Below are 72,089 nucleotides of genomic sequence, written 5' to 3'. Positions count from 1 at the left end.
TGTATTATTTATGTGGGGGTTTGGGCCAGGAACAGTGTTCTATGAAATTGTGATCTCAGCATAACATAAAACAAACAAGCCTTTTCAAGTGGATTAAGAGTACTCAAGTAGTGTGAGCAGAGAGCTATAACAAATATTGACTACCAAACTGAAGAAAGGGACATAGTGAGCTACATTAGAAGGGTTCATCCCTGTCTGTATTTATTTTACATATCCTTGGTAATTGAAAATAATGAACGGAATGCAGCTTTGTAAATAGGCCTCTTTGGTAAACAAGAATATTAGCCTTGCGAAGTGGCTGCTGAACAGCTCTGCCATAATTTTCTTTTCTAGAACAGGAAAAGATTTCTTTCCTTCTCTCTGTCCCCCGAGGAACCGTCTGCCCTGCTTTCTTATTCCAGTGCATAGCCCTGTGACTCAGGCAGTGCTGCAAGATAACTCCTTGACCCCGCAAGGCTAGATAATATTCCTTATATATGCTGCACTGTTTCAGTCCTCCTAACATGTAATGATAGCTCCTAAGGGGATAAAGGGTGTTGTTATCAAGTTAAGTTGCTTTAACAAGCCAATGGTCCAATCCAATATAAAAATCAATTTTTCAGAGCTTCACAATGAAGAAGCATAATGTACTTTTATTGGATCTAGCCCTGAGCTATCTTGTCAAAAGTTAGCAAAATATTGTTCAAAACCTCTTATCGAATCAGGGGCTTCTGAGCTTTGCATGATGTTTCACACAGAGGAACATAAAGCGTCATGTATCTTTGAAAGAATGAAAACAGTGAGTTGTACTAGGTGACAGAAATTGGTTATGTATTACCTAAGTTGGTAGCTTTCTGGAAGAAATAACTTCATAAATTTTGTTTTCGTTAGTTTGGTTTTTTGAAGCTCCATTGAAAATACAGGTTCACTGACAGAGATGGACACAAATTAAACTAAAAACTAATGATATTAAATAAATTACTTATGCTTTCCACAAATTGGGACAGTTTCCCTAGTCACCAGAGTTCTAGGTCACTAATTAATATAAAGCAGCACCATTTACTTTCTTTCTTTTCAGAAAACTGCACAACAGAAACTTCTGAATTTTAATAATGATTTATGCTGGAGGGAAGGAAAGAAAGATTTCTTAATGTTTTAGCCTGGAGATAGTTTAATCATATTTATTGTAATATGATTTTAACATCACCCTAATCAAGAGGGGAAAAAAGGCTAAAGTCACACTACTAAACCTCCCTTTCTCCTTATTATTATTTTGTAAATGATTCATTTGATCATGATCTACATTTTAGACATTCAGTTTTGTTATTTAAATAAATAGCAAATAACAAAGTTCATTACTATCTAAAGGATTTTTTTTCAGTGTACTCCCTCAATTATGCTTTCATTTTTCTTTTGTAAAAATATGCATTAAGTGAACATCACTGAAATGCAGATGAAGACCAGTGACAAAGCCCTAGGACTCTTGAATTTCCTGAGTTTCCTGTGTTTGACTTTCTGTAACAGTAAAGTCTTTTTTTTTTCTAGTTTGACATTTTTTTTTTTAATCAGCCAATTGGTCATTGAAATTATGACAAAATTTAAAAGTGGGGAGTTTGACGGGACAGCATGAGGTGATTTTCCTTGGAGAACACAGAGAAATGTGCACAGACATTCTTTCAGAGAACTGGCCAAAATCCAGATGAAAATTAATTTCAAATCATTATTTATTTCTGAAATCAGAGAGGAGTTTAACTCATTACTCTGATGCTCTGTTGAACTCAAAGAGAAAGAGTTGAAATTACTTAAGTGGTGTCTAAACCTGACCAGTGACTGGAACAAGAGGTTTCCTGATTTGAATGCTACAGATATCCAGAAAAGACATTAAGGGAAAACCACACACTAGACCTTTCAGTCTAGTAGGATTTTAAAAATTATTTTAGATTCGTTCAGATTAGTGTTTCACATGGACAGTTTTTGTCTTCATTAGCTGGGAAAAAAAACCCAGTCTTATTTGGTGACTATTTCCTATCAAGTCTGACTTAATAATGCAAGACTGGCTTTTCATTGAGGTATTTTCCCGATTCCTCATTCATTAGGACACATTATCTTAAGATTTTCTGTCAATTAATTATTCTTAGCAGTTGCTTGAGAATAGCTGTAGCTGTGAGGATCTCCATTATCACTTTAGCCCTTTAAGAAACGTAGATGCCATCCAGTAAACATACTCAGTAATCAGAGCTGCAGAAGCAAATCTGCATTATTTTAGTTGCAAACCTATTGTCAATTTCACAATGCTGCTGATTTTGGCTGAATAAGGTCTTTTTAATTTTGTATAAATACATCTTATCTTTTTTTTTTTTTTCAATTTTAGAGCAGCAAACATTGCATCTGAATCTCCAATCTATTTATTTCCCTAAAAGTATCTTAAGTTTCAGAAATTATGCTTTTTTTTTGCATATTTTTTGAAAAAAAAAAACTATACAGTTTTAGGGTTTGGTCCCTTGACCTGTGGCTCAAACATGAAATCTAATTACCTTCACTGAGATTCCTTATGTGAGCTGAAAATCTAGGACAAACAGTGCTTAAATACCTGAGGAATATTTTCCCTCACAGATGTCTGTTTGTGGAAGTATAGAAAACACAGATTTTTAACTGAAGATTTTTCAGTGCTTCTTTCTAATATCTGTTTAAAAATATATATCTTTGAGTCGAAACTCTTAATAAACTCTAAATTTCTACTCTGAACTCTTTCTTCTTCATGATAAAAGAAAAGAATTCAACAATGTATTAATGACCTGTGCCCACACTTTTTTTTTTCTGTGGAGATTACCATATCTAATTTTTTGTAATGGATGTTTCTTTTTTTTTTTTTTTTCCTAATAACAAATAATGTCTGAATTCTGGTTCACAGTATTTCCTAAGCCAAATAGAAATTGCAAGTATGAGCTGTATTTGGATTTTCCAGACTGCCTTGAAATGAAAAAATCAAGGAATTTCTAGTTAGTAGTTAAATAAATATTTTCACAAACTGAAGAAACATAAAGTATTGCTAATTATGATAGGTTACAAATACTAACTACCTGGCTACATGACACTTAAAATGATCAGATGTCAATTGAATTCAGTAAAAATTTTAAAAATTCAGACATTTGTGGTTATCTCCTGGCTTCCACTTGCATTTTGAATTTGATAATAAACTTCCATCTTCAGCTTTCAGAAACTGGTTTCTCATTGTATTATATCTTCTTTCAAAATATATTATTAATTCCCTGATTAACTAATAATGACTAAAGCTTTTTTTAAAAGTCATTAGTTCCACCTAAAGCAATCAAGTACACATTAGATATTTGAATTTTTTTTTTTTTAATATTTCTACACTTTCAGAAATGTCAATGATCATATTCATATGTACTACCTGGAAGAGCTTTAGGTCTCCATACATTTCTACTTTTAAAAATCAGAATTACTTGTTCACCTTTTGAACATTATTAGCTTTTCATGGTTATATATTCACTCATTTGTATGCAATACTGAAATGCAGTGTTTTTCCCAAGTTCTGTAGATTACTGATGAATGAACTTTTGTAGTGTCGTAGCAAGCTTATTAAAATAACTAGGAGTTGTTGTAAGCAATGACAAAGGTAAAATGCAAGTCACATACTTGCATGAATAACATTAGAAAATATCTTCCACAGTTTGGGAAGCGAAGTATGTGCTTTAAAATTATTAACTGGTGAAAATGAGAAAAAAAGGTTTCAGGAATAAAGGACAATATAAAGAAAAATTCTGCCTGGATTTCAGATGCTCCTTACAAGAATGTGCTGACCATTGTAAATACATAATAATTTGCCTCATTCTGGCCTGAGTCCTCTGCCCAAATGCTATTCTTTGTCAGGTGAAGAGGCATGATGAAATTGTTGATTTTTGAATTTCTCATCCTGAGTATGTGTATGAAGGTTTTAGGATTAGCACCACTGCCTGCTTAATTATCAAAGAGAAAAATGATATTACTTGTAGTAATCAATCTCAAAGCAGTGACTTCCCAGTTTCTCTTGAGTAAGATAGGCTACCATTTCTGATATTATTTACCTTCTTAAAAATACAGATCATCCAGGAAAAAAAGAACATTTTCTCACATACATGATTTTTCAGGGGTTAAGAAATCTCTAGCTTTATCCGTTAGTATTGCCTCTTAACAGGATATGGGAACTTTTATTCAACCATAAACTTCTTTCTCTTTCTGGTCTTATTATTCCAACCTAAATATATTTCTTTTCTAGAACTTCTGGGTTTTTTTTGATTCGAGTGTTGTGTTGATGTGATGAAGCTCAGTAGGAGCAGAGATACATTATGCTCTCCTTTCCCAGACTAGGATGTACACAATAGTCATTTCCACAAGGAGTTAGCAATCTGCAGCCCTAAAACTACATTGTCATCTTCACAGGCTGACTGCTGCCTTTGGATGTGATCTCTCACCGTTAGAAAGTTTCTGTGTGGGGTCAGCAAATCTCTCGTCTGATGTCAGTGAAGAGCTGTTCACCAGGAAGGTATGGAAGAGATCTTGCCAAAGAGGGAGACAGGGAGGAAAAAAACCTGCAGAGAAAGTACCTGGAGGGAAAAAAATGTATAGTAATTTCATTTTTACTCTCTTTTAGAGTTATTTGGTCACTCTTTGACAACAGACTCCATTAATTAAGAAAAAGAATTTCTTTGAGCTTTGTGAATCTAGATTTTTGAACTGTATAAAATATAATGTCAACATTTTCAATAACTTATCACTGAGTAATTTGAAGTACAGTTTTGATTAACTCTAGAAAGCATAATATTATCTTGTCTATTTTAATGTTTTCTAAAAGGCTCTAAAATGGCACGATCAATTAGTTTTGATTTCCATACCAGTCAGTCCAGATGGTTCCCATTATTTGCTGAAGATAGCTGCAAATTGAATTTTTTGAACCCATAATTCACATTGTGTAAAAGGTAATGCTGAACAATCTTTCTGTAGAATAATCAGAGCTGAAGCCTACCTAAGCTCACCTTCTTCCAGACTTGGAAGCAAGTTTGAAAAGTACAATGTACTATTTCAGGAAAAGGGAAAAACAGGCAATGTCACATTCTCAGGAGAGATGGAAAGATATTTGCTTAGGTAATTTCTTAAGTGATTTACATACTATCTTATTCCAAGATGTTAAAAATTAGGATAGATTTTACAAAGTATTTGCAATTTACTGTAACAATGATTCTGGGCATAAGCCATTACTAGTATTTCAAATACGTCTTTAGCTGAACTCAGTCTGTGGTCTGATTACTGTTATTTTATATCATGGCAAAACACTCCGTGCAAGCTTGTCCAAAGGTTTCCTCACAAACCACCATGCTCATATAATTTATCTGAGCAGCATTATTAATACTCCTTCACACTTATCAACGAGAATTTAAGCAGTTCTGGTTCCTCAATACTTAGAACACCTGAGCCCTAAATCCCTTCCTTATATCATGCAATGTACCTTGCATCCATAAATAATACAGATTTCAGCCTACACATGATGCATAATCCTATATCCAGCATTTTGGTCCAGGACTACCAGTGCAATGTTGATTGCACATTCTACTATTCCCCTTGGGTAATAACAATTGCAATATATATATATGTATGTATATATATGCATGCACATAAACTATATATAGATGCATTTTATATCTTTACATATATTATCTTTTTATATATATATATTATATATATTGATATACAGTATCTTTAAAGGTATGTATCATTATATTCTTCTTTTAAAAAGCCTCTTGAAGTTTCTATCTTTAGCTATTTATAAGCCATCTGGAAGCTTTGATTTGAAATATCTGGGGGAATTGTGCAGTTTTTCATGATCAAATAGTCAAAGCAATTAACAATCTAAGAACAAGACCTGTTATAGCCAAATTACCATTACATAGTGAGATAATACCTACATGGAAACAAGTATCAGTCATTATTATCTGTATGCTTTTTAAACTGTTTAAGAAACTATTGGAGCATTAATCATATCATTTGCATAACTCAAGAGTGAGTCTGAAGCATCTACAGCTGTCTTGCAGTAGACCAAAGGAATGGGAATTTCAAAGGCTAGGAGTACAGTTAGCATGGGGCTTTGTAGTATTTGGCTTCTGATAACAAATTTATCTTTGCATGCCAATTAACTATGAGGCATTTATTCCACTTTTACTAACATGCACTTTCCCAGTTCCATGATTTTTCTTTAAGGTTTTTATCCTGATTGCCAATGAAAACAAGAGTTGTGTGATTACATTGTCAGCCTCTTTTTCTTCCCCTTTGACAACATTTAAATTCATGGAGCAATTGCAATCCAAATTTGACAGGTGGACAGAGGTTTCAAATATAATTAAATTTTTATAAGCTTTGTAAAAGTAAGGACCTGAGAAGAGGAGAGAGAATCTGTGAGTGACTGGATGAAGGGAATGGTGACTATGAGTGTGTAGCTAATTAGACACTGGCAAACTCACAGCAGTGATAGATATAAATGCCTCCACTGCTGGAAAAGCTCCAGCAGGACCTTGTAGCTTCTCCTACACCAAAATAATTGCAGCCCTGCAAGTAGAAAATGAAGCTTCTTATTTAATGAAGCTTCTTATTTTCTTGGTACTTGGAAAAGGAAGCTGAACTACCTAGCTATTATCATTAGAAATATTTGGGAACCAGATGCTGTGCTCATAGTTGATTTTTACAAATTCTTCTGAAAAATAAAAACCTACTATTTATTATGTCCTGAGAAGTTTTACATTTGGATGCTCCTTTTTAGAAAAGCTGTGAGGTAAATGAGATTGAGTGGAGCAACTAATTGAGACCTTCAGAGACTGTCAGACATGAGGCCTAATAAGCACCTTGCAATGTCAATAGAGGTAATTGGCCTGCAGCTGCTGAAGATGCAGGCTGAGTTTTAGAGGCAAAGAATAAAAAAAAAAAGAAGGGAAAAAAAAAAGGTCAGAATGTTTTGAGCATGAATTATTTGGTCTAGGTCATGCCATCAGGCACCTGTGCATGGAGAATAATTGATGACAGAGAACTTGCTACCAAATTAAAAATGAAGGTTTATATGGAAACAATATGTAATATGCAAAAAGGTGTAGCTGTGTGTAGGGCAGATAGAAATGACCTTGTTTTGCAAAACTTTACTTGTCTCTAATTGTTATATGATAATCACCATAGCAATGAGCTACATACCGTTTTTATTCTGATACTGTAGCATTAGGGTCATCCTTATTATAGCAATTCATTTGAAGCAAAATATTCTGGAAAAATACCAAAGAACTGTGAAACAAAAAGCATTAAAAATTCCTGTCTCTGATGATAACTCTGCAGTAGTTGACACCTGCGGAGCTTCATGGCTCAGAGGTCACCAGGAATAGAGCAGCCTGCAGCCACCAGTGGCCATCAATTTATGCAGCACAGTGTGAGGAATCACTCCAGACCCCATCTGAACCAGGCAGAGTCACCCTTAAAGGACTTTCATTCTCCAGGGCAACCTCTTTCTCATATTTTTTTGAGGATGCCTCTCTGATGTATATCATTTAAAGCACAAAGGTACGAAGTGTCCTGGAACTTTTACAGTGCCCTTATATTTTTATTTAGTTTCTAAAGATCGTTTCCTCTCTTTTGCATAAGGAAACAGCTTTACTTGAAAGCTAAGGGGTATTCAGGGTAATGAATGTTCTTCATATTTTACTTATGTAAAGCACAGCCAGGAGAATGCTTACAATAAATCAAGTGCTTTTACAGCAGACGTGAACAGAACTTGCATGCCAGCACTCTGGTTTAAAATCAGTCAAGCTGTGCCCTAGAGCTGCAGAGGTTTCTTGGGCTGAGCTGTGTGAAGTGCAGCCTTACTTACATCACAGCCGATGCTCCCGAATGCGGGCACACTCCTACAGCAGCTGAAGTGCAATCACAGCTTGTGGATCACTGCTTTAAAAAGGGTCTTTGGAGAGCCACTGCAACCATGGTCAATGGTACTGGGGTGCCTGCTTACTGCTTTTAGGTGATGTGTCACAGGGCTTTGAGTTGGTTTAAAGAGACGTGAGTCAGCGTGTTTAGATACACACTTATGGCACAGTGAATTACAGAACACCTTCTATCTCCAGGAAATTTACTTTCTGGTACTCTGGGCTAGACTTCCAGGTCATGGACTGGTGCAGATGGCACACTATCTCCTGCTTTTTATGATAAGATTCCCTGTTACAACTTCATAGCCAACTCTGGGAGAGAGGTCTGGACTGAGTATTTCTGGAGATGGGAGCAGTCAGAGGTTCCTCCTATGTGACATGAGGGATGACCAGAGTTTCCCACTGTTGCCCTCCCCCTTTCTCAATGTATGACCAGCCTCTTCCACCCTCACTGCAGAAGGGAGGAGAGGAACACATTATTTCTAAGACCCTCTCCATTGATACTATTTAGAATCATAGAATAGTGAGGGTTGGAAGGGACCTTTAAAAGTGATCAGGTCCAACCCCCCTGTAAGGACTAGGGACATCTTCAACTAGATCAAGTTGCTCAGAGCCCCGTCCAGCCTGGCCTTGAATGTTTGTAGGGATGGGGCATCCACCACCTCTCTGGGCAACCTGTTCCAGTGTTCTACAACCCTCAACATAAAAAAAAATTCCTAATGTCTAATCTGAATATACTTCCCTCTATTTTAAAACTATTACCCCTCGTCCTATCACAACAGGGCCTGCTGAAGAGTTTCTCCTCATCTTTCTTGTAGGCCCCCTTTAGGTGTTGGAAGACTGCTGTAAGGTCTCCCTGGAGCTGTCTCTTCTCCAGACTGAGCAACTCCAACTCTCTCAGTCTGTCTGCACAGGAGAGGTGCTTCAGCCCTCTGATCATCTACGTGGCCCTCCTCTGGACTCGTTCCGACAGGTCCATGCCCTTCTTATCCTGGGGGCTGCAGAGCTGGATGCAGTACTCCAAATAGGGTCTCACGGGAAATATCTGCATGATTTCACTAGATATCTACCCATGGTTTATTTCTTCAAAACCTCTGGGAGGATCGGTCCTTGCATTGATAAGCTAAATGTTTATTACAGCGTAGTATGATCAGGGCCTCTTTACAGCCTCTTAGTAAGCAACTGGCTAAGCTTTTAAGAGGTTGTCACAGGCAATCACATGAAGCTGCAAATGCTCAAAGGTAGCCTACCTGTATACATGTGTGTTTGATAGATAGAGAGAGGAAGGGGAAGGCGAAGAGGAAGAGGAATAAGGTGATGCATCTGGAGGGGAAGATACAGAAGGAGAACAAAATACTCAGCTTTTTTTTTGGTTTGTATGTGTCAAAAACAAACAAAAAAAAGCTAGTAAATTATGGAAGAAGTGACATTATTAATCTATCTTTATTGCCAATGTGCCTCATCATCTCTTCAACTTCATTTTGAGGTAAAGTTACTTCTCACAGAGCAATGTGAGGGTTGCTGTGTGGGAAGCAGTCCTATACCTCATGCACTGAGGCATCCTGTCCCCTGATTTGTGTTTCTGTGTGTTCTTCTTTCTGTATACCCTTTCCATATCAACAGTACCAGGATTTCATATTTCATTATTCAAGAGAGCAAATAGCTGTATGTGTGTATATAAGTACCTATACACATACATGCATGCAAATATAAATAGATATATATGGTATAATACCTTGCTTCCATTTTGTCAATTTAATTGATTTGGTAGGGCTGTGGTTTAGTAAAGCTGGATCTTTATCATGGAAACTAGATTTATTCCAACAGTTGGGATTGTATTTTCCCTAACCTGAGATCATATATTAAAATATGGAGAGAAAATTTGAGACAAACTTTAAATCAGTCTTAGAAGCCCAATAAAACATTAAAAGTATAACTTAATCATAAATATTTTACAGAAGAGTCATATGAGTTCACAGTATTCCCATTATAGCTTTTAATTTATTCACTTTCTGTATGAGGCACTTCTGTACATGATCCATGTTTATTGTGAGTTTACAGATGAATGGAATTCATTTTATCCTTACATACTGCAATTTTAAGACAAATATTTGTACCCATTTATACACTCTGTCCTTGAATATTGCTGAGGAAGAGAATTTTGGAAAGTGTAACTTTAACCTCTAATTTATCAGGATATTATAAGTGAATATAAGCATGCATATTAGTGCCTGATCTGTAATATGTTCATTTTCATAACCCACAATGTTATAAAGGAGTTTAGGTGAGTGAAAACTGTAAAAATGACAACCTGTTCTCCAGTTTTACATTGTAAAAATTACGTTTAATAGGTCATAAAAACTCTTTGTGATCTTTTTGACCTGATCACTTTCAAAAATGCACAAATCTTTGGCTCTGTATGACAATCATATGGATCTGATTCATTAGAACTGGAAATTAAGAAAGAAGAAAGCACTGCTGCATTCTAAATGGAAGAACTCAAAATAATGTGCACATGAATAGTAAATGAGAGGTACAATAGCACTCCTAAATTGTATTATATGTTTTATAGTCTTTTACAAGCGATTCCATAGAATTTTGGCATGAATAGATATTAAGCAAATGTTTAACTGCCTCACCAAAGCAGCAATAAAATTACACTACATTGTAAGTATAATTCACTATCCATTTTCTGAAAAGAGGAATCAATCAGCCCAGCAAACTGAATGTGCCAGCTGGTTTAGCAGCTACACATCCCTGTGGCCAAAGCAATAAATGCAATATGGAGTGAATGTCTAATAGACAAATATACTCTGTTTTTCAGTCTACAGATTTTTTTTTTTTTTTTTTAAGAAACACACAGGAGGAAAAGGATGGACATATTCTGATGGACTGTTTTATAATTCCATTTTCAAAATCCAGAGTTACCACAATGTACGCAGTGGTGCTACAACTGATAGGCACCTGACAGAGCTACTCATGAATTTTTGATTCAAACCTGATGAGTGCATGTTATTCTGTAAGTGGTAGGCAAAACCAGCATCTTTCCCTACAGGCTGCAAATAAAACTGAGATCAGCTGTGGTACTTGAACAGGTCACAGATTCAAAGGTCAGGAAATTGGGAGCATTCTTTGCAAACTTTGGAATTTGCGTTCTCCACTGTCAGACTGAGTTTGACCTTTAAAGGACAGAAAAAGCCCTGTCTCTTGAAAATAGTAAGACTCCCGATGCCCAAGTACTTCCAATCCATATCAGAGTTAATAGAGCAAACATTTGCTCATGGATGTAATCTCCACTGATTTAGGATTGTTTCTGATATACACTTTAAGACGAAAGTTAACCATATTATTGTAGACACATACTGGTAGAATGAGAGTGAGTAGGCTTTAAAGGGTGTATGGGAGTGTCTGAAAGTCAGAAAGGAGGAACATGATCTTGCTGCAAAGATGCCTGATGTGCCTCCTCACTGAATTTGCCCCAAAACAAATGATATTGATATTTTGCCCAGAACTATTTCAAAGGTTATACATACTTTGCTTGAAATATTGAAATATTGAAAATTTTGTAATATATTCATATTACAAAATGCAAACTCTTTAGCCATTTAGGTAAATGCTATGGCAAACTTAACCCTTCATTATATACAACTTGGTAAAATTATTTTGGCCACCCAAAGCTTTGTAGGAATGGGCTCACTGGAGGTCAACACACTGTCACTTTGACTTGCTTGCCATCAGAATATATGCATTTCAATTCTGGCAGAGGCAAAGCCTGTAAGAAACATCTCTTTCTGTTTGGGATTTTCAGTTGTCCAGTAACTTCAAATTTCTCTTTGAATAGGGCCACTGCCATACTCTGTGCAGGCTGTGAAAGCGTGGCTTGTTGCCTGATTACCGACTCCCATCACAATTTTGGCTGAAGTTCATGATAGGAAAAACACAAGCTCCATTATTGATGTTTCTCCTCCTTGTAGAGCTCCTATGAAGTTATTCTGTAAGAAGGGTAAACTCCCCACACAGATAAAGCACAAGTACTAGTGTACATAATAAGGCGTACCGAAGAATTTAATTTGATCAATAAAAATATCAGTAGAGAAAATCGTCATCTCTGACTTGACTATTCAGTGAGAAAGGGTAAGATAACATTATCACTGGCTGACCTTATTTAAAAAAAAAAAGAAATCACCTTGCTTTTTGGAATTCTCATCAGATAAAGGTCAGGGGTTTTTGTTAGGAATGTTGTTTTAGAAGTAAGGAGCAATATTACATTATTTGCATTCAAACAGCTGGGCAACTTTGTTTCATATTAGCTTTTTTTTTTTTTAATACAGATAACTACAACACTTCATTACTGAACTACAGCAGCTTAAGGAATCATGGCTTCCACTGTATTGTGTACAGATGGGGGTTAGGGATGGTTAATTTTTCAGAAATTAATTTGAGTCCTTGATTTTTATTGATGCTCTGAAACTAGAATATAGTTTTATTCAGCATAGGATTCCATTTTTGTTTGCAATGTCTGATCCTCTGAGCAGTGGCAATCTTTATTTTTTCTAGATAAAAGTCATGACTACCCTATCCAATTTATTTTTTTCCCTGTTTCTGTGAAAGGTTTAGAATTTGTAAAATGCATTTTTCTCACTGAAAACAATTACTTTGTAAAAATGGTTTCAAATAGGAACTCAGGTAGCTGATAAAACAAAATGGATTAGTAAATCAAAGGAAAATATGACTTGAAGTGAAGAGGATAGCAATTTTCTTCCTATTTAGCTCAGGAGGCACTGGAAAGGGACTGTTGCAGCTTGGTGCAACATTTTGAATAGGAGAGTAGTGCTGTGATGGTATCTTTAAAGTAAAACTGAAATAATTACATTTTAAGTATTGAAGACCTAAACTGAACCATGCAAGCCTTACTCTGTGGAAGGACAAAGGGGCTGAAAAGATAAAAACACATTATATTATTACATACTGTCACCGCTGCCATTCTGACTGGAAAGCAATATAGACTAACGAATTGGGTCTGAGGCAGGGAACAAGAAAACCTGGTTTCTATTCTTGGCACTGCTGATGACTAATGGAGTGACCCTAGTGAGTCATTTCAAGTCACTGTTTCTCTCTTTTCAGGACTGGATTGCAAATGCTTCTGGGGAGGCATTGTCTTTTTTTGTAGAGTCTGTCTAGTGCCAAAACAGACCTGAGTCTTCTAAAACTATGATAGTATGAATATTTTTAGCAAAATCCTTTGCTGAAACTTGAGATGACCCTGAACTAGATATTTTTGGAGCATCAAAAACAGTATGAAGAAATCTCTTTCCTCATTTCATTGTGTGTTCTTATGTTATTCCTGCCTCCATATACAGGAGCAGAAAATCAGTCTTTGAAATATCTCAGTAAAAGCTGTTTTCCAGTATTTCTGTGCAACTTTGCACCTCAGAGTATTTCAATGATCCAGACTTTTGGGTCTTTAATTACACATTGTCACCGATGTGAACTTTTGAACCTTTTTATTTTGGCCTAAAAGACGGGTTTTAAAAAAATTGAAGTAACTTTTATGTGCAATGTTCCTATGATGAATTCATAGCATTTTCATTTTTTCAGATTATTAGAAACTGACTTCAAAAAACTATTTCTTCAAAGACTTGTCTGTCTTCCAAAATGATGACAGGCATTTCTCACTTCAGAAATATTCCCTCTCCAAATGTAAGATATTACACTATAAGCACACACAAAATTTAACTTTAAACAGTGTAAGGGTTTGCCTTAAGTTTGCAAGAGATATAACCATACCAGGGAAAAAAAGTGATGTTTATCACATTCAATAACATTGCTACTCCTCTGTAAGTACCTGGCACAGTCTCTTATAGTTAAATCCCTGGCCAGAAGAGGAGAAAATAAAAGCCTTTAATAACAACGGCGTTAAGGTTAGTCATACACAGCAGTGAATTCAGGGCAAGAACACTACCATTAGCAAACCCAGTCATTCTTAAAAGTAAGAAAAATTAAATTTCTTTGAAACCTACATATTTGAGGCTTTCTGATTTTGGAGAGAAAAAAAAAAGTTGCTACAGCCCTTTTTCTGTAGATCTTACCAGTTACACAAGACTGGAAAATGTGTACTCCCCAATAGCACATTGGAGCTCTTCTCAATCCTTGCAAAACTCAGGGGCTTGCTAAGCTTCTCCTTGAAACCCTATGTGCTTGCTCAGGAATCTGATGGCCCACAACTCCTACACAACTACAAGGCTCTTTGGGAACTTCTTAAACACCCTCTTCCTCCTGTGATCCTTTGGAGGAGATGGCTGAGGAACTCACACCTCTGCTGGGTCAGAAGTTCTGTCAATACATCTTTTCTGCATTTTTAAAAGCCTTCCTAGTTTTACCAGGTTTCATCTCCATCTGTGGTAAGCTGTTGAGGATGATAATGTATTCTCTGAATAAACTCAGGTTTTTTTCAGCAAACAACTCTTCCTCTTTGTACAACCCAAAATGATCATATGAGAAACTGAAATAAATGGATTGTGCTTAGGTCCTTTAGCATCTATCAGACCTTAAGACCATGGTGATAATGATGCCAGGCTTATCTAAATAGATGAAACTGTGACTATGTCTTTCCAGAAACTGATATTGTCAGAAACTGGTGTTTTGACTGGACTCACAAGATGTGTCATTAGGTCTTACGTATTATCAGATGTTTAAGATTTAAATTTCTGGCTGAGCTAGTTGTCCAACGCTCCATTTGTAATTGATGGGGATGTGAAGTATGCAGAAGTATGAAATTTAAAGTGTGATTCATCTTACCAGATGTTTAATTTTCTTTATGGTAAGATGAACTTTGTTTCTGCACTTTTAAATACGCATTGATTTTTGTAGGAATCCAAATGATCCAATGAAGTCCAGATGGTTTTAAATGGAATTCAAATTTCTTGTATTACTCCCATTATCCTGCTGAGATAGATGCCTGTTGGGAAGTGTCCAATTTGGGACTACCTACTGTTCCTTCAGTAGCAGTCTGAGATGTTCTGGCACTACTAGGACATTCAGGGAGATTTAAATAAATATGGATCTTGCAAACAAATAAGACATTTCCAGAAGAACAGATACATATCCATTATCCAAATTAAAGTTGTATTTTCCATCAGTAAACCTAAGAACTGCTGAGAAAAGATATCAAGACTTTTGTGTTTTAATGTCATCTCAAATATCAAGGAGTTAGTGCTAATATTTTGGTCTCATAGTAATTTTAAGGGTATTACCTAAGGTATTAATTTAACAGTTTTTATTCAAGTACTTGCTCTTTACCACATGCACTGCAGCTTGGCTCTATGAGTGCTGTAAATTAAATCTTATTCTACTCTGTCACGTTTTGCTTCGGATAAAAAATAAGCCTTTTTAACCTACAGTAAACACCTCTATATTTAGATTGACGTGATCTCCGAATCACTTTTTAATTGCAGTCAAGTACAAAAGTCCTAATACAAATTGTGGTTTACATTGTTTCTTATAACAATAAAGCAAAAATATGTCCATTCTTATTTTTTCTTTCTCCCTCTCACATACTCACATATATACATGTGTAAGACTGAAGAGCTATTCTGGTTCTGTGCTCTTTAGCTCATTTCTGTTGCTACTTAACAGCCTCTTCTTTTGGAGAAGAACAGCTGTAGAGAGTAAGCAAATTTAGCAGTTCAGTCCATCAAACAAAATAAAACAGATTTGTTCATGCAGAGGCACAGAATATATGACATTGCATGTTTTCCCATCTGGTGACTTAGAAAGAAAAATCTGCTTTTTAATCAAGATTTTATTAGCACATTTGTCTTCACTTTTAAATGCATCAAGGTTACAGAGATCTGAAACAAAAGCAAATGTTAAGTAACTGGCATTTGATGGTTTCTAAAATATTCCTGAATTTTTTATTTGTGATGTTTGCCCAAGTTTTTATTCTGTTTTTGTGACTCCATTTCAGTCATATGAAACTTCAGATGTAGTTTTAACAGACGTAGCAATGTACAGACAATACAACTATGTGATGTCAAATTTTTTAAAATAGATTTTTCAAATTGGATCACCTTTTTTTTTCCCTTGAAAAATCTGTCCTGAATAAATAAATTTTGTGTTATTGGAAAGAAGAAGATATTGTGTTTTGGTTTAGAGTTTTGGTTTGGTGTAATGTTTGTCATGCAATGCTCAAGACATTAGTTTTTGCTTAACTTTGTTCTACTTATATTTTCACAGGACAGCTTTTGACAGTACCATTTACAATGATAGGGGGAGACCTAAATGAGTAGGATAACCTTCTGCAGGTCTGTGAACAACACTTATGTTCCTCTAGTACATTCACCATCTTACAGAGATTGAAACAGATAAAAAGTTCTTTCCAAGACAAATGTGTCTGTTCTGCAAGTCAGATTTTCACTGAGAGTTCTGTATCATCATCACTTTAGGGCTACATGGCTCAGGGATACATACTTTTTTTTTTTTCAAATGTAATTTAATACCTGTAGCTATGCACTTCAAAAACTCTACACATAAGTGTATTCATGAAGAACTCGTGGAGCTGAAAAGTGTGTAGAATCAGCTGACTGCAGTGTAGGTATCCTCGCAGAGTGTAGATCTCAAAGTATCAAAGCAATCTACAGAGAGGCTGAGAGAAACAGCAATTACCTGTTTTCAGGGTGGTGATTTAGTGTACCTAATTCCAGAAAAGCCGTGTGTCTCCATTCTTATTCTGAGTGTATGCCTACCTGCTATGGACCTCTGACTCTGCAGAGGTGGTTTCTGTGTTTTCTGTTGATACTTGTCCCACCGCCACTGTAGATTTTTTTTTACTCTTACTTGTGCCCATACTACCCTACAAACTTCTTAAAAACTGTTCCTTTCTAGGACTTCCCTGTAGAATTCTGCTTCATTTCATATTCTGTAAATTGGTTTAATTTTTTAAACATAATATTTGCTAGGAAGTCCACAATAAAAACTTATTTTAGCTTTGATTCCCTCTTTTGCTAATTTTGACTTAGTTTCCTTGTTGCCTTATGAATTCTGCTGATTTTGGATTAGATATTGCTCTTTTTACATTTCCTGTCAGGCATGGCCCTTTCCTGGTACCGTTCCTTCAAAAGTGTCTTACAATTCAAGCAGAAGAACCGTGGATTCTTTTCATTAGCATGACATGTATAGCTTCCGGTCACTGAAATGATACTGGAAGGGTGCTCGCTATAAACACAGGTAACTAACATGCAGCCATTGCCAAAAACCTAAGAAAGTCTCCCCAGAAACCTGGAGTCTATCTTCCTCACTCACGTTCTGCTTTTATTTATATTTAATAGTCAAGAAACAAACAAAGAGGAAAAGCCCTCTCTATGCTGCTATCACTGATCTGTAAGGGAGAATTTGTTTTTAAATGAAGAATGTTTCTCACTGTATAAGTTTTCCCCAGTCTCTCATGGATCAACAAACTCATTATTTTCCCTCACTTATTCTTTGTCTGACGAATTACAGTAATTAAACTTTTCTAAAAGACTGTGCCTTCTGCATTTTGGGAATAATTTATTTATATCTTGAAGCTATTTTATACAGTCTGATACTCACCATTGAGAACTTGTTCTGAATGTTCATAGTTGATTATTTGGTCCTGCTAAAAGTATAGCCTATTACTCTACCACAATTATCTTTATTTAGTTTATTTTATTTTGAAATATTTTTAAAGATTGGGAGTTATTTTACCTTCTTTTCTGTCTTGCTTCTCAGAGATTGTTGTGTTGTCCCGTAAGGAGGACAAGATTTAGTGGAGCCAGTTAAACTAGGCCATAGCTTTTCCAGGCACTTGCTGGGACTACAGCGCCTGGGACAGATTATTGCTGCTTCCTGCAGATCTCCAGCGCTGATCTTCCATTTGGGGCTAAGGGAAAACGAGAGGGCCTTCTTGCTGTGCTAGGTACTAAAATAACTCTGCCCCCAAGTGCTTTGGGGAACCTTTGAGGTTTACTAACTACAGACTCATCTATAGGATTGTTTATGTTACTTTAAGTGGGCCCAACTATATCGTGTTTGACATTGTGGTTACATGCCAGAGAGTTCAGCAGCAGCTATGAAGTCCTGGTGACATTGCTGGTTGAATGGGAAGAAGTGTGAGAGTATAAGTATTTTTGAAGTGAGACCTTCTGCCCTGCTTGGCTCTGTCCTGCAAGGACCGCGGAAAGCAGAGAGAGCTGGGAGCACGTCCCTGGCTCAGTCAGACCTGCAGTCAAGGTAAGGCCGCAGGGCACGTAGAGCTTCGGTGTATGAAGGAATGATCTGGTGATTAACTACAAATAAAAGTAATTAAAAATCTAACAGGGATTTGTCTTCAATAAATTTGTCCCAATGTTGCTTTTCAGAAATTGCTTGCAAGAACTTTTTATTTACAAACAATACATGCTTTTGTGTTTGCACTTGATATGTGAAACTGTACACAGTTTACTACTTGGTAAATTAATAATACTGCTTTTTTTAAAAAAAAAATTAACAATAACAAAGTGTTCTGATCCCAGAGATTGTTTCTCAGCTAAAGCTAGAAGCCAGTGCTAAAATGAGTAAGATAACATTCCATGCACTCAATAAAACATTATATTCCATCCAAATAGAGCATTTATCAAATTGGTAATTCTATTTTGCTCATTTGCAGTTAAAAAAATTAACTAACAACCTGGCAAATGCATAACATTATCTTCCCATTCAGCAATTACAAAATTTAGTCAGATGATGCATACTCTATTCTCTACCCTAATCCGAAAGATGGAGAAAGACCCAACTCTACTTTGTTTTCTCCATGGCTGTGAAAAGACATTATACCTTTTCTGGTAATTTCTTTTTCATCCAGTTCATTCAATGATTTATGTTAAGTTACAGTGGCTGACCATTTCAGACTCAGGGATGTGCTAATCTTGGTCTTTGTCAAACCTTCTCTGGCCTTTATTACCTCCTTCTTTCTTGGCTACGTTGAACTGAGCATAGGTGTCTTGGTTTTAATACTTATAAGAGTTTCTTACAAAGTCAAGTGCTATGTTGGGTAACATGTTTTATTCATGGATATTTTAAAAAGATCTGAACAGGAGAAGGACACGGTTTATTCATGAGTCTTTAAAAAAGGCCTGAACAGGAGAAAGAGTCAAACACTGAAGAAAAAATATTGAGGTGCAGCTACTTAAATACTTGATGTTACTGAAAAAAAAAAAAACAAACAAAACCTCACACACACATTTGTACAGAACTAAAAAAAAAAAAGGCTATTATAATGTAGCAATCCCTTTATATTTTAAAAAAGAAAACCATACTTTCATAATATACCTGATGTTAGACATACATTGCAGTGTATGATCCTATTTCCCTGTAAATCTAGAAAAAAAAAAACCTTCTTAAAAGATAGCTGTAGTTTCAGGCTTGGTCATGTGATCATTTATTCGCTGGGGAAACCAAGGCATGTGAGTGATGTATACGCCCTAATATGCAAGTCAGACATGTCCAAGGCTCAGAAGCATACACAGAAAAGGCTGGAAGATTCATTTAGTCTTTCAAATTGAAAAGCCTGTTGCACTTCCTCTTTTTTTTTTTTTTTATTTTAAGCCATGATTGATCTGGGACCTGATCCACAACCCTGTAAGTCAGTTGCATACCTTAGGATTGATTTCAACCACCTTTGAACATGTTACCAATACTGCCTGAATTCATCTTACACAAGAGGTGATGGACTGAAGTGAGCATTTTAGAAGAATGCATTTTTGTGCATTTTAATGAACAGTGTATAGTAAAGAGAGTATCAGTACATCTATTTATATTACAATTCAAAAATATTCATGTCTGAAATAAAAAAAAAAAGTTGGCACAATACTTAAATTGAGTCACTACGAATAACCTTGTAAATATACAGGAAAACCTTAAGATTTCAATGTCCTTACTCCACTGGTCAACACTAGGTACCAGTGGTTCTAGCCCAAGATATTATACAGGAAGTACTTTGTTTGCTTAACCTATTGGTTTTATTTACTATTCACACTGTCTTAGTGTTCATAGGCTTATATCTTGTCTGTACACTGGAGAAACTAGCTTGGGCTTATGTTGTGTGATGACAGGTTTTGGATAGTACATTTTTCAGTGTAACTTCTCAGTAGCATACCCTTTTTTTTTTTCTAAAATCTTCTCCTTAGCTGACTTTGGACTCACAGAATAGTGAGGGTTGGAAAGGAACTTTAAAGGTCATCTAGTCCAATCCCCCTGCAAGGAGCAGGGACATCTCCAACCAGATCAGGTTGCTCAGAGCCCCATCCAACCTGGCCTTGAATGTTTCCACAGATGGAGCATCTACCACTTCTCTGGGCAATCTGTTCCATTGTTCCACCACTCTTATTGTAAAAATTGTTTTCCTTGTATCAAGTCTGAATCTCTATTTTAAAACCATTACCTCTTGTCCTATCACAGCAGGCCCTTCTGAAGAGTTTTACCCTGTCTTTCCTTTAGGTACTGGAAGGCCACTGTCAGGTCTTGCCGGAGTTTTCTCTTCTCCAGGCTGAACAGCCCCAACTCTCTCAGCCTGTCTTCACAGGAGAGGTGCTCCAGCCCTCTGGTAATCTTCATGGCCTCCTCTGGACCCTCTCCAACTGGTCCATGTCTTTCTTATGTTGGAGGCTCCAGAGCTGGACGCAGTACTCCAGGTGGGGTCCCATGAGAGCAGAGCAGAGGGGCAGAATCACCTCCTTTACCTGCTGCCCACGCGTCCTTTGATGCATACCAAGGTATGGTTGGCTTTCTGGGCTGCAAGCACACGTAAGAAAATGTGCACATTTAGAAAAATTATTTTCTTGCCCTTTAAAAATTTATCATCTACTTTAGTTCCCTGCCACATTCTTTAGTGTGACTTAATTCACTGTGAGTTTTCCCTTTCTTTTGTTAAATCTCAAAAAAGTACACTGATAGGTGACTAAGATATATAGTGTTGTATAAGGGATACAGGCACAGGAACTCATTTTGAGGTTTAAATTAGGCACTGGGACTTTCAGAGGTTTTTCAATTTTGTAACATTGCTTCTATAGCTTTAATTTTATGGACTTGTAATGCTTCCCGTGACATTAAATCTCTCATTACATTGACATTTCAATTATTTCAGACCTATACAAACCCATGGCAAATCTTGTTCTTTCCTTGCACCTTTTTTTTTTATCCTTGATTCTTTCACTTATCTGTTTACCCCCTGAAAAACTCACAGTTTGGCACTCCAGAACTTATAATAAACTAGTATATATAATTACCATACTGTCCTATGTTATTTTTATTTCTGTTCTGTTTTTCTTTCTCTATTTATTTGGCCCAGGAACAAACTGTTTTCTTTTTCCCTCCACAATTTCCTTCTTTCCTCTATGGTTCTTTCCCTTTCCTTGCCTCTCTTTTCCTTCATTCACTCAGCTGTACAAGTGTTTGAACATAGCTGATAATCTTAATGTGTGACTTTTCCCTCTCTCTTTGCACACAGAGCCATGTGTGTAGGTAGAAAGAGAAAAAAAGTAGATACTTCTTCAAGAGTGCCTGTGTAGCTCTATAGCTTCCTATTTTGGAATAATGGTGTTAGGAAATCTACTTTTTTGTGTTGTTTTGAGTGGATTAATCAAGAGTTCAAGTCAGATCCACTTTCCGTTTGACACTTAGAGACCAAGGATTACCTAAAGCTTGGTAAGCATCTGCTCAGAGTAGCATTTGTAAGAAATTGCTTGCTTTCTGTTGTGACAAACAATTTTCTGGCCTGCAGCATGTATCTGGGGCAGCAATAAGTCTAGCAGAAAACAAGCAGAAAGATATTTTTAAAATTACTTTGTAGGTCATGTACTGTACTGTAACTATGGCTATACAAAACTCTTAGAACTTTAATGGCATTAATCAGAGAGGACTTGGACAGGGTGTTGGAGATGTTGCAGTCCTTTGGAAGAAAAAAGATAAAAGATGCTTAAAGGTGATGCTCCCGAACACCCTTATCTGAATTTTCTCCAGTGCTTTTAGCTTATTGTGCAGCACAGCCAGGTAAAGACAAGCTCTACTACAATGGAAACTCCCTCTTCACAGCTTTGTTGTGACTCCTTTTGTTCCATGTAACATCACTACTTTGACTTGATAGGGTGGAAGAGGAAATATTTTAGTGAGAGGCTTTAGAAGAGAAAAAAAAACCACACATCAAGTATATTTGTTACTGATGGTTTTAGTCCTCTCTTCTCCTTCCAAAAAACCATTGTTTACATGCACAAATTGCACGTATATATATCTTCCTGTATAAAGAGCAAGAAAAAATGCACACTGCTTTCAATAGCTATCAAACTATAAATTAATTTGCATCATATTAAGCTAATCACAGGTAGCTGCCTATCAATCATATTTACAAGTGCTGTAGTTTGTACTTGTCTATCTTGTAGCACTGCAGAAGTTTCTTGCCAACCTTGTAGTGCTCTGGGCCGAGGTGGGGGTCTACAGCAAGAAACTGCAGATCCAACTCCCTGCACTTTCCCTGGACATCCCTTGGCTCCCAGCAGTGTACTTTTAGGGATTCAGGAGCCTCTGAATACTGAAGCATGTGCACTATGTGTAGTAGAATGGCATCAACCCAAAGAATGCACCCTAGATGTGCATTTGCCATTTTTTGGTCATTTATCTTTTTATGGGCTTTTTGTTATTATTTTTGACCATAAATGTCAAATATTCTGAAAATTTTTGAATTCTTTCTTGGTTCTCTAACATCTTTTTTATTTGCAAAAAGATCAATATACCCTAATGGACACAGGAGGAAGAATTTCTACTGTCACAAGAATAAATACCCTCACTCAAGCCTCTTTAGTGAGTGTGTCTGCAAGTCTAATGCTGATCAGCAGAAGTACAGTGGAGTTCAAACTGCAGGGATGGTTTAGTGCAAGCATGCACTCCTTGTTTACCATCACGCTGCCTTACTCACTTGTAATGTTGGTGTTAAGAGACTGCTGTTTTGTTGTGCTTTTTTTTTCTAGCCCCTGATGCATGATTAGAAATACTTGTTCTCCAAGTTGCAATTAAATTTATCTTCAAAACTGGGGGAAAAAAAAGAGGATATGTAAGTGGCTGCAAATATGTTCAAAATGTCAGCTGGTAAATCGTGTTTCACTTTTGCAGCTTTATTACTGACTTGTGTAGCCTATCATGTCAGCAAGGAAGTATCTTTTCTTAAATGAGACAGACCATACCGTGTTCAAAGCAACTTCTGTGACTGACATCTCTGTCGGTCATCTGAAAGACAGCTGCCAGCCAGTGTCATCATCCCAAGGGAGCATCTTATCCTCTGCTGCAGGAACTGACAGTAGCACTGACAGGATGAAGAGAAGAATTTGTGCCTGTCTCTGGTTTTTAGCATCTTTCATGACTTGAAAGTGATTGGTACCCATGATGATGGGTATTTCAGTTGAGCTCTTATTAAGTTTGCTCATCGATGAAACTAAAAGATCAGAATTAAGATCTTTACATTATTCTGTGTTACTCTAATGAAGTGTAAATCTCTGCCAGTTACACTGGTTTAAGGGTATCTTCATTAATGACTAACAGTATAGCGGTGTAAATAAGGTGTTTTAAAGGAAAGCAGCACAACTCTCACTCCCTAATTGTTTACATGTATGCTGGAGAACTCCTGAAAATCAGGTACAAGATGGCATAACATTTTCTGGTACTGTAAATTACTTGCAAAATTGATGTGGGTCTCAGTACACCTTCCTGATGACTTAATTTTCTAATAAATCTTGAATTTATTTATAAGAGTAGCTTTATGAAGAATTTCTATTAAGATTGTCAGTGGCAAAATTATTGGCCTAAGAAATAGAGATTCATTCGAGAAATTTCTGATAACTGTGCCTTCAGGACATGTGTATGTCACAATGTAGCTAAAATTAATTGTTCAGTGTGATTGAACTCAGTTGACATATAAGCTGGCCAGAGGTAAAATTAATTGTTGAAAAATGTGTCCAGGTAATTAAATTTCTGCACACAAAATATGAGTGAAACAAAATATTGAATAGTTCAGGGTTGTGGAGTTTTTCAGCACTGACTCTTATGCATCTCAAATTAGTTTAAAAATCTCTATTTTTGCAATGATGTTGTGGTGTTACACAAAATATCTTAGCCCTCATTTAACTTCCTGGTGGACAAATGTCTCTTTTGTATCAAAAGAGAAAAAGAAAGGGAAAGGGAAAAGGAAAGTGAAAGGAAAAAACCAAAGACAGGAAGAAAATATAGAAGAGAGGAGAAATGAGATAAATTTTAAAATGAAATAAAAACTTTTAAAATAAAAGCTAATTGGAAAATCAGTTAAAGGCAACAAATTATCTTGAAGGGACAATGCACAGCAAATAGGTACATATATAAAATATCTGCAAATTGTAACAGCCATTATTATTTTCTGCAGAGCTAAGCACAGATTAACATTTGAAATAGAAAATCACAGGGTTTTTTTGGTGACAGATTTCCACAAGGGAAATTTCTGATGGTACTGCTGTTACCCTGAAAGGACTGTAACTCTGCAGCAATTGAAGCCAAACCTTTTGCTACCCCTATGAGCTAAGGTCCTGCTGGCCAACTTGTTTCTAGCTGGTTTCTGAGAAATAGCTCAGAGGCAACAGAACTCAATGTGCAGATCTAAATTAAAAAATAAAATAAACTAATTTGGCCAAAGGCACTACTAGTATTTCTGCTGGTTTTAAAGTTTTCCTGAAACCAACAACTTTATCAAAGCTTAACCGTCAATATGCTGAATGTGAGCTGTGTGCCCTAGAAGGAATGAAAGCAAACAGCCTCCTGGGCTGCTTAAACATATTGAGTTGAAGAGGCAATATACAGAGGCAAGAGATCATTACACCACAGCGAGATTCTGTGTCCAGTGCTGGGTAACACAGTGCAAGAAAGATGTGGTTAAACTGGAGCAAACTCAGCAGAGGGTCATCAAGCTGCTCTGAGTAGGAACATTTGCCCCATGAGAAGTTGAGGGACAGGAGCTTGTTCAGCTTAGAGAGAGACAGCTTTGGGGGCACCCAACAGCATCCTCTTATAACTGTGGTGATGTGATTAAGATGACAGAGCAAGGCTCCTTACAGTGGTGCATAGTGGGAGAATGATACAAGGGTCATAAACTGAAACAGAAAAGTTTCAGGCTGAATGTAAAGAAAAGCTTTTACCCCATGAGGACAGTCCAGCAGAGGAGCAGAATGCTGTCGTGATTTAATCCTAGTCAGCAATTAAGTACCACACAGCCACTCAGTCACCCACTCCCCTAGCCTGGTGGGATGGGGGAGGGAATTGTAAGGTTAAAAGTAAGAAAACTCGCAGGTTGAGATCAGAACAGTTTAATGACTTAAATAAAGTAAAATTAAATAAATTACAATTTATTATTGTTATTATTAAAAGGAAAACAACAAAAAGAGAAAAACAAAACCCAAGAAAAAAACAAGTGATGCAACCGCTCACCACCTGCTGAATGATGCCCAGTCAGCCCCCAGGCAGTGATCCTCATGCCTTGGCCAACTCTGACCAGTTTGTATGCTGAACATGATGTCATATGGTATGGAATATCCTTTTGGCCAGTTTGGGTCAGCTGTTCTCTCTGTGCTCCCTCCCAGCTTCCTGTACATCTCTAGCCTTCTTCCTGGCAGGGCATGAGAAGCTGAAAAGTCCTTGACTTAGTGTAAGCACTGCTTAGCAACAACCAAAACAATATTATTCTCATCCTTAACCCAAAACACAGTACTATACCAGGTACTAGAAACAAAGTTAACTCTAACCCAGCCCAAACCAGGACACATTGACTCTATTGGACATAGGGGAGGCTTCTAGCAGCTTCTCACAGAAGCCACCTGTGCAGCTCCCCACCACTACCAAAAACTTGCCATGCAAACCAAATACATTCCACTCCTTGCCTCTGTGAATAATATATGTAAGAATTACCATTAAAATCCACATTCATCACATAAACTTCACAGCTTCACAAACGACACTCAGATCAACAAAAAGAATTGCACATATCAAAATCAAAATAACATAATCACAACATCAAACAAAGTCAACAGTGGACAATTTACACACCCCTCCCCTCTTCACCATGATTACAACAATGTAAATTCCACACCATCATTCCACTCTTCACTCTCTAGCTGTGTTCGGTCTATGTCTTGCCAGTTACCTCTCCCAATTACTATCCTTATCTAAAATTCTTCATGCCCCATGTTGGGTGCCAAAAAGGACTCTCACAGGTAATGAAAAAAAGGACCTACGCTGCAGCAGTCTGTTCCTGAAGGACTGCAGCCCGCGAGGAGGACTCACATTGGAGGAGTTCATGGAGGACTGTCTCCTGTGGGAGGGACCCCATGGTGTGGCAGAGGAAGAGTCTGAGGAGTCCTTCTCCTGAGGAAAAAAGTGTGACAGTAATGAACGCGTAATGAACTGACCTCAGCCCCCATTCCTCATCACCCTGTGCCATTGGGAGAGAAGATGTAGAGAATTCAGGAGTAAAGTTAAGCCCAAGAAGAAAGGAGGGGTGGGAGGAAGGTGTTTTTAAGATTTAGTTTTTATTTTTCATTATCCTACTCTGATTTGATTGGTATTTTTTTTTTCCCCAAGTCCAGTCTGTTTTGCCCATGATAGTAACTGGTGAGTGATCTCTCCCTGTCCTCATCTCAATCCAGTAGCCTTTTGTTATGTTTTATCTTCCCTGTCCAGCTGAAGAGGGGAGTGATAGGGTGGCTTTGGTGGGTGCCTGGCATTCAGCCAGGGTCAACCCACCACAGATGCCCAGGGAGGCCAAGCAGCCTCCATCCTTGGAGATCAGCAAGACCCAACTAGATGAAGCCCTGAGCAACTTGGTCTGACTTCAAAGCTGTCTCTGCTTTGAGCAGGAGGCTGTACTAGACACACCCTGTGGTCCCTTTCATCCTGAAGTATCCTGTGATCCTATAACCCCACTTGTCTTTACTGGAAACATAGAACTGGAAATTTAGCTCACTTGTCAATTCCATTTAAATGGAAGTCTAAGGACCTCTGGGATCCTGGAAGCTGGAAAGATCAATAGGTCCTGTGCCCACCAACAGTGATTTTTGCTGGAAACTCTCTCATGTAAAGGGATAGTGTAAGACGGTGTAACAACTTGACAGACATATGTCTTTTTCTGCCTTTGATCACTGAAGGCACGTAAAGATGAAAATATAGTTTGTATTCCTAAAGGGATATGGAGGTACCTTGGAGCTAAATATATCATACCCAGCAGTTTAATCCAGAGTTTTGGTCTGCTAGCTGAGCTTGAAGCAACGATATGAATTTCTGAACTGGATACAGTTTCTTAGTGTTTGTGTGGTTTTGTATTGGGGTATGGTTCATGGCATGCAATCTATCTGAATGGTCTCCCAGCTCTTTAATCCAGATGCATAAGGCTGATCCTAGAGCATGAAAACCAGCTCCCTCCTTCTTAGATAAATTGAATGTCTAAGAGGAAAAATGAAGAGGGCTTTCAAATTTTTTGACATGCATGAGTTCTCAAGATGGACCCACACTTGAAACAACGGGCCTTTGAAAATTGTTTAAAAATTATGGGTCACAAATTGAGTTCTTAATTATACCTGTGGAACTTTTTCTTGCACAGATGAAAAGTTATATATTATTTGCCTTCCAGAGATTTTTTTTTATAACTGTCCATAAAAAAGCTACTAAACCTGGATTTAGAAATCATAACCACAAATGTATTTCTAAGTTAATTCATTTGGCTGAAATTGTCATTATTTCCTACATGCTATATCCACAGACAGTATTCAGCCTAAACAACAAACAAAGCAATTACTAGAGAAAGTGTTAGACAGCAAGAAAACTGATTTGTTAAGAAAAGGAAGGCTTAAGGGAACTGGGGTCAAACTCGTTATATGACCTTAGGCATGCTGTTTAATCTCTTTATGTTTCAATTATCTGGCTGTAAAGTGAGTATGATAGCAATATCTACTTTCCTGTGTGTTCAGTCTTTGCTCTGAAAAGTTTAACAACTAAATAAACGGTAATGATTTTAAAATAGAGGGAGGTAGATTTAGATTAGACATTAGGAAAAAAATTTTTACAGTGAGGGTGGTAGAACACTGGAACAGGTTGCCCAGAGAGGTGGTGGATGCCCTATTCCTGGAAACGTTCAAGGCCAGGTTGGATGAGGCTCTGAGCAACCTGATCTAGTTGGAGATGTTCCTGCTTCTTGCAGGGGGATTGGACTAGATGACCTTTGAAGGCCCCTTCCAATCCTAACCATTCTATGATTCTATGAAATAATACAAAGAGCCCTTTAACATATGCACGTACAAGATATGTGACAAATCCCACTGCTGGACTGCTAGGTGTTACTGTGATCATCAATGCAAATAATCCGATAACCTCTGAGTTGAACACTGCATCTGGGCTTATTTCTTATAATTGTTTAATATCAGAGAGACATGCACCCCATTGGGAATATATTTGGAGGTTCAGTCTGTAAAACTGCTGCAGTCATGAGGAATTACACATCAAGCAATCTTCTCACTTGATAGTTGAATGAAAATTCTATTGCATAGTTACAGGAATTAAAAAAAAAAGATATTTCTATTGCAGAGTTTGAATAATAAGGTGATTTCCTAAATGCAGATTTTAAGTTTCAGCTACCTATGTGCATGTGAAAAGCATATAAACTCAGCAGATGAACCTTACAACATATAGCCTCCTCTTGCATATGCATACGTAAGTTGTTAACTATTTATTATAGTTTCTTAGAGAAAGGATTTTGAATACTCCAGTACTTTTTTAGATTACTTATTTGCCATGAGCAACCAGGTTCCAGAGATTAGATATGCAGATTGAATTTTTAATTAAAATCAGTCTGTCTTTCAAAAACATCCTTGTCTGCAGTCAAAAGCTATGGGTACAAAGGTTTCTCAATAGTCAGTGACTTTCAATATCAAATTTGTGTTTTGGTGCACCTGAAATAAACAGCATTATACTACTGGTTATAAAAAGGCAATGAAATTTTGTTCTATTTGATTCTGAGTTTAGGATAAAAAAGTGTCATTAAAAGAAGTTATTTCCTTTACACATATCAATTTACTCTTATTTATGTTTGGAGGATAAATGCCTTATTTTTAAAGGGAATTTACTGCTCCCAGAAAGCTCTTAATCAACAGCTTTGGAGGCTGAACTCCTTTACTCATATGTGCTCCACAGAGTATACGTGAAATGAGCCAAAGCTGCACAAGACTTGCAATACTGCCCTCCCAGTGTGGCACACATCTGACCAAAACCTGTTTTTAAAGTCCGTCTGATGAACACTATGAACAGAAGGCATTTGCTCTAAGATACAGGTATCTGAAAGGGAATCTGGTTCTATGTTCTGTTTTGGACATGAGCCGCAACTTGTGACAGTATTTCATGTTGCGAATGTTTCCAAGGAAAGAGGAGAGAAGCAAATATTTTTGTGCTATACCTTTTCCCCCTCTGTCTGTGTCAGGTGTTGATCAGATCTTAAGGACAAGCACATGTAAAACAATTTCTTGGTATGATTTTGCATATGTGTTTTAAAATACTTAAGCAAATGTGTAAATGCTAATTCTCTCTCTGAATAATATCAGGCATATCAGAGACTTGAAAACAAAGGCAAAGAGTGATACAGGGACTAGATTGGTCTGAAAATGTAAAAAAAAAGTGTGTAATTTTTTTTTCTTGCAAAGCAGAATGATAGGATGACTGAAAATATTCAAAAAGTATCATCTCTGAGATGACACTAGGCGTGAGATGTTTCATTTCAGAGGCTATGGCCAGCTAAGAATAGAAGTACCTTCTCAGCTTCTGAACCATTATTCTGAGGCTAATTGTGTACACATAAAAAACCTGTACCATATAAATCTACCGAAAGACATCTTAAATATCTTCTCCGCCCTTTGTATAATAATATAGCTTATGTCTAAAAATACTTCATGGCACATTTTATTTTCAGAAAGGATCAAGATGTCAAATCTAGGAACAGTTCTAGTACAGATACCATTGTTTCTCTCAAATTATAAAAATGCCAAGGTCTCTGAATAAATTAGCACAGTTGCCATGGAAACATGGTGGGCAAGAAATATTTATAGTTGCTGCAAGCAATAATTTTTCAGTTTAATACTTTAAAATGTCAAGCAACACATTTCACAAAGTGAAATGTTTTTGCTTGTTGGTCAGTGTGTATATTTACAGTTTTCTGTTAAAATATATTTTCACTTCTTACCTCTAGAACAAAAGAAAACAAAACCCTCAGGAAAAAATCAAGCCCCAGTGTATTTTCTAGTTGGCTAAAAGCATTTTTGAGCTATTAAGGCAAAAAACGTCTTATCAGACTTAGGTATGCTATTTTACATGTGTGATCACTAAAATCAACAACTGCGGATTTTTCAAAGCTAGTTAAGTTAAGAATCTTTTTGAAGCGTCTAAACTCTAACATCAATAGCAACTGCCAAAACTGTACATCTTATTCATAAATGCAAGATAGCAAGTATCTGATATTCCTATTAAAACAAGTGTTTTTCCTAATTTCTTAGTTGAAGTAGTACATTTTAATAACGTATAGGGAAATGTTGGGAAATTATCTTGGTATATATTGGGTACGAGAGGTCTGACAAATTTCCTTATACTTCCTATAGCCATTCTCAGCTAAACTCAGTAATTTTGCCAGGGAAACAACACTATTAACTTCATTACGTTGATACACTGATATGAAAGTTGAGCTTCATAACAAGGATGAACTAGATTTTCACTTGTCCTTAGTCCTACCCAACCTCAGCTTTTGAAAACGCTGTTTCTCAGTTCTGCTTTCACTCAACGAAAAGATTCTGCATAGTTCAAAGAAGTATGCATTATTGTGATGTGTAAGCACATACAAGGAAGAGGAAAAGTGAGTGTTGGGAGGGATGCAAAGAAGGCATAAAGATATAGTTGAGTGTCCTTAAAAGGTGCTCTTAGAAGATGCTAAGAACAAAATTAGACTCAAGATCCAAGCACTAATAACAATGCTTCTGGCATTTGTCCTGCAGTTATCTCTCACAGATGCTTCATGACATGCTGCACCCATCCATGATTTTGAAATGCTCCCTTATCTCATCATACCTAGCCTTGTTTGATTATAAGTACTTTGTAAAAATGCGAGAATGTATCAGCATTATTAACCATATGTCATTCAGAAAGTATGTGCTGCTCTAAGTCTCAGGAACACAGATGGGGACTATCATAGCTGATCGTTAACACCTTCCTTGGTGGGCCTGAACATCCGAAGGTACAGCTTGTAGCCACCTAAATGGTGTAGTGAAGATGAAGGCTGTCTCTATCCCCTCTCACTAATGGGATTAAGGGAGAAAAATTCTGATGTACTTGGAGGTAACACAGACTGTTGCAAAAATTAAAATGTTTCCTTAAATTAAAAAATCAGTTCCTAACTTATGTACCACTTCAGGTGGTACATAAGGTTGGATGAGGCTCTGAGCAACTTGATCTGGTTGGAGATGTCCATGCTCCTTGCAGGGGGGTTGGACTAAATGACCTTTAAAGGTCCCTTCCAACCCTAACCATTCTGTGATTCTGTGATTCAGCACAGTCTACTAGATAGAAATGTTTTTTAAACTCTGACTTAGGCATTTGAAGAACTGCCCTACAGGCTCTGCATTCAAGAGGATCCTATCTAGGCACATCACTAAATATGGGCACACGTGCACATTTACAGTCATCACTAAGGAAATCAGATGGGGTCAGGGAGAAAAACTAACAAATAAAACCAAATAGTTTCTATGAAATTCCTTGAATGAGAAAGGAATCCCTTTTAAAGCTAGAGGGATACTTCCCATATAATTGTTCTTCTGTTTGAATAAGGAGTAAGAGTAGAACTAGTCTAACCTGTCACAAATTGTGTGAAAGAACAGAAATAAGTAAGACATTCACTTCTGATGTACACTTATTTATTTTCAGGATTTTACACTGCAAATAACTGTATAATGCTGTAAATTGTAACAGAAAGTTCAAAGTAAGATGAAAGTATTATATGTATTATTGCATTGGGTAGAACCACATGCATTTAAGAAAGACCACACTTCCTAAAAGTTCATCTCCTCCCATCCAGTAATGCAGATCCTGAAGCATTAAGAACATTTGTTAGAAACAGAGACAAAATACTGTACAGAAGGAAGAAGAGCTCAGGTTTTCTTCTCTCAGGAAAACTTCAGATGACCGAGGTTTATTTATGTTTTTACCATCAATCACAACAGCCACTGCTAACTGTCTGCTTCGTTTACCAAACTGGAAATAATTTTATGCTTTATATTACATTCTGGGAGAAAAATGAAGGTGACATTTCTGCTTGTATATTGAAAGTGAAATTTCTGAGTGCTAAGTTTGTAAATAACATGAAGGCTTTATGTAAAAAGATTTTGATTTCTTGATGATTGTTTTAACTATGTGCTAAGTGGCTAGGGAAGATGTTTTCTTACTTTTGTCATGTTCCTCATCTTGAAAATTATTGGTTTGCTTTGTCATTTCCCTATTAGAGAATTGATTATTTCCCTATATTTTTGAGGATGTGCCTGTAGCACAATTTCTTTTACTTTTTCAGTTTAAATAACATATTTAATTAAAGGTTTCTAAAAATAAACAAATTTTGCCAGCACTTTGTTGTATTGTTAAGTTCTGTGTTGTTACTCATGACAAAACACATCAAGATTTTAATTGCCATACACTATATTCTTAAAAAAAAAAAATTATTGGTTTTTTTTGTTTCAACTGATAAAATTATTTTAATGTGTATGTAATGGATATCTTAATGTGCTATATGTCAGCAGTATATTTAAGCTATATAGCATCACTGGTGATTCAGTGAACTGAAACATTTTTCATTGCAGTAGCAAAGCTAGAAATAACAATGTATATTCAAGGAACATCACAGATATTTTAAAAAAAATAACTTGCATATTATGTAATATACTGTGAAGAAAAAGACAGAAGTATGTAGCATTGCTTCTGATCTTCCTAAGAATCTAGATTAGGAAACACTGTCTCATACTTATTTACATGTCAGCCTCCGGCAGAGTGCAGTTTGACCTCAGGTTGACTCCAGAATCACAAGATAAAAGGAACAATTATGCAACTGAGAGTGGCTAAAATTAACCATACAAAACCCCAGAAGGCTGGGGTGAGGGTACCCAGAAACCATGTAACTTGAAGGAACAACATTTGCTTATTTGACTGAAAGAACTGGCTTGCATTATTGCAGTGTCCATCTTTATTGTGCTTACAGACCATTATCTTTCAATTTCTTGGCATAATTTTCTTTTTGCCAGCTCATTTATTGCAAAATACAATATTAGTCCCATTAGATATAAGTTGTTTAATGAATGCCCAGAAGCCCTGCTTCAGTTTAAAAGAAGAAAAGAGAGAGATGGAGGAATAAAAATACATTAAAACATAGCTGAGATTTTTCTTTGAAAGCTTCAACTTTTTACTATTATCTCTATTCTGCTCTACTGTTTCTCCAGTGAGAAAAGCAGAATTCATCAGCAGAAAAGCATACTCAGAAACTGGTGGGAGGACGTAGATGGAGGGAGGGAAGACCTTCCCTTTCAGATTTTTGCCCTTTCTGTGACCAGTGTAAGATTACCTGCAGGCAGGGTACGGCAGAGATACTGCTCCCCAGCACCACCCAGGAAAGGGAGAGTTACTTCCCACAATAACCATCTTTGTCCAGAATCAAGACTCTCAGTAGGGGGGCTGAGGGCTCCATGTGATCTAATGAGAGCCCTTGTGAGGACTTCCATGCTGCCAAGATGATGAGTAACTTAGGAGTAATAGCAGTTATCGAATGTCCATCTGTCATGTTTTAACCCCAGTTGCCAACTAAATACTACATAGATGCTCACTCACCCTCTTCCTACCCAGGGTGATGAGGGAGAGAATCGTACAGAAAACAAAAAATCAGGGATTGAGACAAAGACAGTTTATTAGGACAGTAAAGGAAAACATAATGATGTTGATGGTGATGGTGATGACGATGATGATAATAATGCTGCTTGAGATCTGTTCTGAGAGCCTTGGAGTTTTTCTAGTGTGGGAAAGGAAAAGCCTTATGAAGAGGCTGGGTGAGAGAAACAGGCAGAAAAGACAACGTCAGTGCTACCTTCTTCCTTATAGTCTTGAATAGCACCAGGAAAACGAGGCTTGTGCTTTCCTTTCACCATCAGTTTATTTTCTTTCCTCTTTTTTTCTTCTTTCACCTTCAGTTTAATAAAAGTCAGGCTTATCAAAGTAAGTTGTTATCTTTTGCACACTTCTCTGCACCGATGACCAGAGAGACTAAAGAAAACAAAGTTTAAAATAGTTCACAGCTGACAAAATCTCTTATGTTGAAAGATGATGGCTTCCAGTTAACCTAAATGCAGAACAATACAACACAGTACAGCATAGCCCTGTAGCAGAGAACAGGAGGTAGAAACTGCAACTGCACATGGTCTGTCCTCAACTCCCTCATCTGTGGAAACTTTACTGCAGGAGCCTTCACTACTTCTTTACTGTAGCACACAGCTAGAGCTCCAGAAGAGGTGTTCTGTTAAGGCTGTGTTGGGTTTACTTTTCTCCATCAGTGAGATTGCAAGTAAGTCAACTTGGTTGTTGTCCACTGTGACAACAAGAGAGACCACAGACCTTCCAGCTCATTTTAGCTTTTTTTTTTTTTCCCCCCACCCAAAAGGAGTAGTTAGTATTTTAAGAGTCACAAACAAATCTTTTAACTAGGACAGTAAAAGCTGTGGTAAGAAGGAAGCAATGTTACAATGGAAAGCTTAATTTTTCACATTTCAAATGTTTAACTGTATTTTTAGTTTGGGTTGGTTTTTTTTTGTTTGTTTTGGGTTTTTTTTTGTGTGTGTGTGTATGTGTTTTGCTTATTTCCAAGAAGTCTAAAAGATTTGTAATGCTCATAATCAGACAAGACATTTAAAAAGCCTGTCTCTATAGTTAAAGCTTCAAATCTCCAACATTTTAGAGTGAAAAGTTCACATAGACTGCTGTGTGAAATGCAAACACTTCCTGGAAAATGAATATCATCCAGGGATACCAGTAAGCTGAAATTCACAATATCCCTAACAGCAAGTAATTTGTTCTGGTGCAGAGAGTTATTAATTTACTCAAGTTCTGACAGCATTAAATGTTTTGTATAAAACACAGGCTATATCTGAAACCCAAAGCGTATGCAAATTATAAAGGCAGATAGGAAAAATGTCAATGACATACATACTCTACAATACAATTAAGAGATAGGGCTTAACGTAAGCATATAAAGGATTTGAGCATATTCTTTTCCTTTTCTCTGAGTAATGTATCCACAGTGAAAACTTCCAAAGCTTTCAATTTTAAGCTACCAAGTATACCTAAGAAAGAAGATGTGAAGGGAAGAAACAAGAGACTATTTCAAAATGAAATAATGACCAGCTTTTATACTGCAAGGCAATAGATGGTAAAATTTACTTCACACTGTGAAATTCTTGTTCTAGGCCAGTAGCAGACTTTATTGTACTGCTTTCTGTCTAGAAGAGCTACCTACAATACCACAGCTAAAGAGGAAAGCTTCTAAGGCCGTGTTGACGAAGTAGTGTGCTCCGAAGTACCACCTAAAAAGAGAGAACACCAGGGGCTTATTTTTGCTTAACTGAGATTTCTGTGTCATTTTTAGAGCTAATAAATAGGAATCCACGACACTTTGAAGGAAGGAAAACACTGAATTGAAGAATCTTCAGAGCTGCATTTTGTGGAAAGCTCTTTAATTCACACCACCTTTGTTCTCCTTGTTGTCCTTGCTTGGAATGTCAAAATGAATCCTTATTGGCATTTATGACAGATATTGGGTAACTTGATGAAAAGGATAATGTGACATGATGCCTCTCATAACAAGAATCTGAACTCAGCGATGTAGAAAGTCCCTTGCAAATAAGGATCTGTATACATATGCATGCACTCAAGCCAGGGTTTTTTTCCTCAGCTAGGAAAAGGTTGAAATATACGCTCAATTCAATGGATGCAAGCTGAGAAGTGGGAAAAGGAGGAAGAAGGATAAATGGTTACCTTTTTTCCCCAAATTAATGGATATTTACATGAAAGAAATATCTGAGTGTAGTACAATAAATCCTATGCACATTCCTGTTTAGAAAGATAAAATCTCAGCAAAGCATGCTATTAAAGATTAATATTAAATAGAAATTATTAGTAAACATTTTAATTTCTTGATCTTGTTAGGAAAACTGTCACAGGCATCTTCCAAGACAGATGTTCAACCTTATTTCCTATTATTTATTTCCTGCTTTTTGTCATTGTAAATTTAAGGTAAAGGTTTATTGAAATACTTTTTTTTTTTTTTTTTTTTTTTTACCTAGGTAGAATATTGTAGTGCTGAAATATGGAGAGCACTTCAGAAAAAAAAAAACCTACTATGTAAAAATAATTTTATTCTTCTTTGAGCTCAGAATGAAGATGGATGATAGCCGTAAGTATATTAATTTGCAATAAAAGAAGTGAAGTAAAGGCTATTTAGGGAATTTTATGAACTTGCATGATTAGTAGAAAATATTTGATAAAATACACTTTAGTGTTCTATTAGAAGAAAGTAATATTTTTTTTTGACTGAAAATCTGTCTTTTTACTTCTCATGCCTTTTTCCATTACTGTCAAGGCTTTGCAAAGCAGTGAAGTTAACATTTTGCAGTCTTAACAATTATCAGTTATAAATTATTTGGGGGAAAAAATGCAGCACAGTGTTCCAACAAGATCTGCTTTTTCCTATGTGGCTATGTATATGTCTGTGTATATATGTGTGTCCTTGTATGTGGGCAGTGGGTGAGATTGTAACATTTTGAACTGACAACATCCCCTATAAAGTTAAAGATGTCTGGCCTTCTTTTAAATTGCTTATGACTTGGCCCAAAATGAAATGTTTGCACTGAAATTTTCCACAGCAGTTTTATGCATCAGACGGAATCTTATTCAAAACATTCAGACAAAATAGTTCAGCTATTTCAGAGAATGAGATTAGGCAAAGTATGTTGTTTTAACAGTGTTAAAGAACATTAGAGAACAGTGTATTGCAAAAGCTGGAACAGAACCCAGAAGCTGTTAGTTATGCCATCTCTCTCTGGCAGCAAGTAGCAGTAAAGCCAGCTGTTCGGTGAATGTCTCCTTTGCTTTCTAATCCACATAGAGGAAAGTGGAATATTTTTGCTACCAGACCAGGAGTGATGGTGCTGAAGGTTAGTTATATAAATGTTGCAGTTGTGCTCTACAATTATAACATTTCGTTTCAAATACAAGTTATGAGAAAGTGTAGAGAAGATGAAACCAACATCTCCCTACTAAACTGTGGTCAAAATTACAAGTCAAGTGACAGAAGACAGCAATTGCTGAAATTGTCACCCATACTCCTGCATTATAATGTTGTCCCTATTAGATGATGACAGACTTCTTTTTTTCCTTTCCAGAGGACCCTTGTTTCATACAATGATTAGTTGTTCAGTTACTAAATATTCGTTCCTTTCACTATGTAGTGTAATGTAATATGATGTTGTTGAATGATGTATCTCAGATCTTTATTTTATTAGATGAACTTTGAAAATTGTCCAAGGATGATATATGAAGTTGAAACTTATTTGTATTTGTAATATGGATCCTTACTGAGTCTAAAAGTGTAGATACTTGAGGCATGTTCATTCTGGATACCTTCTGACATACTGCTGGGCTTGACATCTCTCCCTTAAACACCTGGCGCACTCTTAGCCCTTCCAGACCTCCATACACATTTGTTATACTATCTCCATTTCTTGTACAAGAGGAAACCTGTCAGAGAAACCTCATACAGGGGTCAGACCCAAATGCTTGGACTTCTCAGTTGCCAAGGTTTGTTAGTTTCTGTACGTGAGAAAACACAGGTGATGAGTATGAGTCCATAGCTTAGTGTCTGAGGCTGTAGGGATGGTCTGATGGAGCAGAAATGTTACTTCTCCACCTTAACCTGCTAAGCCACAAGATACTGCTATTCCTTCTGTCATTTTATCTGACAGATGGATTCCCTTTTTGAAGGAGTCCTGCAGGTCTGAAAGCACCAGGACTCACCAGGCACAGGGACAAGCAGCAGTCATAAATGGGGAACAGAAAATTTGTTGCTCAAATTTGTGTTCGGAGGGATGCAAGAGCAAGGCAGCAAATAAAAGCCAACAGAATACATAGAACCAATTGTTGTAAGTGCCATACATGTTATTCCCTAACTACGCGAACATCCATAAACTACTCAAAAATACACTGAAAACAGGTTCCTTATGAGGACCCAAATGACAGAAAGGTCACAGCTCACTCTGTTTTTGATGTAAAAACCCCAATTTGTATCCCTAAAAATTGTTCCTAGTGTGGAATATGGGTTCACAGCCTGAGATAGATCCAGGCAGGACTCAGGTACAAGATGGTCCAAATTGCCTCAAGGGATGCATAGAAGTGTGGAGTGATCACCATCAGCAACATCAACTTCCTTTACTATGCCAAACATACTGCTCTCATGGCATCCAGACAGCACACCAGGAGCTGGACTGTGGCTGGTCAGAGACTTTGGCCCTAAGGACAGCGCAGAGCTCCACAACAGGACAGGGTTATGACATTTTGCCATCTTAGCCTCTGTGCAATCCCAGTAACTTGAGTAGGGGCAGGATTTTATTTCTGTTATGTGTCAGATAACTATTCAGAATGCATTCCTGTAATATGAGAAGTATTAACATCTCAAGTGAAGAAATATCAGTGTAAAGACATTTTCTGTATCTTAATACTACCCTTCAACCTTTGTGTGCTTAGTCCATTCTCTAGTACAAGGCAAAACTCTCACTAACTTCAGTCAAACTCCAGCAGTAAATGACTGTGGGAGAGAGACTGTTCATCTTTCAGGGTAATGAGAAATTATTATTTCCTTCCAGATGTGTTTGCATCAGTCATTACTACTAAGTCTGGAGCTGGCTTCTGGTTGACAAATTCATACGTAACTCCCTACACAGACATTGGGACCCAACAGAAACCATGTGCACTGCTTCCTCTGTTTGCAAAATATTATGTCTTAATTAAACAACACAAAATACACCAAGGGTTTTGTTGAGCAATCTGTCAATTACAAAAAAAAAATAGGTGTAGCTCTGTTTTAGACTATATTTCCTGTTTTAATAGCTCTGCCTCCAATCAGGTGAGGCAGCAGCATCCAATAAAGTCATATTTATTGCAGAATCATAGAATCATAGAATGGATAGAGTTGGAAGCGACTTTTGAAGGTCATCTAATCCAACCCCCCTGCAAGAAGCAGGGACATCTCCAACTAGATCGGGTTGCTCAGAGCCCCATCCAACCTGACCTTGAATGTTTCCAGGGATGGGGCATCCACCACCTATCTGGGCAACCTGTTCCAGTGTTTACCACTGTCATTGTAATTTCTTCCAGACATTTAGTCTAAATCTACCCACTTTCAGTTTGAAACCATTACCCCTTGTGCTGTCACAATAGGCCCTGGTGAAATAGTTGATCCCCATATTTCCTATGAGCCCCCTTTAGGTACTGGAGCCTTCTCTTCTCCAGGCTGAATAACCCCAACTGTCTCAGTCTATCTTTATACGAGAGGTGTATAAGCCCTCTGTTCATCTTCATTGCCCTCCTCTGTACTTGGTCCAATGGCTCTGTGTCTTTTTTTTGTGTTGGCGGCCCCAGAGCTGGATGCAGTGGGGTCTCATGAGAGCAGAATAGAGGGGCAGAATCACCTCCCTCCACCTGTTGATCACACTTCTTTTGATGCAGCCAAGGAAAGAAACGTGTTCTTGAAATCTGTTTGGCACAGTATGAGGCAGGTGTGATTTCACTGGAAAGCATTTTAATACCAAGACAATAGGCACTATAAAAGGTTATCAGCCAAACTCTGATAATAGGTACTTGCAGCTGCCATAGTAAGTCTGCTAGTGTTTACATTTTTATCTTTTATTAAAGACTGCTTCTTTTGAACTAAAAATATAATTAGTGGCTAATAAAAGAACACATTAGATTCTTCACTGTGTAAATTGATACGGTACAAATTAACTGAGCTGTGTCAACTGAGGTTCAGGCTTGAGTTTAATGGGATAGTGAGGGAATTTGCAGACTACATCAAAAGAAACTCTGATAATATCAAAATAACTGAAAATTCATAAGCAAGTTCTTTTGCTTTCCATACAGCCTTTTTAAAATTCAGATGGAAAGATAATTAAGATAATGTATCTAAATGTAAAGGACATTTATGTCTGGAAGCAGAACTGGTGCTTTATTTTATTATTATACGTTATTGACATTGCTTAATAGGATTAAAATTATTTTCTATTCAATTTATTATATTTGATATATTCAATATGTATAAGAAATCTATTCCCATGGAATTTTTATTAAATGATATTATGAATTGTCTCGTATTTGTTAATAAGATTACTGTTAAAATATATGTGTGCAAAATTATCCTTATCCACATCCTGTATTCAATCCAGTTTGTATGTAGTAAACACTGAAATGGTAGCACAGTACTTTAGAATCATAGACTCATAGAATCATGGAACCATTTAAGTTGGGAAAGACCTTTAAGATCGTTGAGTCCAATCGTAAACCTAGCACTGTCAAGTCCACCGCTAAATCATGTCCCCAGGTGCGACATCTGCATGTCTTTTAAACACTTCCAGGGATGGTGACTCAACCACTTCCTGGGAAGCCTGTACCAGTGCTTGGTAACTCTTTCGATTAAGAAAATTTTCCTAATAGCCAACCTAAACCTCCCCTGGTGCAACTTGGGGCCATTTCTTCTCCTCCTATCACTTGTTACTTAGGAGAAGAGATCGAAACCCACCTCACTACCACCTCATTTCAGGTACTTGTAGAGAGCAACAAAGTCTCCCCTTAGCCTCCTTTTCTCCAGGCTAAGCAACCTGAGTTCCCTCAGCTGCTCCTCGTAAGACTTGTTCTCTAGACCCTTCACCAGTTTCATTGCTCTTCTTTGCACATGAAGAGCAGTTTGTTAGTATCTACTAACGTTTGAAAATGATAAAGGGCCAAATTTTTTTTTCAGCTTGTGAAAACAAAAAGAAGGCCAAACTAGAAACAGTCCATAGTATTGGCTTCATGGTTTCAGCCTGGTGGAAAGACAAATAATTTTGAAATTGGACCAGAACAGACTACATATTTACAGTCCTGAGAAAATATTGGAAATAATTGGCACCATCTTTCTCAACTCACAGTTGGAAATCAATGAACTTAATAGGCACATGGTACTTCAGGACCCAATCTACCAAGCCTGAGGACTGTGCCTCAAACACTGTAGCATTTGTGCCTAATAAGGTCAGCATCTCACAGCATGAGGAGTGGAGCTCTTACTCTGACTCATTGCACTTCAGTGACCTGTTTCAAATCAACAGAGAATGTTTTTGTGCTTTTTACTGGCTAAACAACTTGCACTGCATTTTCAAACAGTTCCTCTTTCTATGTAACATTTTTGGAATTCAAAAAGCTTAAATTACTGTCTTCTCCTGTATTTTATTATTATTTTTTTTTTTACATCTCTTTGTTGCCTGGCTAAGGGAAAAGAACATAGCAAAGTGCTATGAAGACTGATCTTTTTAATGTTTTCAGCTAACTAGAAAGTAGAGATTGAAGAATATGATTGAGTTATACGTAAGCTACTACTGAGCTTTTGCAGTCTTTTCCTCCAGATCCTCGCATGATCTAAAAGTTCTGCCCCTGATAGCTTGACAGCTCTGTCCTAATTTAAGTATGGAGGCTAGCAAGAAGTGGGATCCACTTGACCAAGTGGAGTAACAACATGTTTGCCAAGAGACTTGCCATCTTGCTGAGGAGGCCTTTAACTGTGTCATGCTGGGGTCTGGTGATCGCATATTGTAATTAAATGAGTAAACTGACGTCAGAGATTGTAAATACGTGATGCAGGATAATGGGAGATATAGATCCCTCAGGAGGGACAAGATGGGTCAAAAACAGGCCCACCTCAAGTGCCTATGGACAAATACACTCAGCCTGAGAAACAAACAGGAGGAGATGGGGCTCTGCATGTGGATGCAGGACTGTGAAAGAGCTGAAATAATTCAGAAGTAGTGGGGTCGCTTATATGACAGGAGGTCTGAGATGGGTGCTATGGGCTTTGTCGGAAATATGAATAGGGAAAAGAAGGGTGTGGTTTGCCTTTACACAAACAAGCAGCTTGAAGGTAATGAGAAATAGTAACTGAACCTATTCATGCCTCTTCACAGCTCACAGTGAAAAATTATACACAGTAAGATATGAAATAAATTAACACAGATGTGCTTCTGACAGTGGTGCCGTTATCCCATCATAAAACCTCCATATCCTATCATAAAAACTCCATGTGGTACTCATATGGTGTTTGGAATTGCATTCTGGCATAGTATAAAAATTAAATTGCAGCAATAAACTTTTACTTGTTATCAACTTCTACATTTTAAAGATATATTTTAAAATATATAATCTTTCTCTTTTATTTGTGTTTGTGCTGCTCAAGACAGTTTGTGCCTGAGGTACAAGCAGCATTGGATCCATTTGCTCCAGGGTCAAGGAATTCTTTCTCTCTTACTGCTATTTTTATTCTTGACTTGTTTTGGTTTCAGTTTTGCTGTTTGTTTTTTTTTTTTTTCCCTCAGAGTTGTTTACTTAGCAATTTAATCCAGCAGGTTTTAGTTTGTGAGACAGAGACCTCCGAGGGGAGGTTAACTCATGAACTGTTTATATAAAAAGTAAGTGAGGTTATTGCCAATAAACTTAAATTCACTGCATAGAAGTCCCTTATCTTCAACGGACCATGTGTAAAATTTTATGAAGTGAAATATGCTTTAATTTGGTACCTTAATTAGTACTTTTCTAAGTAGCATTTACAGTCTTATTTTAGTACAAGACAGTAATAAGAGTAGTAGTAATAGGAATAGTAATAGCGACAGTAGTTGCTACCTCTACTCCTATTACTACCACTACAACTAATAATATTATATTGCCTGTCATGTTTTCCTGAAGTCAGAAATCAGGATTTGAACTGGTAGTTCTCCATGGATTTCAGAACTACTCTGATATATATTGGCTGGGTCTCTGTCCCTAAACTTCACAGTCAACTCCCAGTTCTTCACTCCTTGTTGTATAGTACTTTGCACTGAAGTCAGTAGGACTGCTCAGTAGATATGAAAGCTGTGGAATTTGTCTCTCATCATGCTGCTGTTGATCACAATAGACAAAACAAACTTCTGACATGTTTTTACCCTTAGACAAGTGCCTGTGACTTGACACCCAGTAGTGAACATAAAATATGTCTGCTGCTTGTGTTTGAAGTCAGGCACAATGTCTACTTCTTCTATTTTAATATAGTATATGTACTAAATTAGGCAAATATTTTATATTAGAACAATAATGTTATCATGGCATAGTTCTGCATTATGAGGCCTTTGACTCTTCTGTCATTTGCACAAATGCAAAGGCATCTAATTTCATAATAAGGAATGAAAACATATTTTTTAAAAGCTTGAAGATATATGACACAATAGCCTTTGTATGCAAAGATTATTTATTAATTTCTACATTACACATTCTTTCTGTAAGTCTGGTGTTAATGTAGTGATATTAACGCGTTGCAGATGATCAGCAGGTGGCATTCTGGATGTCATTCTGGAGTGTTTTACTCGGGGCTTTACTGGCTGAGATGAAACTCTGGGTTAAACTCTTCTACCGAAGTAATTGAAACAGTGGAACAATCAGCACAACACTGTGAGAAAAGCCAGAAAAAGTTCCTCTTCCAGGATGTAAGAACCCTGAGTCGTGACCGTGAGTTGTACAATCAAAGTATCTGGGTCAGAAAACACATGCATGTCAATAATCTCGTTCTGAGCTATCCTGAGATGACTGTGTGTGTGCATGAAACTATATAGGTACACAGATAGCAGTCTGAAGAACAAGCTGTGGCATCCTTGAAATTTTCTCTGAACTAAGTACAGATTATTTAGGGAACTGCAAGCAGAAATAAATACTATTGATTCATTGCTCTTACTACTTGAGACAAAACTTAAGCCAATTGAATTAATTTTTTTGATAGAATACAAGAGTTTTAAAGTTGTGAGGTGAGTTTAGCACAGTCTTAGGTCTTTTTTACATCTGCAATTTGGCTACATAACAGACAATGCATGCTGATCAAGGAAAGTAATTGTCCCTGCAGAACCTGACTGACACTGGGTCCTTCCCTTCTCCTGGAGAAAAAGTTTACTGTTCCCCAGCTAGCAGCTATACTTAAGTACAAGAATCTCTATCCCTTTTCCAGATCCTGTGTTTTGATACTTGTTATTGCAACTCAAGGATTTCATGTTGTAAGTATACATGCTTGTTGCTGACCTTGATAAGGTCTTAGTCTTTATGGCACTTTGTGGCAGAGCTCCACTGTTAATTGTGTAAGAGGTGCAGGAGAGGTTTTTTTTACTTCTCAGCATTGATTTTCCTACCTTTCCATGTTACTGAAGTCTCTTTGTTTCTTTGTTAAGGAAAAAGATGAATTCAAGTTTCTTAGCTGCTTTCTCTATCATGGCCCATTTTGTCTTTCTTTTCTCTGAATTAAAAAGTCTTTCTTTTCACTCTCTATTGCTAGGAGAGCCTTTCCATGCCCCTGTCTTCTCATAATTATATGTCACAAAGTAAGTCAGTGGTCTGAATGTGTCCCTTGGGGTGATCAGCCCAATAGACCAGCATTAGCTAAGGAGAAGAATTAATGAACTGAGACACCGGGTTACACATTTAAAATAAATTTTATATTTCCATCCCTTTTATATTTTTAATTATAAATCTTAAATACTATTGCAGTATGATATAACGCACAAAAACTAATGCTTTTTTAAACTGAAAAAGACCCTGCATAAGGCAACATTGAAATTCTCAAATTGAATAAGTGCTTTGGGCTATAACAACATTTATTCATGCATTTAACTCAACCAGAATTTTTCTAACTCTTTACAGTAGAAACAAAATGACAGTTTATTGTCATTATTTCATATGTGGCTATAAACCTGAATGTAGTAAATGTTAATACCGGTTATTGTATTAAGGGACTAAAAATTCAATATTTTTAAAAAAAGATATTAAAAATCTTTAAATTTTAAGCACAAATTCAAACTTGCATAGCTTTTAAAACTTTCAAATACTCCACAGATATACTACATGAATGTGCAGATTAGCCTGAATTTCTCTTTGTGACTAGAATATAGAATCATAGAATCATAGAATCATAGAATCATAGAATGGTTAGGGTTGGAAGGGACCTTCAAAGGTCATCTAGTCCAACCCCCCTGCAAGAAGCAGGGACATCCCTGACTAGATCAGGTTGCTCAGAGCCTCATCCAGCCTGGCCTTGAACGTTTCCAGAGATGGGGCCTCCACCACCTTTCTGGTCAACCTGTTCCAGTGTTCTATAACTCGCATCGTAAAAAATTTTTTTCCTAATTTCTAATCTAAATCTACCCCCCTCTATTTTAAAACCATTACCTCTCGTCCTATCGCAACAGGCCCTACTAAACAGCCTTTCCCCATCTTTCTTGTAGGCCACCTTGAGGTACTGGAAGGCCGCTATCAGGTCTCCCCGGAGCCTCCTCTTCTCCAGGCTGAACAGCCCCAACTCTCTCAGCCTGTCCTCACAGGAAAGGTGCTCCAGCCCTTTTATCATCTTCGTGGCCCTCCTCTGGACCTTTTCGAACTGGTCCATGTCCTTCTTGTGTTGGGGGCTCCAGAACTGGACACAGTACTCCAGGTGGGGTCTCACCAGGGCAGAGTAGAGGGGGAGAATCACCTCCCTCGACCTGCTGGCCACGCTCCTCTTGATGCAGCCCAGGATGCGGTTGGCCTTCTGGGCTGCAAGGGCGCATTGCCTGCTCATGTTAAGCTTCTCATCCACCAGCACTCCCAAGTCCTTCTCCTCAGGGCTGCTCTAAATCCATTCCCCGCCCAGCCTGTATTTGTGCCTGGGATTGCTGTGACCCAGGTGCAGGACCTTGCACTTGGCCTGGCTGAACTTCATGAGGTTGGCACGGGCCCACCTCTCCAGCCTGTCAAGGTCCCTCTGGATGGCATCCCTCCCTTCCAGCGTGTCGACGGCACCACACAACTTGGTGTCGTCGGCAAACTTGCTGAGGGTGCACTCTATCCCACCGTCCATATCGCCGACAAAGATGTTGAACAGGGCCGGGCCCAGCACAGACCCCTGAGGGACGCCACTCGTGACCGGTCTCCACATGGACATCGAGCCGTTGACCACCACTCTCTGAGTGCAGCCATCCAGCCAACTCCTTATCCACCGAGTGGTCCGTCCATCAAACCCATGTCTCTCTAGTTTAGAGAGAAGGATGTCGTGCGGGACAGTGTCAAAAGCTTTGCATAAGTCCATGTAGATGATGTCAGTTGCTCGTCCCTTGTCCACCGATGCCGTCACCCCGTCATAGAAGGCCACCAGATTGGTCAGGCACGATCTGCCCTTGGTGAAGCCATGTTGTCTGTCACCAACCACCTCCTTGCTCTCCATGTGCCTTAGCATGGTTTCCAGGAGAATCTGCTCCATGACCTTGCCAGGCACAGAGGTGAGGCTGACCGGCCTGTAGTTACCTGGGTCTTCCTTATTCCCCTTTTTAAAAATTGGGGTTATGTTCCCTCTCTTCCAGTCATTGGGGACCTCACCAGACCGCCACGACTTCTCAAATACGATAGCCAGTGGCTTGGCAACTTCATCCGCCAGTTCCCTCAGGACCCGCGGATGGATCTCATCAGGACCCATGGACTTGTGCACCTTCAGGTTCCTCAGATGATCCTGAACCTGCTCTTCGAGTACAATGGGCAGTTCTTCATTCTCGCAGTCCTTGCTTGCACCTTCTACAGCTTGGGTGGTGGGACAGGAACTCTTGTCGGTGAAGACTGAGGCAAAAAAGTAATTGAGAACCTCAGCCTTCTCCATGTCCTGGGTAACCAGGACACCAGTTCCCTTCCGGAGGGGGCCTACATTTTCCCTGGACTTTCTTTTGTACCCTGTGTACCTATAAAAGCTCTTCTTGTTACATTTTATATCCCTGGCCAGATTCAGTTCTGCCAGGGCTTTGGCCTTCCTTACCTTATCCCTGGCCACTCGCGCAGCCTCTTTGTAGTCCTCCCAGGCTACCTGTCCCCACTTCCACCCTCTATAGGCTTCCTTTTTCACTTTCAGTTGGTCCAGGAGCTCCTTGCTCATCCACGCCGGCCTCCTGGCCTTTATGCCCGACTTGTTTTTCATCGGGATGCACCTCTGCTGAGCCTGGAGGAGGTGCTCCTTGAATATGGACCAACTTTCCTGGGCCCCTCTTCCCTCCAGGGCCGCCTCCCATGGCACTTGGCCCATCAGGTCCCTGAAGAGGCCAAAGTCTGCCCTCCTGAAGTCTAGGGCAGAGAGCTTGCCATATTCATCCTTCACTCAATTATCCATCAAATCACATATCTCCAATACTGAATCACTTTTCTTATCAAATTACTTCCATCGCCTATCAGATCAAATTATCTGTATCTTGAATATACTACAAACTACTTATCATTATTTAGAACACCATCTATGAAATTATATTGTATATCTCTCAGTAAGTGATTAGATTAGGAAAGGTGTATGGCCTACTTGATAGCAATATAATTCAATACAGTTTTTATAATGTAATATGTGATTTGCCAAAGTAGAACTTCCTTGACAAGTTCAGAAATTGTAGATTTTTAAGGCATCCAATTATCTCATTAAAGGGTTATTGTTCCTAGCAGTTCCTGATGGATATTGGGAACTACATACTGGTAAAATGGTCATGATTCATGAGATACTTTGTGAAATTGTTGGCATTCTGTAGGTCAAAATAAATGACTATAATTGCCCCTTTTCAGTTTAAAAAATATGACTGTTTAAAAAACAATTTTAAAATATGAAATCAAATAAAAGCCATCAATTGCCTTGGACAGTACTTACAGTGATTTCCACTTTTATTTCTTTCTATAATCACATACATGAATTCTACCTCACTTATTCAAGGATGTTTGTGAAGAGGAAAAATGAACACTTTTATGGGCAAGAAGTGTTCATGCAAATATGTTTTTGCATAAATGTTTATACCATTAATATCTTTCAAGGCCTATTCCTATTCATAAATGCTCAATAAGGAAGCAGCACATGGAGTCCTTCAGAAAGAGTAAATACTTGAAATAACTACTGCAATGAGGAATTCATGAAAACTGTAATGGATTTCCATGAAAGAGTCGCAGAATAAATTTCAGTAAAGAAGAATCCTAAAGATAAAAAACTCCTGTCAATTGCTTCCCCAAACAGAAGACCACAATGGATAAATTCTTTAAATTACCGTTTTTTTTTACAATGAAACAATTTGTCAAGTATTTAAAATATCATTAAAAATGTATTCCCTGTTCTGCTGATAGAATTACAAAGAAAAACAGCTGTAAAGTCTCAGACTCATCCAGCTGGAATGGCTTACAGGGGACACAATGGAGGTCTACAAAACCTTAAGTGATATGGGAAAGTGGTACAATCAGGGACTATTCAGCATGCCCTCCAATAAAAGAGCAAACGCCATCAGGTGAGGCTAGTAGGAGCCATAGTCTGACAGGATTTAAGGGTTGGTTTCTCATGCTATAGACTTTTGTGACTCTTTGCCAGAGGATGTTGTGGGTGCAAAAAGTATACAATAGTTCAAGGGGAGATTAAACAAGTATTTTGAAGAGTGATCTGTTGTCACTAAACAGAAGAAAAATACATCAAGCTTGTGATATTCCTTCAGCAGAAAACAGTAAGAGCTGGGAAAGTATGCAAGGAAATGCCATATCCACTTGCCAATCCTTATTCTTTCTCCAACACCCACTGCTAGAGCCAGCATCCTGTGCTTGGTGGATCCCTTGTCTGAATGGCTACTCTTGCACTCTAAGGGGATACAATTTTTTGATATCTGTTTGGTATCAGGCAAGCTATCACCAAAAGAGCCAATTTGGAAAGATTTTATCTTTTTACTGTTTAGACAGTGAAAAGAAAGAAAAGTTGAAGAAAACTGACCTAGTTTTGGTCCTAGATCTAGTGATGTAAGTTAACCTGAACCTCACTAAAGGCCTACTTTTGATGGCTAACTGAAATACGTTGAAATATGCACAGTATCAACTGTGGGTTTGAATCTGGTCTAAGGTGGTTCTAAGGAACTCCATTGTGTTTACAATGGAAATTTCAAAGAGCTCTCAGTTCTGGATTAAAGTTTTACTCACTGAGGGAAGAACTGAAAGAGTTAACATTTCGTGGAAGGCAACGAGAATGCAGCTTGCAAAGTCTCCTCAGTCATTAAATGAAGAGGGACTGGAGTGTAGGTACCCCTGACATTTCTCCCTCTGTCAATATCTGTGATCAGAAGATCAAGACTTGAAAAGCTAGATTTAGTCTTTGGAGACTTGATTATATATTTTGAATTATATATATACTAATTAATAATACGATAGGAGGTTTGTTTTCTCTTCAGAACATTGCACAAAACTGAAAGCCACAAACTAGTGTGTTTCCAGTTTATCTTCCTGGTTTTCTAGGTCCACAAAGATTCTTGTTTTTGTTTTCTATTGGGAAATCTGGGCTAACAAAAAATTGCAGATCTACAGTGTTCAGTTAGCTAAAGTTTATACACTAGTTTGAAAATTATTTTAAACTAGTGAAGCTTCTTTTTTTTTTTTTCTTTATAAAATGTCCTTAAGTGTATAATGATTTCTCAGTTTGATTTTTAGTGGAACTTATGAGTAATGTTAGTCACTAACTCTTATACTATGTATTTTACAAAACCAGTTTGTAATCAATATGCATTCTATTTCTCTTTATTTTTATGTAGACATCTGGGCCACATTTCTTATCTGGATACAATTTTCCTGGAATAATGCTTCTGATGTAAATACTAGTGTTTCCACATCCTAAATTGTATTTCAGCAAGTATTTCCTACTAGTGACTAGTTTTAATGGACATTAGTGTTGACTGACTAGTTTAGAGTATATGTATATACTTAATAGTGTACAGAATGCCAACTGATCAGTTAAATTAAATCATTACTTTAAGTAAATATTAATAAAACTATTTTTTTCATGCTGCTTTCCCTCAGCTGATTCCACAGTAACTCACAGACTAAGGGACAATAAGTAGCAGCCTGTAGTTATATTTATTATGTATCACATAGAGCTTCAGGTATCACACCCTGAGAGAGAATCACTGGCCACAGAGTACAGATTACCCTGCTATTCTTTTCAAAATCTATTTTGGAATCTACTTGCCTCTTTAGAGCAATAGTGAGAAGGAAGACAAAAGGAAATATTTCTGCTAGTTCACCTGAATGATGTTATGTTGAAGAGTGCAAAAATTTCCCATCCCACCAAGTCAAGTTACCTTTGGGAATATATCTTTCATCACGAGGAACAAAAGAAGATGTGAAGAAATGTTTTGAAATGCTCTGTTAAATAAGATTTTCATAAATTTTAAAGTCAGATGGTAATGACAATTACACTAATTATAATTAATAATAATACTTGTACATAAGGCTATGAACACCTCATTGTGCTTCAAAAGACTGATGTAAATTAAATTCCCTGATCAAATGTATAAAACATACAAGAAACTTTCCAGTTGTTTTTTTTTTGAGGAAATGTAAGGAAGTACAAGAAGAAATAAGGGTCAGTAGTGTAGCTTTCCTATGGAAGTGGAAATTGCACTAACAATACTTATGCCATCGGTTTGGCAACATCAGCTGAAGGAATGAAAGCTGATTATTTTTGCCTCTTCATATCTGGATTTGTAACTCGAGTATCTAGAAGCGTAAGTTCTTGGTCATTTTCAGTTTGCAGACCTAATTTTGACCTACAAAACAGACAAACAGAACTTAACTCAAGTGAAAAAAAAATACTTCTTTTCTCAAAGGCATACTACAGCTGCAAGGCCCAGAGTTATTCCCTAGGAGTTCTAACTTCTACCTTCCTTTCCATATCGGAAAGAGATACTCAGTTCACAAATCTTTCTTCCTCTATTTAATATGTCATAGCTCAAAAGATAGATAATTACATTCTTTCATCTTTCTGTTTCTCCTGGTTTAATAAGACTGTGAGGTTAGAAACGATGACTTTGAAATTTTTCAATTTGTCCAGGTCAGTTTGTCCAGAAAACACAGGAAAAATATTTAGACAGGACCACCTGCTTGTGGAAGAAGTGCTTCATCTCTTTCAGAGCTTTTTTACTGATTTTCAAGGCCTAGAATATCCCAGACTCCTATCTGTTTCACTTACTCCTTTCCAAATATAACCTTTTAAGTCTGCTGAGATGATGAGTCAGCATCCATTGCCTGGAATCACAGTTTTATTTGAATAAAATGCTCTCTAAGACACATAAAAAAGAATTGTGAATGTCTAGATAGACATGGAAGAAAAGCTGATCTATATATATCATTACAGACATTAAAGACAAACATTTCTATGTTGGAAACAATTGACATGCTGTCGTAGTTCAGCCCCGATCGGGACCAGACTACGCAGTCTGTCTCTCGCTCCCCCCACCCTCCGAGAGAATAGGGGGAGATGATATAAGAAAAACGGCTCAAGGTTTGAGATAAGGACGGGGAGAAATCCTTAAAGTTACCGTCACGGGCAAAACAGACTCGACCTGGGGAAAACTATTCATTTATTTCTAAAATTAGCAGGAGAATGAGACAGGGAACAAGATAACCTCCCCCCACCCCTCCCTCTTCCCAGGCTTAACATTATCTCTACTACCTTCCCCTCCTGAGCGGCACGGGGGGGGAAAAGGGAATGGGGGTCGCGGTCAGTTCATCATGCCTTGTTTTACGCTGCTGTATCATCGTCAGGGGAAGAACTCCTCGCATTCCTCCTCTGCTCCAGCGTGGGGTCCCTCCCACGGGCCACAGTCCTTCGTGAAACTGCTCCAGCGTGGGTCATCTCTTCCACAGGGTGCAGTCCCTCTAGAACAGCTGTCCCAGCGGGCCCTCCACGGGCCACAGCCTCCTTCAGGCCTCCACCTGCTCTGGCGTGGGGTCCTCCACGTGCTGCAGGTGGATCTCTGCCCCTCCGTGGACCTCCATGGGCTGCAGGGGGACAACCTGCTCCACCATGGTCTTCACCACGAGTTGCAGAGGAATCTTGGCCAGGAGCCATGTTACTCCTCCCCCTCCTTCTTCACTGACCTTGGCGTCTGCAGCCGTTCCTCACAACAGGCTGGCAGACGCCTCTCAGGATCCTTTTTACATCTTATTCACTTCTCATCTCCTCTCCACTTCTTGCAGCCAGGCCGGGCCGAGTTGGGCCCAGTTGGCTGCCCGGCGGGAGGCCAGAGGGTGAGGCCTGCAAGGCCCATGAGGCTCGCGCCTCCCCCTCTCTGCCCCCCCGCTCAGCTGCTTCACATCTTCTCCTTTTTCTTCTCCTGTTTTCCCCTACTTAAATACGTTATCGCAGAGGCGTTATCACGGGACATTCTGCTATCAATTGGCTTGGCCTTGGCCAGCAGCGGGTCCGCCCTAGGCCCGGCCGAGTCCACTGAACAAAGGGGAGCGACTTCTAGCAGTTTCCTACAGAAGCTACCACCTTAGGCCCCGCCTCACTAACAAAACCAGAACACATGCTCATTTTCTAGAGATACACATTGATTCTTGAACTAATCAGGTGTTTCTTTCAGTTGCAACCTTCCCCAATTTTCTAACTGCTGACGTCTTAACGGAGTATTTTTGCACTGTCAGATGAGCTAGCTCTCCAATGCATTTCTGGGTCCTGATCTCCCAGTGTTAGTGTAACAGCTAATTAACTCTGAGGTTTTCTCTTAGCATGAGTCAGCTATTTCCTTCTGAGACAAGCCCGCTTGGGTGAGGCTGTGGAGATTGTTTACTCCAATAAAAGTAAGATGGGTTTGTGTATGCATGTCTGGTATAGATGTGCGGGTAAACCTGCACCAGATTTGACTCCCCAGACTCTACTGGTTTTGCACCCTTAATATCGACACACTTGCTGCACTCTAAGGAGTGAAATGCTCAAAAAAAACCCCCACCAGTCTCACTGTTTCAAGCTGTCACATCAAAGCATTGGAACAGAAAGAAACACTCAAGAGGCAACAAGCGTGTCTGCCACAGACAGAAACGTCCCAGAGGAGTTGCAAGATGAGGGTTATACCGTGCTGTACTTGGTCAGCTCTAGACACAGCCTTCAGCAGTACAGATATAATTGTCCTGTAGCAACCGATCTGAGAGCTAAATGGGCCTTCTTGCAGGGCATGGCTGTTAGCAGTATAAATACAGCTTCAGAGACTAGTTTTGTCTCTCACTCTTTCTTTTTTTTTTTCCTCCAATTTCCTTAGCTTTTTTTTTTTTTAAAAATTTGCCTTGAGATATTACCAGAACTACAGGTGTTGTTTCTTCATTTTGGTTAATCACTGTTACATCCTCCTTTTTCTATTTTACGCTCAGCACAAAACTGTCATGGTACTTCCTAGCTGCAAAATAATAATAGATTTATTTAACTAAAAAAAAACCTCTTCTGAGTTACCGTCAGTTTTCTAGCATATGCCAAAGATCTCTTCTAGGCTTTCATTATTTTAAATGAACATCAAAGCTCCCTGTGGTCACCTGAGCAAGTGTCCATGCTAGAACCTACTTTATTAAATTTTTAATGATTTTCTTATCCCAGGAAGACTCTCCTGATGATTTTTCCAGAAGTGATGACTTGTCTCATTTCCTTAAATCTACAGGGTAAATTGCAAGAGTGAGTAGAGGCAAACTTCTCACAGATTTATCAAAGGCATATAGGTGTCACAAAATAGGTGTCACCTATTTTCTATATTAATTTTAAATTTAGAATGGCTTACTGAAACTGCTATATTGTTTGCTAATTGCTCATGGTAAGTCTTAATCATCAAAATTCATATAAATTAATTCTTTCTCAAGGATGTATCTATTTTGATGCACTAACAAGTTCAGCTGCTGATTACTGTAGTAATTTAAAAAATAATTCTGTGCTATTTATCATTATTTATTTTTAATGGGGTATAATACAGCAGCCTCTTCTGAAGCTGAACTCAATATCTGCAAAAGATGTGTTTTGAAATATCTCTTTCCTTTTAATACAGTGAGAAAGATAAGGTTAAGTCTGCTTTTTCAAAGATGAGCCTAATCTAGATTCTAATGACATTATAAAATCAACCTTTTGAAAAATCTGAAATACTCTAAGAAATCAGAGGCTACCTAGAGTACTGTGTCCAGCTCTGGATCCCCAACATAAGAAGGACAGGAAGCTGTTGAAGTGGGTCCAGAGGAGGGCAACGAAGATGACCAGAGGGCGGGAGCACCTCTCCTATGAGGAGAGGATGAGAGAGTTGGGGCTGTTCAGCCTGGAGAAGAGGAGGCTCTGGGGAAATTTTATAGTGACCTTCCAGTACCTCAAAGGGGCCTACAAGAAAGCTAGAGAGGGACTTGTAACAAGGGCATGTAGTGATAGGACAAAGGGTAATGGCTTTAAACTGAGAGAAGATTTAGATTAGACTTAAGGAAGAAATTATTTATTATGAGAGTGGTGGAACACTGGAACATGTTGCCCAGAGAGATGGTATGTGCCCCATCCCTGGGAGTGTTTAAGGCCAGGTTGGATGGGGCTCTGAGCAACCTGGTCTAGTGGAAGGTGTCCCTGTCCATGGCAGGAAGGTTGGAACTAGGTGTTTTTTAAGATGCCTTCCAACCCAAACCATTCTACGATTCTGTGAGTCTCTTAGGGCAGATCACATTTTGTCATTGGCAGATGTGCTTCCACGCTACCTCACAGATTTACACTAAAACATGTTAATATACACACATATTTAATATCTCTTTATTCTTAAAGATTTTTTTTTCCCTGCAATTTCTTTTGCAGGGTTAACACTTCATTTATCTTGACTCTATGAGGCTCACTTCTATCTACACTTTCATCTGCTCTGTTGCATATGAAGTTGTAACTCTTAGGAGGACTGCAGCTCCCAGTAGTAAACGTAGTTCTAACTGTTAAAGGAAGAATTCCATGTTGATTTCTTTTGCACAACTAGAGATTTGAGAAATAAACCTTGAGATGAAATTTGAAGGTCCTTTCATGGGGAGAAGTTCTGGGTTGCTGTTCTTATCCTGAAAAGACTGGAAGACCGGGGGAATCAAAATATGCTTCCTTTCATCAGGCCTCCATGAGGCCTAAAAAACATTTTCATAGGGGTCCAGAACTTACTGATCTCTAAATGATAAACAAGCTTGTCCATTATTTAACGTAATTTCCTCTCAATCTTATCCCAGGATGCATCTTATGCTAGAAGATTTGGGGGTCAAGTGTGAAGCTTACTGATCCAGTTTATCTTAGACATAGTCCTCATGTAATGACATTTCTGATCCAATATAAAAAGATGTTAGTTTGTGATTAACTTTTGCAAAAATGACAAATATTCCTGTAGATAATGTCACATTCCTAAACTATTTCATTTATCTCATATGACAGTGTACATAAAGTGCAGTAGGGGGTGTTGTGAGTTTACATGTAGCTTCTATCAGTGCTCCCTTGACATGATGATTGTGTTTTGGGATTTACATATACAGCAGAGAACAGACTAGGATTCCTGTGGAGGATGATCGCTTCGATAACCACACAGTGAGTGACAAACATCCCATGATTGAGATTACGGCAAGGAATTTAAAATATATGCCAATAAAAATCAGAATGCAAATGTCTGTTGGAATCTTTTATAACATTTATTCATGTTTTACTTACTTATTTTTGTGTGGAAAAGTTGGGTTGTTCTTTTTTTCCCTGCTCGAGGTAATTGTGGACAACTTAGGTTATTTGCAGAGCAAAAGAAAAGCAGAGCTAATATATGAAACACATGTCAAGGCCTATTTCATTCAACCTACAATATGCATGAGTTTCTTCTGTAGATTAATTAGATTCTTTTATCCTGGGGATGCCTGTCTTGGACAAACAGTACCTACAAGAAATTTCATATTTCATCTGAAGTCCCTCAGAAAGTTTGTATTTTTTTTCTATTTCTGTCATAAAATCAATTAAAGATCAATAATCTATTATTAGTGGTAGGTTAGGTGCAGGGACTGCACTGAGAGATCGCTAGGTATAAGTCCTTGGATTTATAGGTATTATATACCTATAAGTATAGGTATATACCTATATATAGGTATATATAGGTGTGTGTGTATATATATATATATATATATACACACACCAATAACTGAAATAAAAGCAATACTCGAACTCTGGCAGCTGTAGCAGTGGCAACAGCAGCAAGGAGACAATGCTGTGGAAGCAGCCTCTCCTGCCAGGAGCAGAACAACACCTCTCTTCCTCCCAAGGTTTTTGGATATCTGCTCTTTTTGTCGTTTGATAAAATTACGTCATGACCTTGCTGCAAATGTCTGTGAATAGTGCAGACTCACTGGATTTTTCCTAACTCCTGTTCGAATTTCCTGTGTAACAAAAGCAGCACAGCTGCGTTAGTTTGCATGGTCAATAGTAAAATGTCCCTGTAGAGTGGAAAGTATAAGATATTTTCAGCTGGGTGAGGAAAACATTTTGAAGTCACATCAGTAGAACTCAAGGTTGCTGTGCTTGGAAAATGTTTGTTTTTTTTTAAAGGTGTTATGCAACAGTTTAAGAAGGAGAAGAAAGCCAAAGCGCTGGGTGCAACAACAGGTTAGGGGCTAGGCAGAAGCTGTACCTTTGCAAATACAGTCCCACCAAGGAGAGTCACCCATGGATGCTAAAAGAAATAGCACAAACTGTGCCTATCATCTAATGAAAAGTTGTGGCACTCAAGGTCCCCAACAACTGGAAAAAAGCAAGTGTTCCTTCCATCTAAAAAGCAGCAAGAAGGATCCAGGGAAGTGTAGGCTTCACCTCAGTCCCTGGTCGGGAAAGATGTCCTCTTGGAATTAATTTCCAAGCAAGAAAGTAATCAAATTAATCACTGTGGATTTACGAGGGCAAATCTTACTTGACCCAGCCACTTGCCTTTTAGCTGACGAAAAGACCAGATATGCAGCTGAAAGGATAGTGTGTTAATGCACCTTGAGTCTAGCAATGCTTTTGACACCAGCTCTCCAGCATTCTTACTTGGAAACAGAGGAACTGTGGGCTCTGTGAATGGACTATTATGCAGGTTGAAAACCAGCTGGACTGCCAACCTGCCAAGCTCATAGTGCAGTAATCAATAGCTTGATGTTTATTTGGCAGAGGTAAGAGGGTACCCTGGGGTCAATACTGGAGCTGATATTATTCAGTATCTTTATCAGCAGCCTGGATGGCGAGACAGAATATACTCTCAGCAAATTTATGGATGATGCTACATCAGGGAGAAAATTGAGTGACATGCCAAATGGCAGAATTTCAATGCAGAAGGACCAGAGTAAAATACAAAAAGGGACCAGCTGAAGCTTCATGATATTCAATATGAAAAGTATAAATGTCTCTGAACTGACTGGCTGAGTAGCAAAACAGCTGAAGAGGACCTGAGCAGTCACGAGTGGGTGCCAGTTTGAATATTAGCCAATACTGTGTTCTCATTTCAGATAAGACAAACCTCATAAACCAAGTAAGAAGAAATACAGCGGTACACTAGAAGGAGCATGGCCAATGGCTCAAAGAAAATGTTATCATCATTATTTCCCTTGGCTTGTCACTGATGAGGTCACATCTGAAACTCATCCATTTTTGGGCCCATATTTCAAGAAGGATGTTGGCAAAACAGGAGAGAGTCCAGTGGAGCCCTGCCAAAATGGCCAAGGACCTAGGGGAAAAAAAACTTGTGAACTGTCATAACTGTTGATATATGTGTAGCTCTACATAATAATGTTGATACCCCATGCACCTGGTTTCATTATCTCATGCTTACAATGTATATTTTAAGATCACTTCTGTATTACTAACCTGATTTTCAAGGATGACCATTTTCAGAGTCAGATGATTACATGGAAATTCAACTGGTATGACTTTTCATGCCTTTCCCAGATGATCCCAGCTGGGGAACAGTAGGCCCCAAAGATAATATGAATAGAGATGTTCACTCCTGAAAATGTTTTAAGATATCAGCAGACTCATACAGAGATTGCTCAAGTTATGTTTTGAAGCTTTACTTTGCCTTGCGTGTAGATAAGATGTCTTTTTTTTAAAGTAAAATAATTGATTTTCATGTAATGACAAATGATACCAGTAACTGGGACCTTTAGTTCCTGTCTTGATTTAGTTTCTTTCTGTAGCTGCTGGTATAATTTTTCATCTCTAGTGATGGGCTACAAGGATATGCAGATGGCTGCTTCTAGAAAATCCTGTAATAATGTATCTGACACTACTGTTAGTGCCTTCAGTTTAGTCAATTTAGTGCAAGGAATCTTTTTTTTTTTTTCCTAAGCATGAAACTGCAACAACAAAACAGTGATCTGGTTTAGTTAAAAAACTAAGTCTAGCTGTACAGAGCTCTTCGCAAAATCTGGGTCTCATTTTTACCATATGGATCGTGTATATAAAAAAAAATAGCATAGTCATGCTGAGAGCGGCCTACTTTGCAGTGTGCCTGCATACTGAAAGGGCTCAGCAGTGCCACTTAGATACTGTGACTCTCTTCTCGTTGAAGTGAATGATCTTGGCATGCGATGTGTAGATGATAACTATAGACCCTATAGTCATGGCTGCAGCATTTGGTCCACTAATTGTGTTACTGCCAGCATGGGCACTGAATGCAGCTCTAAGTGGTCTGCAAGCCAAGTTAGGACAGTTAGGACTCACTGCACATCTTGCACGTAGCTCTATATATTTATTCTTCCCTTATCGTTGGTCATTATGTATTCAGTTGCTATTATGGACATAATGCTCTTCTCTCCACTTCCTGTCTGAACATCTTGTTCTCTCTATAAGGTTCTGGACCTGTCGGGAAATCAGCCAGAGATGCTGAAGCTCTCCCCTTTGGAATTTAATGTGCTGTGGTAAGTCTGTGCAGGCTGCAGACACAAAGGACTGCAGCATTTTAGAGGCTTATAAAAATAGGATGGCTGGTTTTCTTTCACAAGTCATGACAACAAAGTGGCAGTGTAATCTCAGGGAGGTGGTTTCTCACTCCTACAGAAGCCTGAAGTATAGCTGACACTGGCCTTTGGCACAGAGCGCCCACTTTCCATCCTCTCTTTCTATTATACTGATAAGTCTGATTGATAGTACTTCAGCAAGGAGACTGGTGCCAGGGAGTCAGCACTTTACTGGGTTTCTTCACCCTAAGGCATGTCTTGGTGGTGCTCTGCTTTGTTACTTGGAGGCACTTCTGCCACGGCTGTCTGTGAAACACTTGCCTACATGTGTTAAAAAGTGCACTGATTATTCTTCTGCAGCAATTTGTGTCTGGTTCATTTTAAGATAAATTTGGTTTAAGACCTGTGGAAAATACAATCAGATCAGTGATTCTGGAAAAGAAAGTAGCTCTAAAATCTGAACAAGAAATATCGGTTTAAATGGTTTGAAACCAGACCTTTGTAACAAGGGCTTAGAAGTACATATATTAGTTCCTTGGTTTTGATATTGTCCTCTCTGTATTCTAAAAAGCTAGAAGGAATGGCACTGAGTATGGATGAGAGGAAGATTATTATTTAAACTACAAAGTAATGATTTTAAGGAGAACCACATGACTCTCAAACAATGGAGACCGTCAGATTGAATCACCCTATGCTGCTTTGAAAATGTAGTTAAAAATTAACAAGCATCTGAGAATGTAATTCTTAGAAAGGAAGACACCTTTAAACAGTTTCTTTCTTTCAGGTTCTTAAATAATAAATAAAATGCAAAATGTATTTTTAAAATGTACTATTCCAGAAGCAGAATACATTAATGAAACCTGTCTGCTGATTTGGCTTTATACTACTCAAAATCATAATCAAATAAAGAAAGAATAGGGAGATCTTATACCCAAGATGATTAGATCCTTTAGTTAGTCTGTAATGTATAATTTGTTCTATCGGAAACTAATGTCAGTAAAGCCAGTACTATCAGGATATTGGTCATACAATTTAAAAGTGAACAAGAACTGACTAGGAACATCTTCGTAAAATAAATAGCACTGTAATATACATAGTCAAATATCTATGTAATTGTCCAGAATAACACATATTTTGAGATAGGAACATCTAATAGGGATGGCATAGTACATTAATCTAGGTCTCTCTCTGTCTCACAATTTAGAACAGATAAACATTTTCTGCACTGGTAGGATCCACTTCCTCGCCTTTGGCTGACAGCTCTAGTCTCACCAGCAGTCCTGTGGAATGTAGAGGCTGTATCCCACCCACACCATGGGGAGACCTATTTCATGAGAAGTCATTCATGTCAAGCCATCTTGTTCATATTTCCAAATAAAAGGGGGAAAAGTGGGAGAACAGAGCCTATTTTTTTTTTCTAGCATTAGTTTAGATTGAAATTCAAGTGTTTACAAGCTATAAACCATTTATGTCACCAAAAAGGATTATCTTCAGTTTAGGAAAAGTACTGCAAAGGACAATTTTGTTAACTTTGCCAACGTGTCTATTCTCAGATAACTTCAACCCTGCTCCTGGTCTCCTGCTCATCTGTCCTGTAGGTATATGGTTTACTCCTCTGTTCTCTTTTGAGGTGAACCAACTGGGCTCCGTGAGATAAAATCCAGCTGCAGTTCTGGGCATAGTTTGCTCCTGTGTATCTCATAATAACTAAGACTGCAGACACCTATCCCAGTAGGCTTATGTCCTCAGTCTCTCACACACATCCTCCAGCCACACCACAGGGCACTCAACAGAGAGACCCAGAGGCCGTCCTACTGAAGACAGGAGCTGTTATGAGGACCTGCCCTGTTCTGGGTAGATATGAGTCAAGGGAGGGGATGTGTGGACAGACTTTGAGAACTTTTAAAGACAGGAACATTTAAATGTCTGGAAGGCTAGATACACACATCAAACTACTCACTGACATTGCACCTCTGAAAAGGAAGTGAAATGTACACTCAGAAGTGCTTATCTTCCAGTTCATGGAAATTATGTTCCTAAAATCATGATTACAAAAATAAACTCAATACAGCTACTGAAGTCATTATGGTTAAAGTGAGAATGCTGTTTCTGGAGGCAATATTTACAGTTATTGTAGATCTAACTTCTGGGGTTATGATATTGTCATGTACATAGAATCAGCTTAGTTATCTACTTGGAGCTGGAGCCTCAAGGAAAAAGTCGATATAGGTCCAATTCTGTAATGGCAGCTGAATTTCTTTCCTCTGCATTGCTACTGATCAAATGATGGTCACTGAGGCTTTGAGTACTGGTGGAGTTTCCTTAAATATATGGCTGCTATTTATTCCTGAACAACTTGTGAAAAGTGAACTGCATTCTTTTAAACCAGGTTCACTGGTATAAATTCATTAGAAGGATGTTGTCAAATGTACAGTCCTGCTGGTGGAATAGCAGCTCCAAAATACAGATCATGCAGAAGAATTTCAAAGGAATGACTGATTTAGCCTGCTGAGCAGGAAAGAAATAAAAATAAAAATAGAAGGATAAAAGGGGCAAACTTTTGTTTACAAGGAAAAAATCAAGTGCTTTGTAAAGGAAATAGTGTGACAAAGCATGGTGCTCAGAGTTGGAGATGCAAGTGAGAGACATGACCAGTGTGGTCTTCTGTTGTGCAGAAGTTCCAAAACAAGGACACAGAGCCAGAACTTGAATCAGAATAAAATAAGGAACAAACCAACAAAAAAAAATAGAGACCATTCTGATACTATGGAATTATTAAAAAGTCAATTAAGAGTTAAATATAGGTAGGCTAGTGCACAGAAGAGAATGCTGAGAAAGAAAGAAAGGCCAGTTTGGAAAATGCAAAGAAATGTAAAGGGAAGGAAGGCTTGGATTTCTAAGAAATGAATGGATTTGTGAGGATAGAAAGGAAAGCATAAATGTGAAGGGAAAGGAACAAGGAGGATTAATTTTGACTTTGCAGTCTAGTTTGAGTCATTGGTTAAAGGAAGGAAGAAATACTGAAAAATAGATAGAGGTCTGTCTAATTTTAGAGTTTCTATTTTAATGATTTGAAAAAGTTAGAAAGGTAATCTGAGGAGAGACAATAATGTGAGTCCTGATTAAAGGCAGAGTGATGACAGAAGTCAAGTTGACAGAAGAAAGTGTCTGAGTGCAAAACTCAGTATTTTCTGAGTTCCCCCTCCCTCCACTTTGCATATACAAAATATAAAAGTAGTATTAACTGCAAGGCCAAATAGCCTGAGGAGTTTGTCTTATCACTGCTACGAATGTAGAATATGAGACCAGAAATCATCGAGGTTATATATAAATTTACAGTGATTTTGAAATGGTAATTCCTCCTAGATGTAACAACTGTTATGTATGCATTTATTTATTTATTTCTAACTAATCAACAAATAGCATGACGTCATTGCAGAGGAAGGCTTTGGCAACTAGTCCACTGTTTAGTCAGGTTCAGATTATGTTAATGTAGCTTCTGAAAATGACTGAACAGGGAGATATCATCCTAGGAGAGAGAAAGAAAGAAAAGGCATAATTCTTGCTGCTGCTGCTGCAGCTGCAGCTGCTGGAGGGACACGAGGCAGTTCTGCAATGTATGTCCTCTCCAGCCACTGTGAGGCTGTTCTTATCTACTGCTCCGTTATTGCTCTAATTTACTTCAAGCATAAGCTTCAGTAATGGATAAACTGATTCCTACATGGACTGTGAATACAGTGTCTTGGGGAACTTCAAAAAATGGAAACATACAAATAAAAATAATTTTTATTTTTGCTATTGAAAGAAAAATTATAAGGGTGTATTCCCCCAGCTGGGAATACCTTCTGGTGAATTACTCGTGACCACCTAGAGCAGACAGTCAGAAAGTCTATTCCTGGCTTCTGCTCTCTTTCCTATTTGATCCTTGCCAGTACCTATTTCTGGCTTATAAATTCTTCAAGTGGCAAAATGAAGCCACTTAAAAGTCTTGCTACCTCTCCTCCACAACAGCCATTCAGCTAATACTGCGGCGGGAGATCAGGACAAATGGTTGCTTTTTCAGGGTGAGTTCTGCCCTGTAGATGACTGGTTTATGTCTATGTTTTTACATCAGGACTTTGGTAGTGATCAGAGAAACTACTGATTCGCCTTGGGCATATGACATAATCCAAAATAATTTGGGAGGGATATTTCCGCAGCACGAACTCCTCAGAGCGCAGAGCACTTGAAGGGCTGCCTTTTCATTGTCATTCCGTTAGTGTGAACAGAACCTGTTCTTGTAGCTCCCTGTGTAATTCAAGAAACTTCAGTAAGAACTGTAAACAACCTGTCAAGCCTTCCTGACTTTTAAGAAATCTTTTATTCAGCTCAGTGAGGTTTTACCTCACACTCTCAGCTGCCGTTTTTCCTTTTTGCTGAAAGTGTATAGGGTTATTTTTCTGTTAACAGAATTGAAAAGGCCAATTTTCTTCTAACTAAACTTGATTAACTTTTTGTCTCTACCCTAGTAAAATTGATTTTCTGTACAGAAAAAAAAATAACAAATTATATTAATTTAAATACACTCAAAGCCATGATGTTTATTAAGATACAGCAAACGTGCCTCTCAGCTTGCAAGATGTAACTGCTTCATCTCACAATTCTCTGCTGGATTACATGCCAAAAGCAAACTTAAGTACCATGAATTCCATAAAATGTATAACAGTTATTTCCCATCACTCATTATTACTATAGTTAATGTGGAAATAGAAGTCTAGGGCCATTTTTAGGAAGATGTAGAAATCCTGATAAGAAGTCGATGTGTGCTACAGCCTAGAGGGTGTCAGCAGAGCTGACAGGAGCAAGTGGATAATCACAGGTTGGTACAAGTCTCAGCTGGGGACCCCTTCCTTCCCTGAAAGTCTCTGAATATCTTCTCTCCAAAGCTTTCTGAGAATGCCTGTTTGAGGCTTCTCTGACCCTTTGCAGATATCTGAAATGGTGAGAGCAGACATGCCATCATGAAGAGGTGCTGCTGAAAAGGGGATGCACCTGAGCAAGGCAAGCAAGAATTAATATTTTCCTTGTACCAGAGCAACTCCACCTGTGACTCAGAGAAGAAGGTATTGGTGTTTGATCTAGACAGCTGAAAGATGGACAAGACCCTTTTGTTATAAGATGGGGTTACACTTTTTCCATCACTGGCCACAAAAGTACTATGAAATCAATGTTAATGCCTTGGCACTATTAGACAGTTGACATTGCCATCTTGGAGAGGATATTTAGGATTGCTATGCCCATTTAGGTCATTTAATGCCTTAAACAATTTCACAGGGTCTTCTTTGTTGGGAGTGGGGACAGTCTTTTTCTCTTTGAAAGGATAGCTAGGGCTTGCAAGCTGAAACCTGAACTGCTTGTGTATTAGCTTGCCAAAAAATTTACCGTTTCTTTTGCAGAGGAATGAATACCTGACTAGGGAAAAAAAAAAAAAAAGAAACATAATGGAAATTTCAATTAATGCTCAGCCAAAGCAGGACCTGTGACTATAACTTGACTCAGTCATATTTCCATTTGTTCTCTCAGTTCAGTAGGATACAGTCTACAGTCAATACTACCTAGTTGTGAGGTTGAAACCGTAAACTTTCCTTTATCTGTGAAAACTGGCATTTTTCATTTTCTGTTTGGAAAAGAGTTTGAAGTTATATGGTATGTAATAATGGGCTTCTATTTTCTTTTCTAGGGATAGCTAGAGCCCACTACCCTAGGGAGTGACCTCTATGTTTACTTTTTAAAGTACTTTGGTATCCTGAAATACAGCTTGCTGTGTAAGAATGTCAGTTTCTGTTACTATTAAGTCAGAACTTGACAGTTTCACACCTCTGCTACTTCTGCTTGCTGTTGCTGCTAAAAAAAAAAAAAATAGGTGAAATGTCATAAATTTCACACTCAGAGCAGACTGGACAAAGCCTTGCCTCTAGATTTGTAAATGCTCGTATAGAACTGAAAACATATCTTAAATGTTTCCATTGCAGAGGCTTTGTTTCTGGTCTGATATAGTCAGAAACTAAATCATGTTGTACACAAACATTTTTCACCAAGTGGAAGTGCAGGAGGCTCACCAAAATCAGGAGTAACTGTGATTTTATCCATCAAAGAAGATTAGCTCACCACGGGAGAAACTGTTATTCAATGCAAAGCTGTATGATATGCACCTGGAGGTAGGTATTGCTACTGATTAACCATGCTTAGGTGAGAGATGGTTAATGAAAGGAATCTGCTTTGAGTCAATGGCCTTTCAGGAGACATTTAGAGGAAAGCAATGAGATCCTGTGGAATCATCATAATCCACTTGGTCCTAGAAGGAGTTGAGAAGCAATCCTGAATACAGCTGTAATATAATGTATACAATGCCAAAATTTAGCTCAGCTCAGTAATTTTATTACTATTTACATTGTATCAGTGGCCAGAGACCCCAGTTGGGGATCATAACTGCAGTGGGATGAAAAGGTACAAGCCAAGGCCGATTTTGCATGCACGTAGCACAAAACACCAAAGTGAAAGGGCTAACTTAAAACCTGCTTTTCCATGTTACCAAATGCACTGCTCTGGCCTTCAGACCTTTGCTGTGGAGGCAGCTCTACTACTGCTACTACTGCTACCAAAGGAGAAGTCAGGTTGGAAGTGACAATCCTGTGTTTCATCAGGGAAAGGCAGAATATAAGTAGAGAATTGAAAACTCAGGCTATTGGAGAAGAGAGAGAGAGGTAAGAACACGTCTTTGTCTGCATCCTATGTCAAAGCTCTGTAGGGTACAAAACTTTGTAACTTCAGAACTCCTTGAAATCTCACTTGGCACTCCAAGCCACTCTGTCCTCACTGGTTAGTGTGCAAAATTATCTTTCTTTCCTATGCAAAGACACCCTAACCTTTATCCTATGCAAGTATACACAAATACCCGAGAGAATACACCTTATTAATGAAAAAGCAACCATCCGTTCCAACCTCAGGAACTCAGGACACGATATTTAATTAATGTAATCATACCACACAACTCTTTACATTAAAGGGTATTATTATCTTTTTTTTTTTTGTCTATGAAGTCTTTAGATTTAATTATTATGATTGTCATATTTTTTCTCTTTATGAGAAAGAACACAGAATCAAGGAGAATAATATTATTTAAAGGAATAGGAAGCTGTAATGAGATTTCTTATAATTCAAGTCACTTATTTGAGTTTTTATATTTGCATAACTCTCATTAAAATAATTCTCATGTGGAAAAAGCATAAGCAATTTTACTTTCACAACCTACAACTGTTTAGTAGGTTTTCATTTCATATATATACATACTTACATGTTCATATACATGTTCATACATACTTATATGTTCATATACACATATATTCCACACTATAAAGTTACATTGAATTTAGGCACATGAATCAAGAGCTAAAATGGGAAGAAATGAAAATTAGGAAAAGAAAAGGAAAAAAAAAGATGTAAAGAGAAACTTTACGTGTGATATTTCAATGACTTTCCCAAATTCATTTGTGCAAGTCTTTACTTCCAAATTGCAGATTAAGCAAGCATTCAGTGATGAAAGCAGAGAGTGATAGTTTGTATTTAAGGAGAAAGAGTGCAGATTGAAAAAGAAATTATGCTCATCTTTATGTGCAAGAGAATTTGTATGCAGCTATACATACTTTGTAGAAAAGGGCATTTTGATGAATCTATGCATGAAGCTGCTTTGGCAAATGTAGAGAAAGATCTAATCTCCAGACTAAACTATTCCTGCAGAGAACAGTCTTGTATTCAGAAATGATAATTATCTCTAAATGTGGACTCACATGTGTTTTACCCAGGAAAATGGAGATTCTGCCATTTCTAATCAGATTCAGGGTTTGTCCTGCAGCACTTCTCTGCATGTCAACTATCAAGAGTACTGCAGTTTTTTAACTCAATATTAATTACCCTTACAACTATTAGCACTGTATTAGTGAGGGGAAAAAAAAAAAAAAAAAAGCACATTTCAAGTCCAGTGTTCCAGTTCCAAAATACAACTTTTTGACTTTGCAACTGTGGTTATTCATGGAATTCTGTGATATTAATAGATCATTATATCCATTTCAGTTTTGAAAAATGCTGCAACCTGGAATACTCCAGCAAGTGAACCCAACAGTAAAGTGTCAGGCCTGGCCCCCCTGAGATTAAGAAGATGAAGATGACAGAGAACAGCTTGCCAGGAGGGAAGTTTAAAGTGCTGGGATTCCTTCATCCAACCCTCTGCCTTTGGAGGCAGCAGCTGGAGAGAAACAGAAGGTTCACAGAAGTAGAGAAAGGTCAGGCAGGGACATATTTTCATAATTGATTAATCTTATTTAGTTGTGGTAGCAGCGTAGGGAGGAGGAAACTGATTCCAAATAGAAGCTGTGCTCCTGTGGTGAAGACATATGCACAGCTGTAGGAGGGCCATAGATCCTTTTTAAGCAGGGGTCATAAACCTGAGAGCCTGGATATGTTGTTTGTTGTTGCAGTGGGAACTGCTGGAAGAGTAGCTGTTCCTTACTTTGTGCATATACAGGGAGGAACTACACATTTTTTGAGAGTATTCGTGCGCCACTTCATAGCAGCTGCTAAGACAAAGCCTGTGTGGTATCCTTTGGGAATGCATACACCTAATTTTGAAGAACTTGATCAAGAAACTACATTTGTGAAAACACACACAGGTGTTCTTTTCAGTCTCTATGTTTCTCAGTGTTTTCTAATGTGAAAGGATTGTTTTCAGAACCTTTGTAAAGTCTTTATACTATCTCTTTGAAAAGGTGAGCTGTAAACCCAAAATACTTCCAAGATTACAGCTCTAGAAAAGAATACTCAGTTTATTGGTTAGATCTCTCCTTAGCAGATTGTGAACAACATATATGCAGTGAAAACTGGGCAGGGATGAAGAAAGCCTATTTCCCATATGAGATACTCCATTTTATATTCATGTGCACAATTGGTATTTGCAGTACTCTGTTCATTTAAATTTTAATAGCGTATTGTAAATGCTATCATTAATATTGAGCCTGGTATTAATATTAATGATCTCGTGCTTTCAAAATACGCCACATCAGAAACACTCCAGCAATAACCCCTTAACACTTCTATCACTTTAGAAGAGGGCTTGAAACACGTAACAATGACCCTAATTTTAAACGTGAATTATGAGTTTCTGTATGCAGACAAAGTACAGTGTATGTGATGGACAATCTGCAAGTCAAAATTTTTTGGTTTTTAAAGATTTTCAATAAGAATCACAAATATTAATTCACTATTAGAAATTGCAAATATTGGTCATTTTCTAAAAGGACTAAGCATTTTGTTTCAGGATACTGTAATGATTGTTCTTAGCTGAGTTTGGATCTTTAAGGTTATGAGTTGCTTTATATTCTTCATTACAAGATTGCTAAGTTTGGTGATCTAATGGTGGTCCATGAACAAGTCTTGTTATACCTTAAGCTATATTAATTCCTTTGTGTATTTCTGACATGCCTAGCATATGCCTAACTGGAGAACTTAATCTCTTCTGCACTCCAGAGCAGCTGTTCAAGTGCCTTACATTCACATAAAAAGATGTCCAGTTTGGTTTAAGGTCTTTAGTGTTCTCTCTCATTTTCACTGCTAAATTAATTCTTGGAGACCTGGAAAGGCAGCAAGGTAAACTACTTAAACATGTCCTGATAAAAGTTTTCCTGCTGCAGATGCTATCTAGCAGTCTCCTGAGGTCACTGGGAGCCATATCAGAAGGTTTAATGAGAAGAGATTTCATATATTCTATATTGTCAAGTTTACTTTCATTGGCATGAGATTTTGCTAAAGCTAACCCTTGAAAATCCCTGAGAGAAATGACAAACAAAATTACTTTCAGATTTACTTTGCAGAGTTAAGTCAGAGACCTCTGGTGTTGTGATGCATCAGCTCCTTTTTAGCACAGCAAAGATAAATTTTTCTAGGCATTATACTACATTATAAATACATTGTTAAGACAGACTTAATTGAAATTAAGTATCTGTAAGATACTCAGGGTTACAAGTAGAAAGTTACAGAGTGAAATGAGGCCTTGGCTGTAACAGAAAATACAAGCAGGAATCCATATGAAGTGCAGCAGGATGGTTCTTACATGGTCATGCGAGACACTTACAAGACGTTATAAACCAGACAATGGATAATTAATTTTTCATTAAGCAGATGGAAACATCATATTTTCCATCAATCTTTTTCCTTTCCGATAAAGCACAGACTTAAAGATTATTATAAGCAAGAAGGTAGCAATCAGCATCCTGTTCAAAGCATGGTAAAAATAACAGAATAGCAGGTTTGAAGTTGTAGGATATAAATTACCTTGACCTGTGTATTTTAATACATTCTCCTTGTCCACCCTTTGAAGCTCCTGCTCCTTGTAACAGTGAAAGAAACTCCCTCAAAATACAGATTGCCAGCTCTTCATAAGCAGCCATTGATTCCTTTTCTTATAAATTCTGCATGTCAGTGTGCTCCATGTGGGAGGAATAGTCAGCTGCTAAAAAAATGAAACAGGAAACAAACAGATGAAGCTATAATATTCACTGTTTGTTTCTCATTTTAGGAAGAACAGAAAATCTTTATTGTCAGGCATGCATGACTTCAGTTATTTATCAAGCCAATTCAGAAATGCTGAAAGCACTCCTATGAAATGTCTATGCAGTGGTTCTCTGATAAGCAACTGTTGAGTAGAACTAATTAGAAAGGAAGAATCTCATTTCGCAAAATGTTTTTCAAGTCTTTGATTTTGTTAAATATAGGAAGAGAACTAAGGCTTTTTGAATTATTTAGTGGAATGTGAGGGAGACCTCACTCTCCAATAACCCCAATCTTTTGTAAGCCAGCATGGGCATACCTGCTTATTTAAGATATGAAATCCCAAGACAACTCTTCAGGGGAGTAAGTTTCTTTTCCAGTTGGGAGGGATCCCAGAATCTCATCTACATGAGTCACAAACTTAAATTTTTGCTATTCATGAACTGTACACAATTTCTGTGCTTCAAACAACTTCAAAAGAGTGTGAAAATTAGATTTTTCTTATTGTTCCTCAAGAAAAGCTCTAGGATCCTGCTGATTTCTCTCCCAAGTTTAAACCGATGAATCTTTTGAAGGTATAGATAGTGCTACACGTTTGTCACACATTGATATGTATTTCCAAAATTCCTATGTTCCTCTAATAATTTCCTAAATTGGCTTCCTTCGAAGAATCTATTAGTATTAGCTTGAAAAGTTCTATCTAAATTCATACAAGACTTTTCTAACATGACATCCTAACAATCTGGAGGTTAACTACTCTCTAGATAGGGATTCTTCTCTAGATGATCCACTGTTTTAATCTTCATGAAACAGCCAAAGGAGATTGAGTAAGTATAATCTTGCACCCACTTTATACAGCAAATATAAAGTATTTGTGTATGAAATATAAATAGTTATGATTAAGAATGAGGTATCTCTATAGCTTGATATTAGCATGAAAAGAGATTTTCTAAAGCGAAGATTAGACTGCAATATAAATTATTTTGATACTGTCAGACATAAGGCCATTAGAATCTTGTACTAAACATCTTTAAACCATAATTCAACTATATAGCCTAGAAGTAGAAAATCCAAGGATTTTTCTAGCATGAAACATTGCATAATTGTTTACATAAAGTATCAATATTTATATACAATGATTGAACAACAAAATGACTTGGTTTTCTAAATAAAGATGGCACATATCAGTTTGACAGACACAGCTGAGGCAGCTGAGTTAATGCTTCTAAAAAAGTATTCATTTCGTACTTTTTTATAGAACACTGACAAGGGAATTGCTAATGAAGATAAAAATGATAAGGGTAGGATGTGTAACAGACAGGTGGCTCTGTAGAAATTAGAAAAATATGTAAAGAACCTTTTTACTTTCCAGTACTATGCTGAATGTTGTCAATATGACTATTTTAAAATAAACGAGATGCGAAGTGTGCTGTAAGACAGAAAATTTGTTTTTTATTTCTACAAGTTACAAACCATATCACTGAATTTTCTAATTTACAGGTTTTAATTAGAATAGAGACCTGATCTGATAAGTGCCTTCAAAAAGTTATAAAAATACCTTTCATATAGCTATTAAAGCTGTCTTTTTGGTTCCTTGATGAAGCCATTACTATAAATCACTATATCTTGACTATTTTATTTTTATAAACGCTTATTTTTGAAAAACATAGTTTAAAATATTTTAAAATTTTGATCTTAGCTTGTGTTGCTGTAATTTAATCTGTTCAAAGTATTGCAGAAATACAGTGAAGAATTACATGGTGATTTCTCCACTCATATGGATCTAAAATTTTGTAACATTGTGTAACTAACAGTAGGAATTTTCTCTGTCCAGGATCAGTCACCTCATTTGTGCCAGTGTAAATCCAAACATCTTAATTCTTTCATTGGTTTATATTGGATTCATAACAAACAACGAAATTGCAATCTTTCCTGTTATCACAAATGAGAACTTCAACATAATATAAATCTAAAATAGGAACTACTACTTGGATTCATAAAGTAATGTGTAGATAAAAATAAGGACATTTCTGACACTGTGTCAGGTTCCATCTCATATTGGATTACCTCAACCAAGCTGCTTAAGACTGCATGAATCAGCCATGATTCAAGGAATTTGACGTTCGTTGATAAAACTTGACACTGTCACCACGCTGTAATGAGTCACGTAAGTAATTAGAACATAGACTTGCAGAAGATTGTAACTATTTTATATGCAGATGTTTATTTTGTAGTTGTCAAAGGACACATAAACAAGTTGAAAACCTGAATGAGTACACCAATTCATCTTATTGGAATTGATTCTATATATTAAGTTATGCACATGACAACATCAACAACCTCTCGGCAGGAACTAGGGGAAAAGATTCTGTATTATGT

The 72,089-nt window shown here is 37.7% G+C and overlaps 1 long non-coding RNA gene across 1 annotated transcript; it reads right to left on the bottom strand.

Moving 5' to 3' along the window:
* Positions 1-25,344: 25,344 nt before the first annotated feature.
* Positions 25,345-69,598, bottom strand: LOC147601000 (uncharacterized). The gene is made up of 3 exons (XR_015258489.1): positions 69,495-69,598; positions 26,225-26,354; positions 25,345-25,617 (listed from the first exon to the last, which is right to left on the bottom strand). It is a non-coding gene; the product is annotated as an uncharacterized LOC147601000 (long non-coding RNA).
* Between the last annotated feature and the right edge of the window lie 2,491 nt (positions 69,599-72,089).

This window comes from Chlamydotis macqueenii, chromosome 4, assembly GCF_036417535.1.
Source record: "Chlamydotis macqueenii isolate bChlMac1 chromosome 4, bChlMac1.mat, whole genome shotgun sequence".
In the NCBI taxonomy this organism is placed as follows: Eukaryota; Metazoa; Chordata; class Aves; order Otidiformes; family Otididae; genus Chlamydotis; species Chlamydotis macqueenii.
The sequence above is the reverse complement of the archived record's forward strand: the minus strand, read 5'-3'. Positions and strand labels throughout refer to the sequence as shown.